The sequence below is a fragment of the Hyaena hyaena genome, unplaced genomic scaffold (genome assembly GCF_003009895.1).
Source record: "Hyaena hyaena isolate Hyena2069 unplaced genomic scaffold, ASM300989v1 scaffold_102, whole genome shotgun sequence".
In the NCBI taxonomy this organism is placed as follows: Eukaryota; Metazoa; Chordata; class Mammalia; order Carnivora; family Hyaenidae; genus Hyaena; species Hyaena hyaena.
In genome coordinates this window covers 2,803,317-2,874,055 of record NW_024080734.1, presented here as the reverse complement: position 1 = coordinate 2,874,055, position 70,739 = coordinate 2,803,317, and the positions used below count along the sequence as shown (strand labels likewise).

Here is a 70,739-nt window from a genome sequence, read left to right as displayed (position 1 = left end):
CAGAAGCTCAGAGAGTTTCAGTGAGTTTGTTCAAGGCCCTCAGCTGAGAGGTGAAAAAATCCAGAATGCTCTATGGATCTGTCTGATGCCCCAGCCGCGCCCCCCCCCCCTTACTGTGCCCTCCACCCATGTGCCATTCTGCCGTCACCTCAGTTCCTCCAAATGTGGCTGAGTAATTGGGGGGGCACATAAAGATCATAAATGTTCTGGTAGATGTTAAGTATTCCGACAGTACGATGGAATTGAAGAGGAAGATGTTGGCAATCCTGCTGTGGGGTGGATGCAGTTATTAACACCTCCTCACGTGTTCTGGGCACCCGGGACCTGTGCATTTCCTGCTTACGTATTCCCAAGTTCACTTCCAGAGCCTGCACAGGCCTCTTTCCAGGTCCTACCTAACAAGGGAAGACCAAGAATCTGCTTTTGGCTGTGGGGGAGTTGTCAGGGCAAGTGCAGGCTGGGCTGTCCCCACACAGCTGCCCAGAGGCTGGATTCAGGGCAGGAAGGAAAGGAGAGGTAGGCAGTGGTCACAGCACTCCTTTTGCTCTCTTTTTCTGGGCCCTACAATGTTAGAGACAGGTCTGGGTGGGGCATCATTATTTTTTTTTTTAATTTTTTTTATTTATTTCTAGAAGAGAGAGAGACAGTGTGAGCAGGGGAGGGTCAGAGAGAGAGGGAGTCACAGACTGAAACAGGCTCCAGGCTCTGAGAAGGCAGTCAGCACAGAGCCCGACGCGGGGCTCGAACCCACGGCCCGCGAGATCATGACCCAAGCGAAAGCCGGACGCTTAACCGACTAAGCCACCCAGGCGCCCCTATCATTATTTTTTTTAATATAAAATTAATGTGTATTCAAAGAAGGAATTTCAAAAGGGCATAAAATGATATGCTGAAGCCTTGAGGTAATCACTGGAAGGAGTTTCTTGTGAGTACAGGTAAGACCCAGGACATTGAAGGACGGTGGTGACCCAGCTTGACTCTCAGCCCGCTGGTCGTGTTGACAAATACTCAGTTCCCTTAGCTTTGGTCTTGCCAAGCAGGAAACAACAGGAAGAGCAAGGAGAAAGGAAAGGAAGTCTGGGTGCTTGGAGAGCGGGGAAGAGCGTTCACAGGTTGGCAGTGGAGCGCTGGGAAGAGGTGCAGAGAGAGGCTTCGGAAAGGGAGAGGGGCTATTTCAGTGGAGTCTTTAGAAGCCTCTAGGCTGTGCAACGCATTGCCTTCCTTCACCTCTGTAGGGAACCAGCAGTAAATCTGATTTTGAGACTTCCACTTCTGGCAGTTCGGCAGACCAGACTGCTGTATATTTCTTATACGTATATTTCATAATAAAAGAAATTAAAAACAAAATCCATACACTTGGCAGTACTTCGGGATTGGGTGTGTGGTTTGGGGGGAGGTGGTCAGGCTATGCTGGGACTCGCATCAGTGCAGGGACAGGGCCACTGGGGGGCCAGTTGCCATTGGGTATGTGTCTTTGTGTCTCTGTATCCCTCCTTTCCTTCCTTTCTTCCTTTCTTTTTAGTATATGTGCTGCCGAAGCGAGCACGTTTTCTTCCTCTCTTTTTATGTATCTATCATCTATCGACCAATTGATCGATTGAGCTATCTATCTTCTACTCATTTTTTCCTACAACTTAACTCTCAAATTCAATACCATCTCTTGGACAGTTATCTCAGCCCATGATCTTCTAACCCTTCTCATCCAAAGGCTGCAGGTGTTAGAAGGCATATTTCTGAAGGCTGAAGAGATCTTATGTCCATGAGGGCTTCTGCTGCTGGAAGGGCCTACCATCCATCTATCCAATTTTTTAAAAACGCATTTATTGGATTCTTGCGGTAGCCTCTCGCTTGGTCCCCCGGGTGCCCCCCGTGAGGGTCTGTTTTCAACTCAGCAGCCCGCATGATTATGCCTCTCCCCTGCTTGCAGCCCTCCAGCAGCCTTCATCTCACCGGGCTCACAGCTGCCAGCCCCCCTCCCTCTCTCCTCTCTCAGGCCTGTGTCTCCAGTCACACTGCCCTTTGCTGTTCTCATCCGAAGAATGGCATGCTTCCTTCCGCCTCACAGCCTGCGCCCGTGCTGTTCCCTGTGCTTGGATCACCCTTCCCGCAATAGCAGCAGGGTCGCCTCCCGTCTTCTTGTCACATTCTCATGGAGAATCTTCCTGGCTGTGCTGCTTGATTGCAGCCGCTCTCTGCCACGAGCACTCTCCGTTCTCCTGCCCTGCTTTGCGCCCCCCACCGCAGCCGGTACCACCCGACGCGTCCTGCCTGTTACTGGTTATTGGTCTCCTGGCTGCCTCTAGCTCTTCCTCCCCCTGGAATGCCGGCCCCACGAGGGCCCGCATTTTTGTGTGCTGCTTTTTCATCTGTTATTCCCAGAACAAGGCCTGGAAGATAAGGAGAGCTCACGAAGTATTTCTTGAGCCGAATGGAATATAGAAGTTGACTTCTGGGGGCGCCTGGGTGGCTTAGTCGGTTAAGCGTCCGACTTTCCGACTTTCTCTTAGGTCATGATCTCGCGGTTTGTGGGTTCGAGCCCCGCGTCGGGCTCTGTGCTGACTGCCAGCTCAGAGCCTGGAGCCTGTTTCAGTCTGTGACTCCCTCTCTCTCTGACCCTCCCCTGCTCACGCTGTCTCTCTCTCCTAGAAATAAATAAAACATTAAAAAAAAAAAAAAGAAGTTGACTTCTGTGGCTGTGTTCCATCTTTGCTTGTTGAAGAGGGAAGAACCCTTCCTTCATCCCACCTCTGAAGCCCCTTTGTGAGTTTGCCTTTTGGTCACTCGAGTTTCTTTGCCAGCCCTTTTCCTGCCCGCCACCTGTACCCTCTACACCTTGTGGTCCCCCCCAACCCCCGGACACATCCAGATTCCCATAAAGGCTATATTTCTTCTCATGCATGTCTGTCCAGAGAGCCCTAGCCCTAGATGACTTCAGGCCTTCCAGCCCCAGGTGGTATTCTGTCACCTTCGCCAGGTGACATGGCCTTTGGGCTCCCCAGCCGGCCCCAGAGATCTGGCTTCTATCTACCAGCCCTCACCACAGAGGCCTGCTTCTTTCTCTGCCTCTCTGGAGGTCCTGACCCAAGCACCTGGCACCCAGCAGGGCTCACACGTGGGTGCAGAGGGATAGAGTGAGTGAACTGGGGTAGTGGGGGGGACTCACCTACGGCATGATTTGGTCAAAGGTGACTCTTGCCCTGATGCAATCATGAAAGAAATTCTCTATTCATGAAGGAATGGAGAAACAGATGAGCAATTAAATGCCTGAGTCCAGAGTAACGATGATTAAGGAATGTTGGGAAAGGACATTATTACAAGGCCCTGAAAGCATTTGAAAACTCTCAGAGTTCAGGAGAGTGGTTTGGGCGGGCGGGACCTGACTGTTATCAGAAGGTGCCAGGCCCCTCATTCCTGTCCCGTTAGGTCACTGCGAGCCAAGAGCAAGGGTAGGTGTCAACGTTGGCGGCCCACCTTGGCTCACGCCCTTTTGAGAAGTAACAACAGACAGATCTGGGGACGGGGGTCCCTGCGGGTGGATTCCTAAAGAAGGAGAGTGTGATTTGTCAAGTGGGATAACAATTGCGAGACACAAAATTTGTCTCATGAATTAACTAAGGAGACGGAATGAAATCCTCCTGGGTGCAGGGTACAGGACTCAGCATATAGTAAACCCTCAATAAATGCGGTCAGACATTGTTAGTGTGTATTTTTCTTCCAGAATGTCAGCTCCCTGAAGCGGGAATGCGGGGTCTGTCCCCATAGCTTGAAACAGTGCCTGGCATACAGCTGGCACTCAATACACAATTGTCGAGGACGTGAGCAAATGGATTACGTAATTGTCTTCTGGTAACAGACTCACGAAGACAGCTCCAGGCTCTGAGCGCTTGGTTCCCAGCGCGCAGTGCCGCAATCCGCCCATTTCCCCGCTGGCCCTGCGCAGCCCTGACAGGCAGTGACCACACAGGGCAGATGACTCGCAGAGCACTTCTCTAAATGCTCCCTGGGGCCGGTGGAATCCCCAGGGCCTGGCTCATCAGGACAGGCAGATGACTTGGGGCCCAGTGTGGCCCACCTTCCCGTTAGCCCAGTGCTGGTCATTAGGCCCTGCCCATTCTTGGGGCTCTGCTTGGGGAAAGGAACAGAATGTGCAGTCCCAGGGAGGAGGGACACTGCGCAGGCCCCCTAATGCGGGAATTGAACCTTGGCCTGTCCCACATGACAGCCTCTTTTTGAAGCTCACTTCTCTCCCTCCTCTGCCCCTGAGCCTGCCTTCATCCTGGGAGGCGATCGGATTCTTTACAGAGAGTTTTCGCAACATTGACTCGCTGTCAGGGAACAAATTCATGGGCCATCGGACCGTAATAATGACCAACTTCTATTGAGCACTACTTTGTGCCACGGCCACGTGCTGCGCTGAATGAAAAGGCTTCGTTTCATTTCCTCTGAAGAGACACCCAACTGCTCCCCCGACACTTTGTTCTTTGATGGGGCTGGGCCTTCACATAGGCTATTCCTCAGTTTAAAATGCTCTTCCTGGCTCTATCCATCTGGTGGATACTCACCCTTCAGCACTCAGCTCCTGTCACCTTCTCTTGGAAGTCTTCCTAAGTTTTCCTGAGACAGTAACATCAAAGCCTCCAGTGGAGCCCACGATCATCACTTGGGTCTATGTATCTATCTACCCTGAAGTTGTGGTCCCTCCAAGGCCCCAGGCTATACCATTTTCACCTTTTTCCCCCCTTTTCTTGCGAGAGAGAGAGAGAGAGAGAGAGAGACTGACTATGGGGGAGAGGGGCAGAGAAAGCATCTTAAGCACACTTCACACTCAGTGCAGAGCCTGACATGGGGCTCAATCCCATGACCCTGGGATCATGACCTGTATGTGAATTAAGAGTTGAATGCTTAACTGACTAAGCCCCCCAGGCACCCCCAATTTTCACCTCTTCTTCCCGCTATCTGCCTCCATGCTCGGCGCATGGTAGGGGCATGTAAACATAGGTTTTTCTCTTCTCAGTCCCTTGGTACTTCATCTCCATCTCTTCTATGCCCCTCAGCCTTTCGCCTTCATGTAACATTTTTGTCTTTATTCCAAGAACAATGCTAGTTCCATTATAGATACTTACAAATGTAAATCAAATGCCACAAAGGAATCCCTGATATTACCTGCAGGGTACCAGATGGGCGGCATTGAATGAGTTGCCTATAGAATCCATAATTACTTCTAGCAAGACATTATCAGAACAGGAAGGGAACGATGAACTCAGAAGAAGGGAGAGAATGAGAGAAGGTGCTGGGACTAACGTTTTCTTTCTTTTTTATTTGGGAGACTGAGAGTCGGGGAGAGGGGCAGAGGGAAAATCTTAGGTAGCCTCCATGCTCAGTGCAGAGTCAGACATGGGGCTTAGTCCCATGACCTGTGGGATTGTGACCTGAGCCGGAATCAAGAGTCGGATGCTCAACCGGCTGAGCCACCCAGGCGCCCCTGGAACTAACACTTTCTGAACACTTATCTGTGCCAGGAGTGTGTTCCACTAACTCCCCATGACAACCCAGTGAAGTGAATGCTATGATTCTCTTAATAGATAAGAAAAAAATAAAGGCACAGAGATGTGAAGTGACTTGCCTGGGATCACACAGTAAGCAAGCAGCAGCTCTTTGATCTGAGCCCCACGTGCCTAGTTCCAACAGTTGGACAGAGAAGGCTATGGTGTCCCTGCGGTGTAAGAGTGTGGGGAAAGGGAGGAGGGGCTGGTGGGCCCTGGGGGAGAAGGAGCAGGATGTCTGCCCTGCGGCTTAGGCCCAGATCCCTGGGTCCCTATCGTCCCTGAATCCAGCTGTCCCCTGTCATGTGTCCTCAGGACAGATGTTCGCTGGCCTACAGACTCACCCTAGATTCTTCCAATACAGCTGACCACTTTGAAGTTCCACTTCTAAGCAGCCTCTCTCTTTTTTCTACTATCAGTCCTGTCCTGAACCCTTCCCTCTCAGTCCTGGACCCAGGTTTGGGTAACCATGGCCCCACAAGGTTGTGCAACAACCACCGAAGGCTCCAGGAATCCACAGCTTCTCAATAATGCTGAACTGGGTGAAATTTCCCAGTAACCGCCTCCTCTGCCTGACTAACGCTTTCTTCGCTTGGCAAGGCAATGTCCTATTTTTAAGGAGTCCAGTCATTTGGTTTAGATTCTTTATTTGTTTTATTTTACTGACCTTCTGAATCACTCGTTTTTCTACTTTTGAACAGATTCACTTTTGACCACTTCCTTGTATAGAAATACCAACCTTACTTTAAACCTCAGCACCAACAATGCCCTTCTCCTGAAAATTCTTATCCATGCTATACCCTCTTCAGGAAGAAGTGTTTCCCTTCCCACGTGCTGTACCATTCATCTGGTATCATCATTATCGTAATGATAAAAATGATACACGGCAGACACTTGAATTGCTCCTTATCACTCTCGTGATGACCCTAGGAGGAAAGTAATTATTATTTCCATGTTACAGATACTGAGACTGAGCCTCAAGGAGCTTAAGCCTCTTGTTCAAGGTCACATGAAGTAAGTAAAGAAGGTGAGATGCTAGATCGGCCCAGCCCAACTGAAGAATGAGTGTACTGAAAGATAGCTGTTTGTGTGGTGGGTGCCTCACCCTTGCTGTGACGATGGTTTTGATGCCGCTACCCCCACCCCCACGACCGTAGACTCTATGAAATGTTTGTTCCCTACTTCACTGTACGCAATACGTATCTGTAATAAATGGCTGATGCTGACCAATGATTAGAAGGCTTCCTGTCCCTTCTATAGTGTTAGCTGCTTGAAGCTTTGCACAACTCTGCATTCTTACAACACCAAGCGTTGGGTAGCAAAACAATCAATGCACATTGAATGAAGGAAGTAAGAGACAGGCATGACTTGGAAGATTCCAGCAGATATATTTTCTAGCTGAACATTGTTGATAGACAATTAAAAGAATACATTTTCTTTGTAGCTCAGGACCACCACTGCCAGAGGAGACCTCCATATAATTTTTCGGGGATGGGGGCTGAACTAACAAAATCTTACCAACTAAGGGTTCTTAGTTTCACTCAACATGCGTTTAACGGGTACCTACTGCGGGCCACGCCAATACTCATAGACAAGTGCTGGAGATGACTGTGTATGCAAGTCCCCAGGCAGAAGTCCTGTGAGTGGGTAGCCTCCGTCCACTCCTTCTGAAGGCAAGCTCACGACTTCTCTGAGACCGGGGAAGAGTAGGGCCTTGGAAACAGGGGTAGGGAGGGGCCATAGCCCTGTCTGGCTAGAGAGGACCAGGCAGGAAAGATCTCAACAGGCCAGCAGTCTCCGAGAAGTGAATGCAAGCAACAGAATGGAGACCTCAGGAGGTTGGCTCCTTCCTTAGGGAATGAATATGAAGACAAGCCTTTGGACCATGAAGTGACATTGCAGGAACTAGACGGACAGAAAAAGATCTGGGAAGGATAATAAAAATGAGAGGCCAGTTGGGGTGGTACATGGAGACAAAGAAAGTCAAGAGTCCCCTTGTCATTTAGTGGTGTGCTTCTTGCCTCAAATTCTGTTTTGTCCATTATCAATATTGCTGGTCCTTCATTCTTTTTGTTCGTCTTTCCCCGATGATCCTGTGCCTAGCCTTTCAGTTACAACCTTCTAGGGATACTGCCTCGGATGGCTCTTTTGTTACCAACATCTCACTGGCTTTTTGGTCTGGGGTTTGGGAGCCAAACTGCAAGCTTTGTCTTTTGATAAGAGAATCCTACATGGGAAGCAGTAGAGCCCAGTGGTTAAAACGGGCCCCTGACGCCAGGCTGCCTGGGCTGGAGGGTCTGCTGGCAGCCTGCCAACATCTAAAGGGGCATTCCATATGCACCTAGCACTTTCTCTCTTGTTCCCAACCCAACAACGGGGGAGAGCAGAGCATCCTCCCCTCTGACAGATGGAGTAACCGAAGCTCAGGGACTTCAGTCAGTTGCTCAAGGCCACGTGGTAGGAACATTTAATTGACATGTCAAGGGGCCCACACATTAGTGTGGGTTGAGTGACCACCTTCAATCCAAGAGCTTCTTGACTCTTGGATTTGGCTGAAAGGACAGAAAGCCTTCACCCACTTGTAACGGTCAAGGCTAAGACTCAGACATGTTGGTGGCAAAGCGATAATAACGGTAGTAATAATACTACCAGCAAACATTTTTTCAGAATCCACTATGCATCTAGCATCATGCCACATGCTCTATGTGTTTCATCTTGTTTACTTTTTTCAACATAATGATTAAGTGTATGAGCTCTGAAGCCAGATAGCCTGATATGAATCTCAGCCAGCTACTTCCTAGCCATGGGACATTAGGCAAGTTACTTTACCTCTCTGGGTCTCAGTTTCCTCATCTGTAAAATGGAGCTGTGGTAGCACCTTGTAATAGATTCCTGGCCAAGAACATAAATATTACTGTTCCATTTTTTAAAACTGATAGAACCTTGTAATAGATTCCTGGCACATAGTAAATAGGATATAAATATTACTGTTTCTTTTTTTTTTTTAAACTGAAGTAGAGTTGACACACATATTACTTTAGTTTCAGATAAACAAATTTACTGTTCCATTTTAAAACTCTCATATCAGCTTCTTCTTTTCTTGGCTTATGGATGGAGTGCATATAAGAAAAGGAAACTGATGGAAGGATGGAAGAGTTCATTTTTCAGAGCTGGAAGCAAATGGAAAGAGACTTTTTCAATGGAGAAAACATCAGAGTTGATAGCCATGGTCTCCATTTACCAGTAGGGAAATGGAGGCACAGAGAGGGTAAGCTCCTTGCTCGAAATCACGCAGCCAACCAGCAGCAGATGGAGGATTTGAACTCAGCTCTGTCTGAGGTCACAGCTCATGTCCCTAACCCCGACACCATACGGTTAACCCTGGTGGTCATGGAAAGATCTGGTGCCTGGCCGTGCACTGAAAATGGAAATATGAGTCACCAGCCGTCCCCAGGGATGACTGGGGAGGGAGAGGAGCTCAGCTCTGGGGCAGAATGTTCCGCCAGATGCTGAGGAACAACTGCCAACAGCACTCAGTCTCTTTCATGCTGAGGAAAGGGAGGAGGAGGGCATGGAGGAACGGGCCCCACAGGCCAGCAGCCCGCAGCCTGGAATTTGGTTAGGTGACGTCAGGCTCGCACATCTGGCCTCTGGAATGCTGAGGTCCCAGAGGACTGCCAAGCCTCTGCTTCTCCTTGCAGCTCTTCCTCGGAGGCAACCCAGGCAGTTTTGCTGAGAAAAGTCTCGGGCTTTCTAGACTCTCCCGAACCCATTCAGGTGGTGACGTGTGAAATGGGCATCTTTGGCCACTGATGAAGACCAGATTTCTGGAGACACAGGGCTAAAAGAGGCAAGGCTGCAGAGTCAGATGGCTCGGAGAAGGATTCCTGGCTGGGTGATCCTGGCCAGTGCCTCAGTTTCCTCTTCCACGCATGAGGTGGGAGCCCTTCTTTGCAGGGTCTGGAGAAGGGACACCATGCCGAATGCCTGGCACCTGGTAGATGTCCAGTCAATGCCCCTGACCGCCTGCCCGAGTCGGTGAACTCCTGAGCGAACTGAGCTGGTCGGAGGGCATCCCACGCAGTGCCAGCCTATAGCAGGCGCTCACCACCTTGCAGACCATGTGGTCCCTGACCTTCCTTTTCTGATTCCAGTTTCCACTCTGCTCCAAGAAGAACCAAGTCCCATCTGGCCTCTTCCAAGCACCAAGCTGAAGGCGAAGAGTAAGGAGACAATGCTCAGCCTTTCTGCCCCTTGATGGGAGCTCCACCTGACTCATTTTCATGCTGCTGCTGGTTCTACCTGGGAAAGTTTGGGACTGGCCCGTGTGACTTGCTGAGATTGGTGATTCATTCTAGTCCCAAAGGGAACAAAAGCCCAGGTCTTCCCAAAGCCCCCTCTGTTTGGAGTGGCCTTGTCCCTTGGTCAGGGAATGAGTCACCCCATCCTTATGGGACCTCCTGTTTTCACTCTGCCTGGGCCTTCAGAAATCAAACGGCAGCTTCCTCTTTTCTTCGCTCCTGGGGTGGGGGGAGGGGGAAAAGGTGAGTCTATAAAGGGAGGATTGAAAAGAGGAACTAAGCCACCATTCATTCCATGGTGGCCACCAAAAGGGAAGAGACTTCTCAGGGAAGGATCATTCAAAGCCACAGCACGCCCCTCATCAGCATCTCTTTCTCTCCCTGGTTGGAGGCAGGACCTGCCGCCTGTACCTCCAAATTCCCTCTCCACAGGCAGAAAAACAACGTATCCCCCACAATATGCTGGAATTTAAAAAGGTGTCCTTGGGGTGGCTCAGGTGGTTGAGCGCCCGACTTCAGCTCAGGTCATGATCTCACAGTTCGTGAGTTTGAGCCCCATGTCGGGCTCGCTGCTGTCAGCCTGTCAGCGCAGAGCCTGCTTCGGATCCTCTGTCCCCTCCTCTACCCCTCTCCTGCTTGCACTCTCCCAAAAATAAATGAATGAATGAATGAATGAATAAATAAATAACTAGGGTGTCTTTGATGATAGAATTCACCTGCGGCACTGGTCATGGATTCCCTACTTAGAGCATAGGGTCCCAATTTTCTGCAAAACAAGGCTCACCATATAGAAGATGACAGTGAGGACACAGCACCAGCGAGTGTGCCCTGGCGGGGTAAATCCCCTCCCCTGGGGTTCAGGGAGGGCCAGGCAGTGGATGGGGTGTGAGCTTCTGTGATTCAGGGCTCTCGTATCTGTAAGTCAGACCTCCTGCCAAAGGCTGGACCCTCACGTATCTGGGGCTCAGCTGTGGGTCCAGAGTCAGCAGAGAGGAACTGGGTAGGGACTGAGGGTCACAGGGGCCCAAGCACATTTCTTTGATGTCTCTGAGATGGTTGGGATAAAAGGAGCTAGAAGGAGGATATCCTCAGAGCCCATCATCTGAAACACTGTGACGTGGGCTGAGTCACTTCCCCTTTCTGGGCTACAGGGTTTTTTTTTTCCTTCTAATCAGTAGAATGGAGATAATAATTCTTACCTCACCAGGTGCTAGGGTCTTGGGCATGACTTAGTGCTTGCAAGCCTGGCTCTGGGATTCAAACTCCAGCAGAACGAGGTCATCTCATCACACAGGACCTATCTCGGGCATCCTTATCGTGGTGAAGATGCTGGAGATAGCTTCATAGGGGGTTGGATGAGAGAATGGGTGCAGCGTTTAGGGCCGGTGGGTCATAGCACTCAAGAGCTGACCGTGGCTATTGTATCAGCCGGCGTTTAGTTTCTGGCATATAGCAGGTGTTCAATCAATGCGAGCTATTGTGGGGATGATGATGCCATTAACAGAGAACACAAAAATAGAATAATGTCAAAGGGACAGTGGGCCGAGATGACAATCTTATTTTAGATCGCTTCCTTATTTTACTACAGGGGACACGGAGGCCCATGGGAGGGAAATGCCCAACCTGAGGTCACCCCGAGCTCATTTTTCTGTCTAGGGCTCATCTTGGCCTACCTCACTTCATCCAGAAGATTGGGGCTGTTTAGAGTGAGGACACTCATGGGCCAGAGAAATGCTGATGCCCTTCAGAGAGCTCTGCTCCAGGGGGTCAAGGTGACAGTCTGATTTGGTAAGCAATCCGGCTACTGGGGGGAGGCACGTGTGTGCGTGTGTCAGTGGGTGACTCAGAGACAGCTATTCTAGACAATCCCAATGGCCATTTGGTGAGCTCTGACGGTGGTCCAGGCCCTGTACCAAGTGTGCATCTCCCAGATCTTCATGGCAGCTCTGTGGGGGTGAGTGCTCTCGTACCACGACCCCCAGCAAACAAAGGTACAGAGAGGCTAAGGAAGTGGTTCAAGGCCCCCCAGCTAGTCCACAGTGGAGCTAGGACTTGAACATTGGCCTTGTGGTCCAGAGCTTATGACCGTCCACACCACGCAGCTGCCCCAAGGGGCCATTCCTCACACCTGTGTCACCCTTCTTACTGTTTCACACGGTTTTTACCTCTGGGATCTCACAGTCAACTTGTGTGCAGCCTTCTGAGGCTCAAAGGATCGTGGGCTGGGCCTAGCACTGAGTAAGGGTCTCATTCTCTCCGCAGGTTTTTCTGAGCCCTAGCACCTGCTGGGGAGCCTGAGCCTAGGACAGGAAAGAGTGGGAGTCGGACGCTGGCCATCACAGCATGTGGTCTGGATTGGGCAGAAATCAACCCGTCCATGGTCTGTGCCTGAACCCCAGGGGAGCGGATTTACCCCGCCAGGGCACACTCGCTGGTGCTGTGTCCTCACTGTCATCTTCTATATGGTGAGCCTTGTTTTGCAGAAAATTGGGACCCTATGCTCTAAGTAGGGAATCCATGACCAGTGCCGCAGGTGAATTCTATCATCAAGGACACCCTAGTTATTTATTCATTCATTCATTCATTCATTCATTTATTTTTGGGAGAGTGCAAGCAGGAGAGGGGTAGAGGAGGGGACAGAGGATCCGAAGCAGGCTCTTTGACATCTGCAGTACTGGTTCTTTCATCCAGGGTACTCTGTGCCAGGCATGCACTGGGTGCTGGGGCACATGGTGAACGGGCCAGGCCTGCTCCCTGGGTGGGTCACAGTCCATGAGAAGCCCATGAGGAAGTATAATTACTCAGAGAGGCAAATGGAAGGTCTCTCTGTCTTGGCTCAGTGGCCACCCTCCCCATTTACCACCTGTGTGACCTTGGGCAGAGACCATCACTCTCCATGCCCCTGTTCCATGGCTGTAAAATCGGGAAAGTATAAATTTCTGCCTCATCGGATTGCTATGAGGGCTTCACTAGGAAAGGCACATCCAGCTGTCATGACAGTGGCTTCCTGGCCCAGAGAAGGCCCTTGCTACCCTGTCAAAGTCTGTCACTACTCGATCTGTGAGCATGCTCTGTGAAAACTGTTGTCACGGCCAACCCCATCGGATAGCCAGAGAAACCGAGGCACTGAGGGACCAAGACTCTAGGACTGCAGCGTAATAGGAAGCTGGAATGGAGCCCTCAAGGGCCCCAGATGCATGTTCTCTCCCCCGTGAACCACATGGCTCCTGTATTCCCGTGAGCCTTCTGCTCTGGGTCCTGAGTCAGCTCCCCAGGAACCAGAGCCCTGACTCAGGGTGGGAAAGGAATCTGGGAGACAAGGGGTTAAGCAGGTTGCCGCACTGCAGCAGAAACTTCAGGAAGCGCAGGGCTGAGAGACTTCTAAGAAAGAGGGAGGCTTGAGGGCCAGAGGTCAGCCTGGCTCCTGGCCCAGATGCTGGCTCTCAAGAGGGCCCCAACCTCCAGACCGACTTGGCTCCGCCCACGCACAAGGTCTTTGCGGCTGTCTATCATCCACCTCCATCCAGATCCTTCTCCCAGCTTACCTCTTGGCCTTCCCAGATGGGTGCCTGAAGCTGAGGCCTGGGGTGAGGTGCCCAGCGCTGGGAAGAAAGCCTACTGCCCTACTCGGCTCTCTCAGAGCACCGGAGGGCCTGTGCTTTGAGGCCAAGGGTCTTGGGTTCTGGCTCTGCCCCTTTTGTGGGGACATTGGTCATGTGTCCCAATGGCTCTGAGCCCCAGTTTTCTCATCTGTAAATGGGGGAAATTATAGTACTGCCCCCCCACCCCTGGCGGCAGGTAAAGTCAATCTAAGCCCCTGGCATGACACTCGTGCCCAGTAATGCCAGTCCCTGCTCTCGTAGGAGGTGAGGAAACGGGTGCTGGGACCTCGGCATTCTAAGGGCTGGGTGTGGGGCTTCTCAGTGTTCCGTGCTTTCAGTTTCCCGGGCTCTCCTCTAGGCCACAGCCATTACAAGGACCCCTGCTGTGTGTGTAGCAGCGAGCCCACTAGGCAGCAGCAGCAGGGGGACCCTGAGAGGGCCCTCACGGAGCACTGTTACGTTACGTTACGTTAGATAACGTGACCCTCAGTGGCTTCTCCGCACCCCGCTCTGTGGAGTTTTCTCTGAAACACCCAGAGGCAGGGCTGGGCGGTTGCATCAGAGTGAGGTCACCAGGATGACTGGCCCCGTGGAGCTTCAGGGCTGAACTCTGGAGGGCGGCCGGCTTGGGAGCCCAGCACCCTACCCACCCCCGGCTCCTAGGTCCCACTCCAGTTGTTAGTCCGGTGATACTCTGCTTCTCAGTTACTCTGACACACCTCAGGGTCTCAGCTGCTGGCCTGGAAGGGGCCTCGGGACTTTTGCAGGGATTTTGGAGGGTTGAGCCAAGCCATTCAGCCCCTGCCGGCTTTGGTTCACTGACTCAGGCCCCCCTGACCTTTCCTTCCCACCGGCTATGGGCATTTCCTGTCCCTTGAATAGGTAAAGAAAAGGGAAGTGAAAGAAGCTCAACTTGGGGCTTCTTGAACCACTGGCAAATCATTTTCTTAGTTATTAATTTTAAAAATGGTAGGGGCTTTGAGTGGAAATGGCCATGCCTGAGAAGCAGGTACATGGAAAAGTGTAATTGCCTCCCTGACTCCATCCTCCTTCCGGAAGGACCCGTGTGTGTGGCTGGGGACCTCCCAGGTCTGTCCAGTGTGGTTGATTATAGGCCCACATGCGTACATAGCTTTTCTTGAAAAAAGGAAGGACCTTAAATCGAGCACCTACTATGAGCCAAGCACTCTGCAGATTCCTCAGTTTTTTTTTTTTTCTGTCAACCACATGCTGGATATTAAAGATCCTTCTTTAGGTCAGTAGTTTTTGGTCTTGGCTGCACATTCGAACCCTTAGAATGATACTTGAGGTGCCTGGGTGGCTCAGTCGGTTAAGTGTCCAACTCTTGGTTTTGGTTCAGGTCATGATCCCTCCGTTCGTGAGTTCAAGACCCGCTCCGGGCTCTGTGCTGACATCGTGGAGCCTGCTTGGGATTCTCTCTTGCCCTCTCTCTCTGCCCCTCCCTGGTTCATGATCTCTTTCTCTTTTTCTCCCAAAAATAAGTAAACATTAAAGAAAAAGAAAGAAGAACCCTTGGGATGATTTTAAATCCCCTGCACAGGTCCCCTGCCCCCCCAGGCTGGTCACATCAGAAGTGTTGGGGATGGGACCCGGGAGTGAGGATTTTGAAGCTCCCAGGTGATTTCAGTGGGGAGCCGGGCCTGAGAGCCACTGCTCTGGGCTCGTCCCAGTAGCTGGAGTCAGAGCTGGGCCCACTATACGGTACGTGTAACACAAGCTAATGTTGTCAGTGGTCTCTGCTTTTAAATCTGACAGTGGGGCCTTCTGTCTAGGAAGATGAAAAAGAAAAAGATTTTTTTTTTTTAAACTCAGAGAGATATCCCTGTATTTTATCAGAATGTCATATTGTCTTTCTCTCCTCTTGGGAAGGGGGCTTTCCCAGGGCCAGGACTCGGGTGGGTTGGACATATTTCCTACCTGTCAGTCAAAGAAAGCTGTTGTAAGGGACTGAGAGGTGGGCCCAGTGATGGCCCATCCTGTGACCAGCCTCGCCAGCATATCCTTGAGCGAGTCGGTCCAGTGTCACCTGTCCTGCTTGTTTCTACAGAAACAGGTCGACAAACACTCGCCCCCATTGCGGAATTCGGGGTGTTGATAATTAGGTAGCTTGCCAATTGGTGCGGGGTATGTGTTTGTGGTCCTAGAAAAGTGTTTCTTCTTCACCTTGTGTCCCCAACATCCCAGCTGGTGTGGCGTGTGGCCTGCATCAACAAATACCTGCCAAGTAAAGGAACCGAATGGACAGCACTTTGTGAGACACTCGCTGGCTCTGCCTTGTTCTGTCCCTTTAGTGACCTCTGTAGGAGGTGTTGCTGCTACTCACCTGCCCCCCAGGTGAGGAATGGAGGTTCAGAGGCCAAGGAGGCCGAGGTGGGTGGGTGGCACAGTCACCCAGTACTCTGCCCATCCTTCACGCCTGACACCCCTGCACCCCAGGAGCTGACCACCTGCCCCTGGGCTTCCCGTAAAGGCAGGCGCTTGCTTAGCCTGACTTTCCATGGGCCCCATGATGGACATCTGTGACCCCGAAAGCATGTGCTTCACCTCTGTGGGCCGGCAGTGGTGGCGGACGAAAGAGTGATCGTGACACTAACTGCTGGGTTTGGTGCTTGCCACGTGTTACCGTGCTGGGATTTTGCGCTGTGATCTCATCTCCTCTCCCAAGTGAAGCGAGTCCTATTATTATCGTGTTGACACACCTCCTCCCTGTCACTGCTCTGCCCACAGGCTCCGTGCTGTTGCCCCACTCAGAGAGGAGAAGCCCAAGCACTCTGAGTGCCTGCCTGCCCTCCAAGGAGCCGGCCCGCTCCTGCTCCGTCACACTGGCTTCTGCCTTTCTCTCTCTTTCTTTCTTCTTCCCTCCCTCCCTTCCTTCCATTCATCATATTTTACGCAGACATACTAGATTCCCTAACCAATGTTTCCATTTATGTATATTTCCCTCTTTCTATTCTCTGTCGACCTTTTAAAAGAAAGAGTAGATTGTTTGCTCACCTCAATCACCTGGAAGTGGGCTTTTCTTCCTTTAGCCCAGCACTCCCTTATTTATAGGATAAAATTGCATTATTTTATTTTTTATTTTTAAAAAAATTTTAACGCTTATTTATTTTTGAGACAGCACGAGCAGAGGAGGCGCAGAGAGAGAAGGAGACATGGAATCTAAAGCAGTCTCCAGGCTCTGAGCTGGCAGCCCAGGCTCCGGCATGGGGCTCGAACTCACAAACTATGAGATCACGACCAGAGCTGAAGTCAGATGCTTAACTGATTGAGCCACCCAGGTGCCCCAAAATTGCATTATTTTAAGTACTTTCTACTTTTTCCATGCTATCTCTGTTGTATTATTTTGACACTCATGTAGATCTCAAACATAGACCTTATTAATGAGATCAAATTCTCTTTCTATTCATTAATTTGGCAAGCTTTCGTTGAGTTCCATATGAGCTGGATTTTGTTCTAGGATTCTGAGAATAAATACTAAGTAAATGTCCTCAAGAAACTTATCCCAAAGTGGAGAGACCGATCTCTAAACCCTACATGGAGGCTGTCCCATGGTGCTATGACCCACGGTGCTCTGTGACAAAACGATGGCTTCTATCCCAGCTGTCACCACCCAGGAAGGGCTCCTGGACATGTAAACTGTATCTCAACCTGAAACCTTGAACTGAATTTTTTTAAATAGCTTGATTGAAGTATTTAAAAATTTTTTTTAATGTTTTATTATTATTTATTTTTGAGAGAGGCAGAGCATGAGCAGGGGAGGGACAGAGAGAGAGGGAGACACAGGATCTGAAGCAGCTCCCGGCTCTGAACTGTCAGCACAGAACCCGATGTGGGGCTTGAAGTCACAAACTGCAAGATCATGACCTGAGCCGACTTCAGATGCTTAACCAACTGAGCCACCCAGGTACCCCTTGAAGTATATTTTAAATAACATAAAGTTTATCCTACTTAAGTACACAATTCAATGCTTTTTTGGTAACTTTACCAAGTGGTACGACCACCACAATAAGTCAATTCTAGAACGTGCTCTTGGTCCCCCAGTATGGTCTCTCCCTCATGCCTGTTTACAGCTAATCCCTGTTACCACTCCAACCCTAGACAAACACTCATCTACCTACTGTCTCTATCCATTTGTCTTTTCTGGATATTTCACATAAGTGGAATCATACACTATGTCATCTCTTGTGTCTGGCTTTTGTCACTAATAATAACATCTTTGAGGTTCATCCATACGGTGGCACCTGTCATTCATTCATTTGTTCTTTTTATCACTGAATAGTGTTCTGATATATGGATTTGCCACATTTTGCCTCTCCACTAATCAATCGGTTGATGGGCATTTAGGTTGTTTCCAATTTGGGGCTATTATGAATAATACTGCTATGAACACTGACTCATAAATCTTTCTGTGCATACGTTTTCATTTCTCTTAGTAGACACCTAGAGTGGACTTGCTGGGTCATGTGGTAAGTTTATGTTTAACTTTTTGAGGAACTGCCAGACTATTTTCTGAAAACGCTATCCCATTTTACCTTCCCTCTTGCGACGTATGAGGGTTCTGTATCTCCAAATCCTAGCCACATTTGTTATTGCCTGTCTTATTTTAATTTTTTAAAAGTTTATTCATTTTTGAGAGACAGAGAGACAATGTGTGAACAGGGGAGGGGCAGAGGAGGGAGACACAGAATTAGAAGCAGGCTCCAGGCTCTGAGCTATCAGCACAGAGCCTGACACAGGGCTTGAACCCACCAACCATGAGATCATGACCTGAGCCAAAGTTGGGCGCTTAACTGACTGAGCCACCCGGGAGCCCCATTATTGCCCTTAAAAAAAAGAAATTATAGTCATTTTAGTGGGTATAACATAGATCTCATTTCACATTGGTGTTTTCTTCTTTTTAATGTTTATTTATTTGGAGAGAGAGGGAGAGAGAGATGGAGATGCAGAATGAGAGGGAGAGAGAGAATCCAAAGCTCCACACTGTCAGCGCAGAGCCCTATGTGATGAACCCATGAGACCATGAGTTGAGTTGAAACCAAGAGTCAGATACTTAACTGACTGAGCCACCCAGGTGCCCCACGTTTGCATTTTCTTAATGACTAATGATGTGGAACACCTGTTCATGTGTGTATCAGCTATTGGTGTATCTTCAGAGAAATGTCTGTTCATATCTTTTGTTCATATTTTGGATTGGGTTGTTGTTTTCTTCTTCTTCTCCTTCTTCTTTCAATTTTTTTTAAATCTTTATTTTTGAGAGAGAGAGAGACAGAGCATAAGCAGGGGAGGAACAGAGAGAGAGGAAGACACAGAATCTGAAGCAGGCGCCAAGCTCTGAGCTGTCAGCACAGAGCCCAACGCGGGGCTTGAACTCACAAACAGTGAGATCATGACCTGAGCTGAAGTTGGACGCTTAACCGACTGAGCCACCCAGGTTCCCGTCTTCTTATTGTGTTGTAGAAGTTCTTTGTAAATACTGGATACAAGTCCTTTGTGGGATTCGGCTTTGCAAATATTCTGTCCCAGTGTATTATCTTTTCATTTCCTTAATTGTAGCTCTTAAGTACAAAAGCTTTGAATCGTAATGAATTTCAATGTATTAATATTTTATTTTATAAACCATGCTAGAAAACATTTGTTTGCCTAACCCAAGGCTTTGAGGATTTTTTTTTCTATATATTCTTCTGAAAGTTTTATTGTTTTGGCTCTTACATTTAAGTCAATGATCCATTTTGAGTTAACTTTTTGTGCATGGTGTGAGGTAAGGGTCTAAGTTCTTTCCTTTGCATAGAGGGTAGCCAATTGTTGGCAGTGCTGCTCATTAAACATATTATCCTTTTCTCCAATGAACTCCTTTAGTACTTTTGTCAAAAATTGACCATAATGTAACGGTTGATTTCTGGACTCTCAATTCTGTTTCATTGATCTATTTAGCAGTCCTTATACCAGTACTACCCTGTGTTGGCAAGTATAGCCTTGAAATAAAAAGAGGGAGACCCTACAACTTTGTTTTTCTTTTCAAGAATGTTCTGGTTGTTCTAGGTGATTTCTACTTCCATATACATTTTAGAATCAGCTTGTCAATTCCTGGGAAAAAATCTTGCTGGAATTTTGAGATGGATCAAGTTGAATCTATAGATTCCTTTGGGGATTATTGCCATTTTGAGATCAAGTCTTGAAATCCAAGAACATAGCCATGTCTCTACATTTATTTAGATCTTCTTTGATTTGCCTCAGTAAAGTTTTACAGTATTGAGTTTAAGACTCTTACACTTCCTTTGTTAAATTTATTCCTAAGTATTTCATTCTTTTAGATACTGGTAGGAGTGTATTCATTTATCTTTTTAATTTTTTTAACATTTATCTATTTTTGAGACGGAGAGAGACAGAGCATGAACAGGGGAGGGGCAGAGAGAGAGGGAGACACAGAATCTGAAGGAGGCTTCAGGCTCTGAGCTGTCAGCACAGAGCCCAACATGGGGTTTGAACTCACGAACCATGAGTTTGTGACCTGAGCTGAAGTTGGAGGCTCAAAGGACTGCCCCAATGTTATGCAGATTTTTAAAGGTGGGACAGGAGTCCCAGGACAGGGTTGGGCTAGGGCTGGGGTGCTCCCTGACCAGGCGTAGGTGGGTGGGGGCTGTGGCAGAAGAAGCCCCCGACCAGATGTCAGGCAGCCCTGGGTCCCAGTCCTGCTCTGTGTTCCTGCAGCAGAGTGAACTAGAGCAGGCTGAGGTGAGCCCTTAAAGCCTAGGTTTCCGGGGCGCCTGGGTGGCTTAGTCGGTTAAGCGTCCGACTTTCGCTTAGGTCATGATCTCGCGGTTCGTGGGTTCGAGCCCCGCGTCGGGCTCTGTGCTGACTGCCAGCTCAGAGCCTGGAGCCTGTTTCAGTCTGTGACTCCCTCTCAGAGCCTGGAGCCTGTTTCAGTCTGTGACTCCCTCTCTCTGACCATCCCCTGCTCACGCTGTCTCTCTCTCTCCTAGAAATAAATAAAAACATTAAAAAAAAAAAATAACTGGTGCTTGTAAGATTCATCAGAAAGATCCCTGTTAACTCTTTGGATGACTCATTTTAAGTAAAATAACTTGGACTAGTTTAATAACTTAGTCCAATTTGAGGCTGTTTCTCCACACATATCCATTTAAAATCAATTGGCAAGAGCGACTGGGTGGCTCAGTTGGTTAAGCGTCCGACTTCGGCTCAGGTCATGATCTCACGGTTCGTGGGCTTGAGCCCACGTCAGGTTCTGTGCCGGCAGCTCAGAGCATGGAGCCTGTTTCAGATTCTGTGTCTCCCTCTCTCTCTGCCCCTCCCTGCTCATGTTCTGTCTCTCTCTGTCTCAAAAATAAATAAACTATTAAAAAAAATTAAAATCAATTGGCAGAGCTGGGAGAGTACGAATGTCCGTGAATTTGATGGTTACCAGATTCCTGGGCACTTGGTTTCCTTGTCTATAAATGGGGACCTCCTCATGAGGATAGTAGGAAGATTAATGAGTTGCTGTCAAAATAGTGCCTAGTCCCCATAGGAAGCATTAGATCACGTTGACAATTATTACTGCCTCAGCTGAGCTGGCCACTTTCACTGACAGCTTTGGTTCACCCAGAGTTCACCTTGAGGCTATGTGACTAGACCCCACCTTTTATGATGAAAAATTTCAGGCATACAAAAAGATTGGAAAACTGGGGCACCTGGGTGGCTCAGTCGGCGGAGCATCTGACTTCGGCTCAGGTCATGATCTCAGTTTGTGGGTTCGAGCCCCAGGTCGGGCTCTGTGTTGACTACCAGCTCAGAGCCTGGAGCCTGTTTCAGATTCTGTGTCTCCCTCTCTCTCTGATCCTCCCCTGCTCATGCTGTCTCTCTCTCTCAGAAATAAATAAAACATTAAAAACATGTTTTTATAAAGGTCGGAAAACTATAATTCATAAACACCTTTATAGCCACCCATAGACTCAATAGTTGTTAATGTCTTGCCATTATTTTGTTCATTTGTGGATTTTCTTCTGAACATTTAGAGAAAGTTGCTAACATTATGACCTTTCACTGAGAAATTTTCTTTTTTAAATGTTTATTTATTTATTTAGAGAGAGAGCACACGTTCTCGTACAAGTTGGGGAGGGACAGAGAGACACGGAGGGAGAGAATCCCAAGCGGGCTCTGTGCTGTCAGCACAGAGCCCAGCTCTGGGCTCAATCTTACAACTGTGAGATCATGACCTGAGCTAACATCAAGAGCCAGACACTTGACCGACTGAGACACGCAGGCGCCCCTCACTGATAAATTCTTCAGCATGCATCTTTTAAGACAAAGATATGATCCTAAGCAACCACCAACGTTAATAATTCCATAATATCTTCTAACAGCCAGCCCACAGTCAAATTTCCTTTGTCATAGCAGAGGGTGCCGTCAAATTTTGGATTTTTGCCCATCTGATGGACGAGAGTCTCTCAGGGTACTTATAATTTTCTTGTCCCTTATTATGATTATGAGTGAGAATCTTTTTACAGGTGCAATGTCCTTCAGCAATTCGTTTTCTGTGATCTATCTGCTCATGACTTTTGTCCACTTTAAAATCATAATTTTGTTTTTTTTACCTCTACTTCTAATCACTCTTTATACATTGGTGAAATTAGCCTTTGTTTTTAAGTTACAGATTGTCTCCCATTTGTATTTTTTCCTAAAGCTTTTTCTCTTATGGTTAGGTTTGTTTGTTTTTGTTTTTCTTGAAAAGCTTTTTTTAAAATTTTGCTTTAATTTTATGTAGTTGAATTGACCAGCTTTTTCTTTTAGTGTTTCTGAATTTTGACTCATAACTCAAAAGGCTTTCCTCACTCCTGGGTTATAAAGGAATCCCCTCAGTTTTCTCCTACATGTTGTAAGGTTTCATTTAAAAAACCTGAATCGGGGTGCCTGGGTGGCTCAGTCGGTTAAGCATCTGACTTTTGCTCACAGTGTGAAGGCTGCTTGGGATTCTCTCTCTCTGCCTCCCCCCCACTTGTACATGTACACACACACACACACACACACTCTCAGAATAAATAAATTAATTAATTAAAAAAACTTGAATCTCTGGTCCATTTGGTATGTAGTGTTTGGTATGAGGTTTGAGTCTTACTTTTACCTTTTTTTTTTTTTTTCCCAAAATGGCTCTTCAATCATCCCAGGGTCACTTACTTAAAAGCCCATCATGTCCTAGTGACTTGAGATGCTACTTTCATAATACACCAAATTTCCGTATGTAGTTGGGCTAATTTCTGGATTTTTGATTCTGTTCCATTGCTCTGTCTATTCATATTCCTAACTATATCATTTTAATTGCATAGACTTTATAGCATTTTTATTTTTTTATTTAAAAAAATTTTTTTTTTAATGTTTTAGTTATTTCTAGGAGAGAGAGAGAGAGACAGCATGAGCAGGGGAGGGCCAGAGAGAGAGGGAGTCACAGACTGAAACAGGCTCCAGGCTCTGAGCTGGCGGTCAGCACAGAGCCCGACGCGGGGCTCGAACCCATGAACCGCGAGATCGTGACCTAAGCGAAAGTCGGACGCTCAACCGACTAAGCCACCCAGGCGCCCCTATAGCATTTTTAAATACCTGGCAGGGGTAACTCCTACCCCACTGTCCTTCTTTTTTAGTTTTTCTTCCTATTCTTGGTTGTTTATTATTTCATATCACCTTCAGAATCAACTTGTGTAAATAACTCCAGTGGAAAAAATTTAAAAAACAATCCTCAGTATTTTCATGAAGATCCTGTTAAAAAGATCTCATATTTACACAAGCCAAGTGGACATCTTTGTGGTATTGAATCATCCGCTCTAAGAACATGTTATTTTTAGGGGGCTCTTTTTGGGGGGCACAGGTTGAACGAACAGGTTCAACCTAAACAGGTTGAATTGGGTCCCTCCCAAAAGGTATACTGAAGTCCTAACCCCTGGTCTCCAGACTGTGACCTTATTTGGAAATAGAGTCTCTTCAAAGGCAATTAAGTTAAAATGAGGTCATTAGGCTAGGCCCTAATCCAGGATGACTGGTGTCACCTCACAAAGGGGAAATTTGGACACAGACATGAGTACGGGGAGAATACACCACATGAAGATGAAGGCAGAGATCAGGGTGAGGCCCCTGCAAGCCAACGAACACCAGAGGCTTCTAACAAGCCACCAGCAACCAAGAGAGGTGCTTGGAACAGATTCTCCCGTATGGTCCTCTTTTGAGGCCTCCAACCGTTCTGGTACCTTTGCCTTGGCCTTCTAGCCTCCAGAACTATAAGACAAATCTTTGTTTCTTGTTTTCTGTGTTTTTTAGAGAGACAGAGAGAGAGAGAGAGAGAGAGCACGAGCCAGGGAGAGGGAAAGAGGAAGAGAGAGAGAGAATCCCAAGCAGGCTCCATGCTCAGCATGGACCCCCGTGCAGGACTCAATCCCACCACCTGGGATCATGACCTGAGCTGAAATCAAGAGTCAGATGCTCAACCGACTGAGTCACCCAGGTGCCCTGACAAATTTGTTTCTTTAAATCCATTTGGCTAGTGCTGCTTTGTGACAGCAGCCCTAGCAATCTACTAGAGGCCCCTTGGAGGCTCTCTTAGGGCAGAAGTGAGCAGCCCAGCCACTACTTCGGGACATGGGGTGGCATTTGTGTGCTTTCCTGTCCCTGACCCCAAGCAAGCCCAGCCAGGTCTGTCTCTTGCCTGCCCGAGGTTGGATGTGTGAGCCAATGAATGCATTGGAAAGCTGGAGGTGTGACTTCACTCTCAATGGGTGGCCAAACCCATTGAGGTCAAGGCCAATGAATGAGTCATCTGTGCAATGTGGCTCAGTGAGTCAGGGAGAGTCAGGCAGAAAGCCCAAGTTTGGGGCATATTTTCTCTTCCCTTTCCTTTGGAACCCAGAATCAGCCCCCTAAAAGTCATCAACCCAAGAAATAAACAGTGAAATAGTGTAACGCATCACCTTCATGACACACCCACTGTGTGTTGGGGAGAGATAAGGACAAAGAGCTTAGATAACAGAGAGAAAGAGGATGAGGCACCCAGCCGTGCCTCTGACTTGCTGTGTGCCTTTGGAGGTGTTAGCTGACTTCTCTGGCCTCGGTTTCTCTGTCTCTTCACACGGGGCTGGTAACGTTACCTTCTGACAGGGCCAGTGTCACGGCCGTACAAGGAAATGGACACAAAGCACTGGGCGAAGGGCCAGGTTCAGAGCAAGAGCTCAGCGAGACTGGCAATGATTATTAATAAGAACTGTCCCTGAATAATTTACCCGCAAAGGCCACACTGTGGTCCACAATTCCTGAATCTTCACCTGTGATTCTGAACGTCAGGCAGGCAACCCTTCCCCCTCCCGCCTTCAGGGAAGAGTCTGGAATAGGCCAGCCGTGATCTCATTTGCTCCCTCCAACATTAATTAGTGTTTTCTAATTATGAAAAGGAAATTATGTCTCAATTCATACTCTAGGAGAAATTCACTAACAACAGAAAGGTGTCATTTCTTAATGTGGCGTCAGCTCTACCCCCAGCAGCCCGGGGCGTGGCTTGGGGCCCTGTTGGCAGGCTGTGTCCTCACTTCAGGGACAAGCCTGTCTGAGTCATGGAGGCCCCGCTACTTCCTGGTCCTGTTCCTGGGCTCATCTTCACGTGTTTGTTCAACAGACCTGCTTTGAGGTCTGTGCGGGGGCCCAAGAGAGGCAAGGAAACCACGTCCTCGCTCCCAAGCTAACGGGACAGACAGAAATGGTTGGCTACGGAGCCTGTCCACACAGCTGCTAGGGCTTCATCTGCTCCCACTGCAAATCTGAGTTGGTCTCTTGAGGTTCCTGTTGTCCCATTTTATAGGGACAGAAACTGAGGTTGCCGGGGGGAAAGTGTTCGATAATCAAGGCACATCTCTCAGAGGCATTTCATCCGGACATTTCTGTTTTGCATCAGTTCTTCTGTCTCCAGGCAGACACCCTCTTCTTTGAGTATCTTTCCCTTATAATCTTCTCCCCACTGGGTGAGGGTCCCTTGTTGGGCCTCCCCAATCTCTACCCTGGCACTTAGCACCTGGATTGTACTTGTTTATTACCAAGTGTGTCCCTCTGTGAGAATGTTTGTTAATCGAATGACTGCGGTGTTTTAATTTCTGTCCATCTCAAACCTTTTACTTTCCTGCATTCTACTAAGATCTAAGATGTCAGCGATTCTAAGGCCCCCTCACCGATTAACGCACCATTAAGAACGAAAAATTTTGCTAATTAGCTATGTAAACGAACTATGATATGCCTCTCATCGTAAGTCATGTAAGGAATATTAAAATACAAAAAGATGTGCCCTAGATTCAATGAAATGTATTACAAAAATCAATTACTGCTTTTAAACACATCCTAGGGGAAGATGTTATAAATATCCCCATATTAATAACGACAAAGTTTACTAAACACGCTGTGCCGGGCATTGTTCTAGAGCGGTTTTCATTCATGATCTCATATCAGGGGTTGGCCAACTCTTCCTGTAAAGGGACAAAGGTAAATATTTTAGGCTTTGTGAGCCATAAGGTGTCACAACGACTCACCTTCCATTGCAGTGCAAAAACACCCACAGAGGAAACGTAAACCGACAGGTATGTGTATGTTCCATAAAACTTTATTGACGGACAGCAGAGTCTGAATTTCATACAACTTTCATGTGGCACAAAATATTATTCTTCTTTTGACTTTTTCCACAACCATCTGACGTGTAAAAAACCATTCTTAGCTCGTAAGTCGTACCAAAAGAAGGTGTGGGCGAGATTTGGGTCAGGGACTGTAGGTCAGCGACCCCTGTCCCCTAACAACCCTACAGGATGCTATTATTATCCTCAGTTTACACATGAGGAAATGGAGTCTCTGGGAGGTAAAGGAACTTTCCCGAGGACACATGGCTGAGGAGTGGTCAAGCTGGGATTCTAACCCAGGCAGGTCCACTTTGTCACTTGTCTTTAGCAAGTCACCCCAGATTTAGTGAATATGGTTTGCCCTAAATATGGTTGCCCTCTAATGTTTTTAACTGTTTCTCCTGATCGTAAGAGTGGAACTATTGAAAAATTCCAACCACACAGAGTTGTAAGAGGTGTAAGGAAGAAAATGAAAGTAACTCCACCCTCCAGAGATAAATGCTGCTGGGTGTTGAACACACAGCTCTCACAATGCTGACTGGATGTAGAATGTTCTGAACACTGTGTGACTTTGGAGAGGTTGCCTAACCTTTCTGGGCCCTTGTCTCTCAAGTGAGGGAGCTGGCTCCGATGACGCAGCCCTTAGGGGCCCTCTCAGGCCTGACCCTGGATTTGTGTTTGTAAGGATTGTGCAATAGCTGCTGGCTGTGTCCTAACTGCTTGGGTGTGGAGGGTGAAGTCACCTATTGCCAGCCCGGCAGGATGGGCCAAGTGGTCCCCTCCCGTGGCTCCCCCAAATCCCAAGGCCTGAGTGACTTCAGATAGCAGGGACACCAGGGCCTGACTCATGGGGTCCTAAGAGGTTCAGGCTCCCCTCAGGGACGGCGCCAGGGAGCCTTCTGCCCAGTGAGCAGAGCTCAAGGCCAGCAGGGAGTCAGAGACTTCAGCCAGCGCAGCCTGGGATGGGCCCGTACAGGCTTAGTGGATGGGGGCTCCTATGGTGGAGGCCTGGGCCCCACTCGGTCTCTCAACCAGACAGGGCCAGGGTTTGGGTCTGTGTCTGATGATTGCCCACTGCACGACCTTGGGCACATTCCCTCTCCTTGCCTGTATAATGGGGAGAATAGCCACCCCAGGGGATCAGTGATTAGTTCTTTAGATGATGCTGTAATGAGCTGGCACAAGGAGAGGCTTAATAAGTGGCCATTGCTGACCCCTTCTCTTCATATACTGAGAGTATGCTTTTATTTATTTATTTTTAAATGTTTGTTTATTTATTCTGGGGGGGGGGGAGAGAGAGAGAGAGAGAGAGAATCCCAAGCAGGTCCCTCACTGCTGGCACAGAGCCCAGTCCAGGGCTTGGACCCACGAACCGTGAGATCATGACCTGAGCGGAAACCAAGAGTTGGACGTGTAACAGACTGAGCCCCCCAGGCGCCCCTTGACTGTATGCTTTTAAAGAGTTCTGCCGCGCCGCCCCTTACTAGACGTCAGGGCTGCAACCATGGTGCAGAGGCCCATAGATGAGATAAACTGTCCCCGCCCTCACGCAGCTCAGAGAGAGTAAGATAAGGATCTAAGAACCTTTTACAGAAGCCGAACGTTGGGACAAAGTCCTCCAGGACTCAAGGCAAGAAGTTGGAGAAATCAGGGAAGGCTTCATGGATATGTCACTTCGGCTGAGTCTTGGAGGATGGAGGAAGATATGGCTGATCCCAGAGGGGACAGCATCCTGGAGGGAGGTGGGGGCGGGCAGCAGCGTGAGCAAAGGTGTAGGGGTGAGGACACAGGCCCACTGAGCTTCCCTAGGGAATCAGAGAGCCAATGACAGGAGTTGGGGGCTGGGCTGGATGGATGGGGTAGGCCATGGTGGGTGGCTTTGGATCTGGTGGGAAAGGGGGAGTCTCAGAGGGTACGGAGCAGAGGTAGGAGCTGTGAGACCACCCGGTCACAGACCTACAGCTTCTGAAAGAGAACGTGACCAGCAGGAGTCAGCTCCCTCTCCTGAGAGCACCCGTTCCGGGCATGGCCCACCCCGGCCCTTTCGCACACATGGTCTTCCTCAGTTCTAGATGGACAGTATTCCCGGTGGACAAATGCGGAATCCAAAGCTCACAAACGTGACGCTGCTTGCCCGAGCGCATGGAGTTGGCAGTGAGCTGGGCTACTTTGTGACTATAGGCTGTGAGGGTGCCACTCTCTCTCCTCCCGTGACCCCAGGACAGATCCAAAGTCCATTCTGAGGGCGGGATTTGGAAAGGGCTTGCGGGGTAGGTATTGCTATTATCGCCATCACAGGAAGGAGGGAGTGGAAAGTTCAGCAAGGGGAAGCTCAAGGCCACACGTTAAGGGTGGGGAGTCCAGGCCAAGCCTTCGGACTTCAGACCCTTCCCATTACCCCCCACTGCCTCCAGGTTTACATCTAAGCACATCTAACACAGAAAAGGGGCCGGGTCAGAGAGCTCCAGTTCTTTCCCAAGTCAATATCCACAAACTCATGCTCCTTCACGCCCCCGTGCCTGCCAGGCCCACAATTCCAGCCCCTCTACTGTCACCAAAGACTAGATTATGTCTCAGACTCCATCTCCAATCAGAAGCAGCATCTCTGCTGCCCGGACTGGGGCCTTCAGTGGCTACACCTTTACCACCACCCATCCGGACCCGAGTGTTAGTTGGTCTCAAAGAGGGACCTTTCCCTGAGCTGGGCCTCTGTCTCAGCTATACCTACCGATGACTTTGGTGACGTCCTCCCCAAGTTCTGATGCCAGACCCTGGGACACACGTGGTGTGATGGTATGAGTACTGCTTGCTGGGAAGGGGAAAACCAAGAGGTTTAGTGAATCACAGTGAGGAGAGGTAGGATTAGGGTCTGGGTTCCTTACACTTACCGACTGTCCTCTCACTTGAGCCTCAAGCCATGCACGAAGTAGACAGTTGTAAACTCATTCTACAGATGTGGCCTTAGAAACTCACAGGGGAGGGGCGCCTGGGTGGCTTAGTCGGTTAAGCGTCCGACTTTCGCTTAGGTCATGATCTCTCGGGTCGTGGGTTCGAGCCCCGCGTCGGGCTCTGTGCTGACTGCCAGCTCAGAGCCTGGAGCCTGTTTCAGTCTGTGACTCCCTCTCTCTCTGACTCTCCCCTGCTCACGCTGTCTCTCTCTCTCTCTCTCCTAGAAATAAATAAAAATATTAAAAAAAAAAAACTCACAGGGGAAGAGAATAGCCTAGGATCACCCAGAGGCAAAAGACCAGCATGGGGGTTCAAACTATGCTCTTTCCAGAAAAAGATACAGAGGATAACCCACAGAGCTCAGCAGACACCTGACTCCAGGGCCAGACTGTGCTACCACCACTATAATAGCTGTATACATTTTTTCTTTCTTTTTTTAAATGTGGGTAGAGGAATATATAATGAATGCTTAGTTAAAAAAATAGGGCAGATAAAGCTGGTATGCTGTGAAAAGTCAGCAGCTGTAACATTTTATGATTCAATGCAAAAAGTATGTTGAACTCCTCAGCTGAATAAGTAGTATAAACAAATATATTTTTTTTAAGATACAGGGAGGGTAGGGTGTTGCCATTATCTGAGGACCTCTTTGCTGTCCTCAGGCAATGTTCATCTGAAGGTAGAAAGTGCCCTTAAGAAAGAGCACTCAACCCTGAACTCTTCTAGGACGTAGGCAGAAAGTTTGAGCATGTGTAGACACGGAAGCTAAACAAGGCAAATGCAGAAGTTGCCGCTGGTGATAGCCCACAGATCAACGCTACCCGGTACTTGAAATCCCCGTCCCATCCCCCCTCTCCGCAAGAGAGGGGAAGAAACCGCAGAATGTTCCTGACTCGGCACCCTGGCGGGGTGGCGCAATGTTTATGTTTGTGTACCTAGCACAACGTTGCCGCCCTCCACTGCCCACGGGGCCGTCTCTAGGACTCCGCGCGGGTGGCCGCATGGGGTCTTCCCAAACGTTTGTCCTGGACTCCTGAAGCGCCCTAGGACTGGATTTCGAATTCAGCCCATAGAGATTGGAGGAGTCAGGGCTTGGATGAAGCTCCTGAGCGCAGCTCAGCTTAGTACATATTTGTGGAACAGAGAGCGGAGCGGCTCGACCTAGCTTAGGCGAACGCGACCAGAAACGTGTCGGGCGACCCCTGGAGGGCGCTGTCGAGCCGCGCTGGGGGTCGCCTCCCCAAACGCCGAGCCCCGAAATCCACGACACCTTGCGATCCCACACTTGGATTTCAGCCCTCTCACCCGCCTTTCTCGGCTCAAAGTCCACCAGAACGACATGACGAGGGATAACCAGTCCCCTGTGGGGCTTCGCCTGGCAGGCATTTGACTGGTTAAATGTATGTTTCTCCTAAGTAACGGGAGAGCAAATCTGGGAAACAGGAACACATTCCTCTGCACTTTTCCACCCCAACTCACCCCGGTCGTCCTTAGTAGGAACGACACTTCCACGGACAAACTTGTCCATTTTTCTCCAACCTCCCCCCCCTTGCAGGTTCTTCTCTTGTCCCCCACCCCAGCATTATGACACTGGTCAAGTATATCGCTTCCCTGGGGAACCTGAGTTGTCCGCGCCTGGCGGTGACGAGGAAATGAGCGAGAGCGGTACACGTGCATGCAAAAGCGCAGGAAGCCCCTTTCCGCTCCGGGGGACGGCGGAGAGGGTTCGGGGAGGGGCGCAGGGGAGGGGGAGGGGAGGCTGCGGGCACGCCGCCCGCTCTCCCAGCCGCTCGGATCCGGGAGGTCAGCCCTTGGCTGGCAGCGCTCCCGCCACCTCTCCTCTGGGCCCGGAGAGCGGCGCAGGCCGGATCCCCGGGGACACGGCAGGCGCAGGCCGGACGGTCGGGCTGGGGTCGGAGCCAGCAAGCAGCCAGCGGATCCCGCTCCGAGGCCGATGACGTCTTCGCCTCTGGCTCCGCGGCGCCAAGCCGGGCAGGGCGGGTGACGTCACCACAGGTCACGTGAGCACCATTCAAACAAACAAACCCCCTCCCCCTGCGCGCCCGCTTCTCCCCGCCCCGCCCCGCCCCGCCCCCAGAGAGCCCACATATAAACGCGTTCCCCGGGGCCGAGCTCGCTGCGAAGGACGGCGGGCTTGTATGTGTGACAAGGACCGGAGGGGCAGTCAGGGTAGCGGCCAAGAAGCCGAGGCGGCTCAGAGCCCCGCACGACGCCCCCTCACTCAGTCTAAAGGCAGTTTGGGGTTCGGCGCAGAGAAAACCAGGGTCGGGCTTTTCCTCGAAAGCCTCTGCCCTGCCCTTGGCTTCCGAGGACAAAGAGCACCTCAAACAGGCACGCTGGGGGCGCTGGGGCCGGCCATGGTCATGGAAGTGGGCTCCCTGGACGCCGGAGGCCTGCGGACGCTGCTGCGGGAGCGCGCGGCGCAGTGCCTGCTGCTGGACTGCCGCTCCTTCTTCGCTTTCAACGCCGGCCACATCGCCGGCTCGGTCAACGTGCGCTTCAGCACCATCGTGCGGCGCCGGGCCAAGGGCGCCATGGGGCTGGAGCACATCGTGCCCAACGCCGAGCTGCGCGGCCGCCTGCTGGCCGGCGCCTACCACGCCGTGGTGCTGCTAGACGAGCGCAGCGCCGCCCTGGACGGCGCCAAGCGCGACGGCACCCTGGCTCTGGCCGCGGGCGCGCTCTGCCGCGAGGCGCGCGCCGCGCAAGTCTTCTTCCTCAAAGGTACGCCCTCCGGGGAGCTCGGGCGGCCGCACGTCCCCCCCCCCCCGCCCGACCCCACCCCGCCGCCTGGCCGCGGGACCCCCTGGCCCTCAGCCGCTGCGGGCCGCCTCACCTGGAGCGCGTGGGCGCCCGAGCCCTGTTCTGGGGACTCGGTGGCTTTGTTTGGCTTTAAGAACAAAGGCTTGCCTGCGCCTCCCCGGGATAAACTTCAGCCCTCCTGGGTGGGGGGAATTGTAAGAAGGTGCCCTGTCCCGGATACTAATGGAAACAAAAATGTCTCTTTGTCTTCCCAGGAGGATATGAAGCCTTTTCAGCTTCCTGCCCGGAGCTGTGCAGCAAACAGTCGACCCCCATGGGGCTCAGCCTTCCCCTGAGTACTAGCGTCCCTGACAGCGCTGAATCAGGGTGCAGTTCTTGTAGCACCCCGCTCTATGATCAGGTTAGTAGGGACCCGTGCTAGAGGGGGGAGAGGAATAGCTGGCAAAGGTCTGCAAGAGCAGTACTAGTGGGAATATACAAAACAGCCTGCAAGTTTATAACCAAGGGGGCCCGGGGATATTATTTATCCCATGGTTAAGTGGTCTGATGGAGTGGAGTCTTAACTGCTAGCATTACAGAAATGAACTTGGTGGCTCTGCCCAAGCAAATGGGGTTATTCCCCTATTTATACTCCACCAGCCACCAGCAATACTAAATTCACTCAGTGCCTGAAACTGACTTTTCCAGCAGGGAGTTTTTGTGGGGATGGGCTCCGGAATTGACTCTGGGCAAAGCTTGACAAGTGGATATTTCTGGATTTCAGGGTGGCCCGGTGGAGATCCTGCCCTTTCTGTACCTGGGTAGTGCCTATCACGCTTCCCGAAAAGACATGCTGGACGCCTTGGGCATCACCGCCTTGATCAACGTCTCAGCCAACTGTCCTAACCATTTTGAGGGTCACTACCAGTATAAGAGCATCCCCGTGGAAGACAACCACAAGGCGGACATCAGCTCCTGGTTCAACGAGGCCATTGACTTCATAGGTAAATGGACAGGTGCCTGGGACTTGTGCCTCGCTCCTCCGGTTTTAGTCACTGAGCCCAGCTGTAGGGCAAGGACTTGAATGACATTTGCCTGATCCTTTCTCTGTCTGTTAAGTATCAATCTGGTGCAGGCAACATCCCTGAAAAATAGGGATTTCATGTCCCATTGAATGCATTTCTGAACTGAGGTTCAGAAAATTGAGTTGACTTCTCCATCGGCCTCATGGAGGTGTCCGGTGTTGGTTTAAATCCCTTGCCGTTCTTTGCATAGAGCACCGTGTGACGGCATGAAGTGACGTTGCCCCTCTCTGCACAGGACACCCATGCTTCTTAGGCACCCAATGCCTGGGGTGAGGGTTGTGCTCTTGAGCTCTTCAGTAACCAGCCACCCTTTGTTTTCCAGACTCCATCAAGAACGCTGGAGGAAGGGTGTTCGTGCACTGCCAGGCAGGCATTTCCCGATCCGCCACCATCTGCCTCGCTTACCTCATGAGGACTAACCGAGTCAAGCTGGATGAGGCCTTTGAGTTTGTGAAGCAAAGGAGAAGCATCATTTCCCCCAACTTCAGTTTCATGGGCCAGCTGCTGCAGTTTGAGTCCCAGGTCCTGGCCCCTCACTGCTCAGCAGAGGCCGGGAGCCCCGCCATGGCCGTGCTGGACCGCAGCACCTCCACCACCACCGTCTTCAACTTCCCCGTCTCCATCCCCGTCCACTCCACGAACAGTGCGTTGAGCTACCTTCAGAGCCCCATCACGACCTCTCCCAGCTGCTGAAAAGCCACGGGAGGTGATCTCCACAAAGCCCCCTGGGACTCTAGGCTCCTTGAGGAGAGATGCAATAACTGAGGCGGGGGCTTGCCAGAGCTGGTCCTTATTTATTTAATTTCACCCCCGAGTTCCACTGGGTTCCTAAGCACTCATGGTGATGATGTAGCCTCCAGATGTTTGCCGAACTCAGCACATTCGGGACCAACGTGTAGTGGGTCCATCGAGTCCCTCTGACAAAAAGGGGCAGAAGAGAAAGGACTCCGTTAATGAGGCGATTTCTTTTTGCTTGCTCCTGTTTTTTTGTAGGAACTCTTCATGCTTGACATACCTACCAGTATTACCATTCCTGACGACACATACCTATGAGAACATACCTTATTTATTTTTGTGCAGGTGGTCCACCTTCACAAATGTCCGCGTCTACTCCTAGAAGAACCAAATACCTCAATTTTTGTGTTTTGAGTACTGTAATGTCCTGTAAATACACCCTACGCAGGTTTCTGTTCGGCACCGCTGGAAAGCACCTGTGTTGTTGTTGTCTTTTTAGTTGCCAGCAGTTATATGTTTGATTATTTATGAACTGAAATAATATATTTCTTTTAAGAAGACGTTTTGTTACCTAAGGAGGACTTTTTTTTATACTACAGAATAAATTATGGCATTTCTATTGAAATCTCAGTGCTTTGTTTCGTGGGCAGCCCCAACTGATGCGTCTCCCATCAGTGAAGCAGTCTGGACAAGGGCCTCCCAGATGTATGTCTTGGGGTCTGGGCTCCTACTCCTTTGGGGGCCCTTCCTCCCGTCCAAGGTGGCTGGGCTGCAAGGAAGGTAGGAAAGTGTGATCTGTCATGATAAAACAGGTACTGCAGCTGAACTCTTAATATCAGATCCAGGTGTCTACCCATGTGTTCCTACCATGTCACACAAGGAGCCCAGGTGTTCCCAGTGCCAAAAAGAAACGACCATTTGCTTGGGCTGCCATTTATTTATTTACTTAATGAGAAAACTCCTTTCCAATTTTTTATTTTAATATTAGTTTTTTGAGAGACAGAGTATGAGCGGGGTAGGGGTAAAGAGAGAAGGGAGAGACAGAATCCAAAGCAGGCTGCAGGCTCTGAGCTGTCAGCACAGAGCCTGACGTGGGGCTTAAACCCACGAACCGCAAGATCATGACCTGAGCCCAAGTCGGAGGCTTAACTGACTGAGCCACCCAGGCGCTCCTGTTTAATACTTTACCCAGGATAATATAAAAAGATGCCCTCTCCTTGCTGAGCCGTGCTAGAGTTATGAGGATGATGGTTTTGCAAAACCGCTGACGTGTATGTGCTCCTACTAGGTGTAAGGTAGTGTGCTACCTGCTACCCCAAAATTCAGCAGAAACCTGCAGACAAAGATGCTGAGACCCAGCATAGCTAAGTGGCGGTGGGGGGAATTGGGCCCTACACCTGTTTTGTTCCCTAATTCGATGTGGTTTGTGCTTTATTGCTGGCTTCTCTCACGTGCTCCCTTTTTGCCTTTGAAAAGACTTTCATTTTTGTGAAAAGAACACGAAGCACTACACATAAATACAACATGGACAGAACTCCTGGAGTTCCACCCCCCAACCTGACCATTATTCATGCTTTGGAGTACATCCATGCCAGCATCTCTATTATGTACAGAATATACACAGAATTTTTGGTGGCTGCCTCCTTCAGGTCACTTGCTAGTCTGATTTCATAGTTTTGTTGAAGATAGGCAATCAAATCTGACTTGCTCTAGGGCAAGATTCTGGATTAAAAAAAATTTTTATGTTTATTTTTGAAAGACTGAGCGTGAGCAGGGGAGGAGCAGAGAGAGAGGGAGACACAGAATCTGAAGCAGGCTCCAGGCTCTGAGCTAGCTGTCAGTATAGAGCCAGATGTGGGGCTCGAACCCACGAATCATGAGATGATCTGAGCCAAAGTCGGACAATTAACGGACTGAGCCACTCAGGTGCCCCAAGATTCTGGATTTTTACTCTTGTCAACCAGGCCAAAACAGAGATGGTGTAATTGACTACCAACTCCTAACCTAGTCTATAATGTTGAATTAAATAACAGTGAAGCTCTTAGGTCACTGGTCCCTTAGCTCCTGTCCTCCTACTTGTTTTTGGACAAAGTGATGTAGGAAGCAGAAAAGGAAACCTTTCGCTTGACTTTAGTAGTGCCCTGAATAGTGGTCCTGGTCCAGCCAGGTCATCTAAGGGCTTGACACACAATCAGTGTCCTTGACCTTTACCCACTGGTTCACCATCTGCCACTTGACTCTCAGAGCCTGAAAGAACCTTGAGTTCTAAGTTCTAAGAACTTACCCTGAGCTGGCAAGCTCATTTCCTTGGCTGGGTTTCCCATTGGAAGTGTGTTCACGCCTTTCAAAACAAACCGTACCCTGTGTTTTTTTCAAACCCTAGAAATTTACTATTGCAAATATCTCCTTTCGTGGAAACGTACCAGCAACTTCAAGTCCGTGGCAGATGCCATGGTTGACTTCCCCCGTGGGCTCAGGCCATCACTTTCTGCTAACAGGCACTGGCTGAACCAGAATTAATCTCCAGTGTAATCCACGCAGTGGAAAAATACAGCCGCTGCCTAAGGGAGCCACCAGTGAAAACAATTCACTCCCTTCGCCCAGTGCAAGCTCTGCCTCCCCACCCCCCCCCGGCTCCCATCAGCTCAGGAGAGTAGGGTTGATAATGCTTTTTCTCCACGTATCTGATTCCTAGTCTTTGGGCCCTCCAGAGAATGTCACTTTTGGCCTGATACGGCTTTTCTTAGGTTGGGGGGGGGGGGGAAGTATCTCGTGATGAGGAGAAAGATACTCAAACTATTCAAATGCTTGTTTCTCAATGGGAGATTGAAATAGAGACAACTCCATCATTTAATAGTTATAATGTGGTAATAATAGCTCTCAATTTTAGAGCTAGCTGGGTGCCAGCCACTGTAACTGCTTCACATACCTTCGCATTAAACCTTTAGCAGCAACATCCATTTTACAGAGGAGGAAACTGAGGCTCAGATAGATGAAGGGACATATCCAAGTTCATACAGCAAGTAAACAATATTTGCAGAGATTGGAACTTGGGTCGGAAAGAAGACTGGGAACCAAAGTCCTAGTTCAGTCCAAACAGCTTGAGGGAGCAGGGAAGGGATGAATTTTGTAGCCAACCAGACATCACCATGGTTTTAGCACATAATTTGGGGGTGGAAAAGCTAGTTATCCTTTTGGGCCTCAGTTTCCTTATCTGTAAAATGAGATAGTAAAAGCTGCTTCACGAGTGAGGGGGAAATAGGCTCATAGAAATAGAGTGAGGGGGAAATAGGCTCATAGAAATAGAGTGAGGAGGGGGAAGTGCCTGGCAGGTACCGGGCCCTGGAGGAGCATTTCGATCCCATTCGCCCTTCCTAACAACTTCCAGTGGTTCCCCGGGGTCAGTTTTCCCACTCCCAAAACGACCAGTTTGCACTGGATCTCAATGCACACTTTATGCTCTTCTGTGGTTTCCATTAGGATAGTTCCAACCCCAGACTTCCACCGCATCCTCTCCTTTCCTTGGAATTTTGCAAATCATAGCTCATTTGCCCTGGACTTAACAGCCTCCGCAGTCCATTTCCCTTCCTCCCTCCCCAGCCCATCCAGGATGACGTCATGGTGTGTACACCTTTAAGATTATATAAATCTGTGATCATACAGTGGCCTCCATCCCCATGGTAACGCGGAGGAGTTTCCCTTTTGTGAGGAAAGCTGTCATGTCACTTCCTGCTGCTGACAAATCAGTTTAGGAGATTAAAATAAAGGGGGGGGGGCGGGGAGCGGGAGCCGGCCTCTGAGAACTGCTGGCCACGGCGGTTTCTGGTTGCCATCACAGAGGCAAACAAAGCCGAGGCCATGCGGGGTGGCCCCGCCCAGCGCCAGACTCTTGCCCCGGTTTTCCCACACCTCGCCCGTGGATCCAGGTCACCACCCCGCGATGTTTTCCTCCGCAGGTTGCCTTGGGCGGCGGGTGGGGGGGGGGGGCGAGCAGGTGGGAGGGCTAGCCCAGCTCTGGGGACTTTTCTGGGGCTCTGTAGGGCCAGCCTGCTAGAGAACAGTCTCTGGGGCCAGAGGAGCCTCTGCTCCCCTTTATATCAGCTCAGAAGGTAGCCTGGTTCACCGTTCTCCGGAAAACAAAGAGTGTGCGCCTTGCTAGCACCCGGGGGACAAAACTGCTCTGCTAAGGAAAATACCTAAAATCCACCTTTTTCTTGACTGTGGCTTTTTAAGCTAAGCAGCAGTTCCGTTCGTTCGTTCGTTCATTCATTCATTCATTCATTCATTCAACAAATATTTATTGACACCCTATGTCTAGAGGACACTTTGGCCCAGGACAAATTTCCCACTCTCAAGTAGCTAACAATGGGGGCAGGGGGTGGAGGGAGGGGAAGAAGGCAATATATAAAGAAGATCATTAAGAAATAAGATGAAGGGGCTCCTGGGTGGCTCAGTAGGATGAGCTTCGGACTTGGGCACAGGTCATGATCTCACAGTTGGTGAGTCCGAGCCCTGGGTGGGGCTCTGTGCTGACAGCTCAGAGCCTGGAGCCCGTTTCAGATTCTGTGTGTCCCCCTCTCTCTGCCCTTCCCCTGCTCTTGCTCTGTCTCTCTCTCTGGCTCTCAAAAATAAATAAACATTAAAAAATTCTTTCTTGAAGAAGACGAAGATGAAGACTATGAAAATGGAATAATGAAAGGGGAGGCTTCTTGAGATCTTGGTGGTCAGGGAGGCCTCTCTGAGAAGTGGCTACGACCTGAGAGATACAACCCACTTGCCCATATGAGAGGCAACCGGGGAAGTTTCCTGCCGGGAGGGCAACAAAGACTTGAGGTTTGAGGGGGATTTTTGTGGACCATTAGATAGAACCAGTGACTGGGCATCAGCCAGACCTGAGTTCAAGTACTCATTCTGCCACTTATTAGCGTGTGACTCACTGTGGGTAAATTACCAAACTCTTTAAATCTCAGTTTCCCCATCTGTAATATGGGCCACTAACCACTGACCTTCAAAGGCTTTTTAAGGATTAAATGAAAGGTGGATTAAATGAAGGGCAGTCACCTCTGGGCACATCAGAAAGGTTTGAGAAAGGCTCATTGTCCTCTTGTGACTCAGCTGGTCCCCATTCTGTCACTCAGAGAGCAGTAGTGCTACCTCCCTTAGTGTCCTGGTGAAGGGAAACAGGGAGAAGTGTGCTGTCTTTCCCCATCCTGACGGATATCCTGAGCCTGTGCTCATATCATATTGCCCTCTGGGGACATCAGAGCTTTGTTTGGGGACAGCCGTTACTTGGAGACCACCTAACCTAGCCTATTGACTGTGCCAAGGTGTGCCTTTCGGGGCCTCAGTTTCCCCATCTGTAAGAAGCACCTGAAGAGACCTTCATGTGTTCTCCTTTCCCACCCAACTGCCAGCTCTAAGCCCCTGTCCTCATCCAAGCCTGGGAATGCTCTGGAACCACCGAGGTTCCTTTGGGCTGGCTCCAGGAGACCGAGGGGAAAGGAAATAGACACCTTCTGGGAATGGGCAGCAAAGGGTCCTGGATCTCTGGAAGACAGAGGTATGATGGAGATGTGACCCGTCCCTATGGGAATGGGTCCCCATATAGTCTCCTGCAAAGTATCACATATTCCCAGGCCCCTTTTTTCCAACTCTGGGTAATTCTTTGCCATGGGCCACACTGCCAAGTTCAGCTTTAAAAGCTTCCTCAAGGCTGACACCAATGGACCCTTGAGGTTGGCTGCCTCCTTTCCATTCTTCATGTATATATTCATGTATTTGTTCATTCAGTAACTGTGTATTACTTACCTTTAGTTTGCAAAAACACTCAATATTTACTTCTCCACAGCCCTACTCTCTCTCTGGAATTTGTAAACTTGTCTACACTCCCTTGACCAGACTCACTTTGGCACATAATTCAAGATCCTCCAAAGACGTGACCACTGCCTTCCTTTCCAGATCCTTTTCCTATCCCTGCCCCTGCTCTCCATGACACTGAGACTCATAGCTCTTATGACAGGATATGCTCTTTCTTGCCACCCTTACCTCTGCACATGCTAGGCTTTCGCTTGAATGACCTCTTCCTGCTCAAAATATCACCAAATCCACGAAGCCTTCTTTGACCTATAAAACTTCCTCATCTGTCATCAGTATCCCGAGAACATACAACTTCATCCCACTGCTGCGACCAAGGATCATAATTGCAACTGCCCCCAGGGCCAGGCAGGCCACATAAGTGAGAACTGGGCCACTGGGGGCTGTGGTGACATAGGAAGTTCATGTTCTGTACTATAGGGAAGCTGCCAATCAAGGCGGAAACGTAGGCCCGGTGTTGCCAAACCTTACTGTTGTGTTGTGTTTTGTTTTGTTTTGTTTTTGTTTTTGTTTTTTTTACAGAGAGAGAGCATGGGAGTGGGGGGAGGGGCAGAGGGAGGGAGAGAGAATCTCAAGCAGGCTCCAGGCTGAGAGCAGAGTCCAATGAGATGCTCAATCCCACAACCCTGGGATCATGACCTGAAATCGAGCCAGACACTTAACTGACTGAGCCCCCTGGGGTGCCCCTAGACCTTACTATTTGTAGTAAGGAAGCCAGGAATTGGTGTCTTTATGTCAAATCTCCTTTTTTTCAGAAACCAAACAAAACAGCTGCAGTCTGGATCCAGCCCACTGGCTGTGAGGGCGACTGCTGCTAGCCAACTTTGTGAGCGGCGGGTGACCGATGTTGACTCTGGGCTTCTGGGTCTTAGCCCAGGGATGTGAGCAGCTAGTACTTACACAGTCTTCGGAGTAAAAGAGTGAGTGATGGTCATTTATCCCCTAGAAAGTGCTCAGTAGACGTTAAAACAATATAGAGAGGATTCTGAAGATGTTGTTCCAAGTGCCTGGGGCAAAACTGAATAGATGACGTTGATCTGTATGGCCTCAGGTGGATCACTTCTCTCAATGCCTCAGTTTTTACATCTCTAAAAAGGGAGTGGGGAAGTCTTTGCTGCTGTGTGTGGGATGGTCAAGATTAAATGACATCATATAGAGAAAATGTTTTACACAGTACTTGACACACAGAGCAATAAATGTTAACTGTTTTAATGGTCGCTATCATGATCATCATCATGTTGCGTTGCCCTCGGATGCCTGGTTATTTTAAAATAAAGTTCGGGGGCGCCTGGGTGGCTCAGTCAGTTAAGCTTCCAACTTCGGCTCAGGTCGTGATCTCACGGTTCGTGGGTTCGAGCCCCGCATCAGGCTCTGTGCTGACAGCTCGGAGCCTAGAGCCTGCTTCGAATTTTGTGTCTCCCTCTCCCTCTCTGCTCCTCCCCCACTCATGTTCGGTCGATCTCTCTCAAAAGTAAATAAACATTAAAAAAATGAAAATAAAGTTTCGGGCACTGTATATGAAAAATTTAGGAGATCATTTGAGGCGTAGGTGTTGTCATCTCTTCTCAAGGGGGTTTACTTTTTTTTTTTAAGATTTTAATTTTTAAGTAATCTCTGCCCCCTACATGGGGCTAGAACTTACAACCCCAAGATGGAGAGTCGCATGTTCCACTGATTGAGTCAGCCAGGCGCCCCTGAAAAGGGTTTACTTTGCTGCAAGTGGCAAGGGGCCTAGGAATCCCAGACCACCTTAATGCAGCCAGAGGTTGAGATGGTTTCTATGGTTTCGGAGGACCTGAAGCTGGGGTTTAGACCCTGCATTCTTATTCCAAGGGTGTATCCTTTCGGGATTTCAACTAAAAGCTTGGGGGATTCTTCTGACCCTTCCCCCAGCCTGGATTACTTTTTTGGGGGTAATACACAAACAAGCATGGGGTGGTACGGGGTCCCCCCAACTCCCGTCTGTGTGCCCTGAATGCCATTATTTGTCCCATTAGACTCATGAGTCTTTTAAAAGCTCTGCTGTACCTCTTAGCCTTCCAGTCCCCTATTTCAGAATTGGCAGATACTCACTGGGGAGAAGAGGCCCCCAAGGCTGTGCTCATGCCTCTGGTTTTCCTCCTCCAGACCTTGATTTCACAATTCTTCACTGTCCTTTTAGTGCTTGAGTGTCCTCAAGTATTAAGACTTAAGTGTTTAGAAATGTTTTATCCCACTTTCCCGGTCCTCAGTCGTAGGGCGGTTCTGAATTACGTGGTCTGCCATGACTAGAAGAGAGTTAAACTCTGAAAAATCCAGAGTGGCATATCTAACACGTCAGGTCATTTTCGTCCTCTCCCCTGAGCCCTCTTAGGGTTCCCATCTCGCTCAGGCTCAAAGGCCGAGTCCTTACAAAGGCTGAAAGAGCTCATGTGACTTGTCTTGCTGATATGCCCCCGACCACATCTTCGCCCTTCTTCCCCGCCAACTCGTCTCCAGCCAAGCTGGCCTCATGGCTCCTTCTAGAAGGGCAGACTTCACCCTTGCTCCAGAGACCCATGCCCTTCCCCCACCCAGACCCATGTTCCTTCAGATCTCGGCGGTGCCAGCTCCGTCACTTCCCTTAGCTCTCTGTTCAAAAGTCATCTCATCAGTGGGCCATTTCCTGACCGCCCTGCCCCCCAGCCCTGGCCTCCCATACCCCTCTCTTTGCTTTATTTCTCAACATAGACTTATCACCACCTAATCTTTATTTAGTTGTGTATGGTCTATCTCCTTATTAGAATGAAAAGGCTCGAGGGCAGGGGCCTAGTCTGTCTCGTTCACTGCGGGGTCTCCTGCTCTTAGAACAGTTCCCGGCATGTGGTGGGCGCTTAGTAAATTTCATGACTACATGAAAGAACTCGGAAGGCTCCAGATAATTCCTTTCCTTTCTGGGCCCGTCCTGGGCCCAAACTAGAGGGAAGTGATCCTTTACTATTCAACCAATCTCTTTCCCTTCCATATGAAGCAATTTCCCTTGGAGAATTTCCAGTAACACGCAGTGGTGTGGACATGAAATAAAGCCTAAAAGCACTCTGAGAGCAGGAAGCAACATGAGAGTCCTGGCTATCGAAGACCTACTGTCCTGGGGCTCCATTCCTGTGACCAGAGCTGTGATTCTAGAAGGGGTGCTGGTGGGAAAGTCTGCTCAGGGACCCCACTCTGAGCCCCATCATCCCACTGCTTCCTTCCCCATTTCCTTCCTCCTGTCTGGAGGAGAATTCCCCATGGCCTGTACCTCTAGTGAAGAGAATGGGGCAGTGGGTGATTCATGGGGAAGTCTGTAGGCCTGCTTGGAGCTCATGACTCACAGCTTCTCATCCAATAGGAGAATTAGAGATCTGTGCAGAATCTCCTGGAAATGTCCTTTGGCAAGGTCTTTAGTGACCACTGGGGACTCTCCCCAAAGAGCTCGCGATGGCACCCACCTGGCACTCACCAGTCTGTGTGGAGGTATGTCTGTTGCTCCAAAAGTACACAGGGAAGGAAAAAAAGAAGGGAGACAAAGAGAGGGAGAGGAGAAAGGGGGGCAGGGGTAAGGGCATCTGCCCCTCCCCCCACCCCAGACTGAGACACTGAAGGTGGGATCATGTCCTTTTCATTTCTGTGTCCCCAGCTTCCAGTGCAAGGACTGGCGTATAGTTGGGTAAGTGCGTGGTTGTGTAAATGAAGAAAAATTGGGGATCTTGAGGGACTTCATTCTAGGATATTGCCACCTGGCAGAGCCTAAAGGCAATGGCAGGTAGAGGGTTGCCAGTGGCAGCCAGGTTGTGGTTTGGTGTCCATTGCGGATGACACTGGAGAGGCTGGGGCAGTGGTCCTGGTTGACGTAGATGCTCTGGCCCAGTCTGGTCATGCTAACTCATGCCGGGCCCTGCGCTGACCCTGGATGCTCAGGGATGGAGAAGCCATGGTCCCTGAACTTGACTCTCGTGGCAAGTGGTAGAGATGGATGGTTTGTCCAAGGATTTGAGGTGGCGAGGTGGGGACAGGACATGGGGCAGGCAGATCACAGGGGAGCAGGTAGAGGAGGAAACAAGGAAGAACAGCTTTTTTTTTTTTTTAATATTTTTATTTATTTCTAGGAGAGAGAGAGAGAGACAGCGTGAGCAGGGGAGGGTCAGAGAGAGAGGGAGTCACAGACTGAAACAGGCTCCAGGCTCTGAGCCGGCAGTCAGCACAGAGCCCGACGCGGGGCTCGAACCCACGAATCGCGAGATCATGACCTGATCGAAAGTCGGACGCTTAACCGACTAAGCCACCCAGGCGCCTCAAGGAAGAACAGCTTTTTGCAGGGGGTAACCTTCAAGCCCTGGCAGCCAGAAAGGACTTCTGTCTGCAGGGTGAGGGATAGTGGTCTGAAGCCAACTTATTACTCAGTGGATTTTATGGAAGAAAGAAAGTTCCCAGACTTGTCCCAGGCCTGACCTAGTTGCCCTAGAAATGAATTTCCAAGAGCCCTCTTAAGAGTTGTCCCCTCCTTATACAAAATGGACCAGAGCCTTGTGCCTCCTGTGGAGGGAAATTCAAAGGGCACTCACCTTGGTGCCCTGAGTGAAGCCAAGGAAATGACCTCCAGGGAAGAAAGACTGAAAAGTATTAGCTTGGACCTTGGCCCCGGCTCCCTCTCAAGGTGACTGATCATTGGATGAATTGTTTGGGCTGTTTTCCTTTCACTGCAGGCAGGGGAAGGGTTGCTGCAGGCTTTGCTGGCCACCCTCCTTCATCACATCATAGTCATCACCACCAGAGGCTAGCAGTGCCTGAGCAGGAGCCAGAGGCTTCAGGCAAGAGCTTTACGTTCTAGCTCCGCGTGTAGCATCTCCTTGCTGTGTGACTCTCAGCAAGTTACACAGCCTCTCTGGTTCTGTAGTCCTAAAATGTGGAGGAGATGAACTGAGAGGCTCACTGTAGACCTGAACCCTGCAGAGTACAGTGTCTCATGAAAGTGATAACTTTATTGTGACCGCCTTGTCCCCCCAGCCCTGAGTGAGCCATTTGCGCTCCCACTCACACTGACTTTGAACATCACAGGGCACTGCTAGCATCGAACCCTGGTTACTCTACTGTGAACTGTTTCCCTAGTGTGAAGGGCCCTGCAGCCTTGGAGAGGCAAGCCCTTGGGTCCCATTTGGACATTGCTCACCCTATTGTAAAGCCTGTAAGAGATTGGGGATGACTTTGTTTCTGATACCAGGCCAGAGCTAGTGCCTACGTTAGCCATGCCAGCTCAGGGTAGGAGAAGAAAGGTAAAGGAAGTCTCTTTTATTTTTTTAATTTTTAAATTATGTATTTATTTTGAGAGAGAGAGAGAGAGAGAGGGAGAGAAAATCCCAAGCAGGCTCTATGCTGTCAGTGGGTGCAGAACCTGATGCGGGGCTCGAATTCATGAACTGTGAGATCATGACCTGAGCCGAAACCAAGAGTCAGATGCCCAACCCACTGAGCCACCCAGACACCCCAGATGTCTCTCTTGGTGAGCACCGACTGAGACCATTTGCTTTACACATGTGATTCATTTAATGCTCTTATCTGGCTCTCTAACAGGGCTTATCAGTGTTGCCATGTTACAAAGAGTAGTAACTGCGGCTTGGAAGACTAAAGGACTTGCTGAGAGCCACACGGAGTCTAGTCCAAGGCTCAAGCCTGTCAGGGTCTTTCCTCTGCATCAGGCAAGACAAGAGTGAATCCTGCCCTCACTCTGAGGTTTGCTCTCCTGCTTTAGAGTTGGGGAAGGTGGAAAGTGCTAAGGATGAACTACTAGCTGGTGCTTCCCCCCCCGAGGGCTGGGGAGGGGATTATGTAATCTTGCGTTCTCAGCACCCTCAATAAATTCAGACACGATCAAACTATGTAAGGCATAAATGTCTGGTTGCCCCCTAGTTTCTGTTCTTAGTTTCTTCCTTTGATTTTTAGCCAGGTATATGTCTTACATTTCCAAGTCTCCCTTGGAGCCAGGTACAGCCATTTGAATATAAGCCTAAGGTGTATGCAATTTCCAGGGAGTTTTCTTAAAGAGAGAGGAAATGTTTTTCTTCCTCCTTTCATCTTTCTTGTTGTCTAAAACACAGATGTGATGGCTGGAGCCAAGGCAGCCATTTTGAACTACAAAGCAATGCTGGGCATGATATCGAGCAGCAAGATTAAGAAGTCTGAGTCCCTGAGGATTGTTGGGGGATAATTCTCCATGGAATTTTTATACGTCTTGTGATATCTTTTGTCTGGAGACATTTTTCCCCCAAAGAACATTTGTATGGCAAATAGCTGGGGGGTGGGTGGGGACAGAGACAGTGTATTTCCTTCTAGAACAGAGAACAGATTGATTTCCTGACCAGAATAATAAAAAAATTCATCGTCCAGAGCAAACGTTGGCTCGATTTGCTAGTAGGTTTTTAGATTAGGAGTTTTCTGTACTGAGTATGTCTCAGCTCAGACACAAACCCACGGGGTGCACACCATCCACCTGGGCCTTCTGTATTGGCCTCAGGGAACTTAGGGGACAAGGGGAACAGTGTAAACATGAACTTCATGCTCCCTCCTGTGCTATAATAAAATCCTTTGTCTCTGAGCCAGGAGTCTTGTGTCTCCTGCAAGCATCTGTGAAACTACAGTAAGCTCACTAGTTAGTTTTCAAGTAGGAAAGAAATCTCGGACCCTTCGTGTTTCTAACAAGGACTTCAAGGAGCAGAGAGCACTTTCATTAGCTCTAGAGGGCTTTTTATTTTTCCTTTTCCTAATTTTATTGAGATAAAATGTATCTCAATAAATGTATCTGTTTTAAGCTTAAAGTTTCATGAGCTTAGACAAATGTATACAGTTTTATGAATTTTTGAATTTTGGCAAATGTATACAGAATGTGTTATGCCTATCAACACATCCAAGATATAGAGTCTATCCTTCAAAAACATCTCCTCATGCCTCTTCCCAATCAGTCCCTACTCCCTACCTCAACCAGCTAGGGATATGATTTTTGTCACCACAGATTAAATTTGTGATGTCTAGAGTTTCACATAAATAGAATCATACAGTATTCTTTCTCTTGTGTCTGGCTTCTTTCAAGTAACATCATTTTATTTGTTTTAATTTTTAAAATGATATTTTTAGAGACAGAGAGAGCACAAGTCGGGGAGAGGGACAAACGGAGAGAGGGAGAATCTTAAGATGGGCTTGATCGTGAACTGTGAGATCAAGACCTGAGCCGAAATCACGAATCAGATGCCCAACTTCACCACCCGGGGCTCCTCAATCAGCATAATTTTAAAAGATTAATCTATTTTGTTGGGTGTATCAGTAGGTTTTTTTTTTCTTTCCTTGGTACCCATATCTTTACTCAGTTCTTTCTCCCAATCCACAGACACCTGCATTGATTGATTGATTTTTTGGTCTGGGCTATTTTATTTTATTTCTAAATTTACATCCAAGTTACTTAGCATATAGTGCAATAATGATTTCAGGAGTAGAACCCAGTGATTCATCCTCTGTATATAACACCCAGTGCTCGTCCCAACAAGGGTCCTCCTTATGCCCATCGCCTGTTTAGCCCATCCCCCCACCCGCCACCCCTCCAGCAACCCTCAGTTTCTTCTCTGTATTTAAGAGTCTCTTATGTTTCATTCCCCTCCCTGTTTCTATGTTATTTTTGCTTCCCTTCTTTTATGTTCATCTGTTCTGTACCTTAAAATCCACACATGAGTGAAGTCATATGATATTTGTCTTTCTCTGACTAATTTCACTTAGCATGATACCCTCCGGTTCCATCCACATAGATTCAAATGGCAAGATTTCATTCTTTTTGATTGTCGAGTAATAGTCCATTGTACACATATACCATATCTTCTTTGTCCGTTCATCTGTCGATGGCCATTTGGGCTCTTTCCATACTTTGGCTATTGTCGATAGCGCTGCTATAAACATGGGAGTGCATGTGCACCTTTGAAACAGCACACCTGTAGCCCTTGGATAAATACCTAGTAGTGCAATTGCTGAGTCACAGGGCAGTTCTACTTTTAATTTTTTGAGGAACCTCCATACTGTTTTCCAGAGTGGCTGCACCAGGTTGCATTCCCACCAGCAGTGCCAAAGAGATCCTCTTCCTCAGCATCCTCAGTCCTTGCCAACATCTGTTGTTGCCTGAATTGTTAATTTTAGCCATTCTGACAGGAGACACCTGCATTTATTATGGCTTTTTGTTTGAAGTAACACACAGTGTTATATTAGTTTCAATTGTCCAGTGCAACGATTCAATAGTTCTCTACATTACTCAGTGTTCACCATGATAAGTGTGCTCTTAATCCATCCGCACCCCGCCCCTGCCATGTATCAGTAGTTTTAGAAAAGCTTTTAAAATATATTTTATTTTTTCAAGCAGTTTTAAGTTCACAGGAGAACTGAGTGGAAAGCACAGCGAGTTCCCATCCACCCCCTGTCCGTTGTCAGGCATAACCTCCGCCCCCACGATCAACATATCCCACTAAAGTGGGACATTTGTTACAACCTACACTGTCACATTATTGTCACCCTAAATCCATAGTTTACATTAGGGGGTCACTCTTGATCTGGTACATTCTATGGGTTTGAATGAATGTTTGATGACATGTATCCACCATCATAGTATATCATACAGAGTAGCTTAACTGCCCTAAGAACTGAGCTCTACGTGTTCATCCCTCCCTCGCCCCCGACCCTTGGAAACCACTCATCTTTTTACTGTCTCTGTAGTTTCACCTTTTCCAGATGTCGTTTATGATTACACAGTATGTAGCCTTTTTGGACTGGTTTCTTTCACTTAGTAGTATGCATTTCAGTTTCCTCCATGTCTCTTGATGTCTTGATGGCCCATCTTTTTCAGTGCTGAATAATACTCCATTGTCTGGATGTACCATAGCTTATCTATCCATCCATCTACTCAAGGACATCTTGATTACTTCCAAGTTTGGGCAATTATGAATAAATAATTGAGCATATAATTCATAAATAAGTATTAGAAATAACTATGAATAAAGCTGTCATACATGTCCACGTTAGGTTTTTGTGGACGGAAGTTTTCAGCTTCATTCAGTCAAGAAACACAAGCCCGATTTCTGGATTGTATTGTAATATTTAAATTAAATATAGGCATGTAGTTAGTATCTTGTTTTGACTTGTGATTCTCTAATGACATATTTGCCATCTTTATATCTTCTTTGGTAAGGTGTCCGTTCAGATCTTTGGGGATTTAAAAGAAATCAGGCAGTTTTTTTCTTGTCGTTGAATTTTAAGGTTTTTAAAAAAATGTTCATTCATTTTTGAGAGAGGGAGAGCAAGCAGAGGAAGGGCAGAGAGCGAGGCAGACACAGAATCCGAAGCGGGCTCCAGGCTTTGAGCTGTCAGCATAGAGCCTGATGTGGGGCTTGAACTCATGAACCATGCGATCATGACCTGAGCTGAAGTCTGACACTTAACTGACTGAGCCACCCGGGTGCCCCGAATTTTAAGGTTTTTTTGTGTGTATTTTGCATAACCATCTTTTATCACGTGCATCTTTTAAAAATATCTTCTCCCAGACTTTGGCTTGCCTCCTCTTTCTGTAGAATCTGGTGAGCCCTTTTGTATGTGAGAAAATCATATTCCTATATTCCCATGTTGTTTAAGCCACGGAAATGCTGGGTATTTCTTGCACCTGAAACTAATTCTAACCAATACATGAAGTCATACTTTTGCTTAGAATCTTCCAATAGCTTCTCATCATACCCAGAAAGGAACCCACCTCCTTCTGTGGCTTCCATAGGCCCAGTTAGTCTATCCTTGGCTGAATGGTTAAGAGCAAGGCCTTTGGAACCAGGGTTCAAATTCTGGTGTGCCTGTGACCTTGGGGAAGTTATGTAACTCCTTGGTACCTCAGGTTCCTCAGCGGTATAATGCGTTAATAATAGACCTACTGTATCGAGGTGTTGTAAGGGCTGAATAAATTACCACAGCGGCCACAGCGTTTGGCACCTGGCAAGGGCTCCATATGCATTGCTCCTGGAGTGGCCCCTCTCCCCCTCACCTGACCACTGCCATGAGCCGTAGGGACTTTCTTTCATTAACTTTAATCACTGAGCTCATTCCCACAGTAGAGCATTTGCATCTTCCCTCTGCCTGAAACTCTAACCTCCACACCCAACACACACACACATACACACACACACATACACGCATGTGCACGCACACTCAAATACATATACTCACACCCACACAAACACTTCCAAACATGTGCAGCACGCACACAAGCACACACACACAAACACAGATGTGCATCCGTGGTCATCCACCTCTGCTTGTGAACACACTCCTACCCACGCAGGCTCACATTCGCCGTCACTCACTCGCTCACACGCACACTGCTGCACACATGCCTTTGTGAGGCTGGCTTCCTCCCCTCCCTGGCATAGCCCCTCCCTCCATCTCTCCACTTTGGCACCACATGCGCTGACTTTGTGGCCACTCTCTGCCATGGCTGCCCCTGTGCAGCCGACGTTCATTAAGCAACAAGAGGCACCAGGCGCGGTCCTAGCCTCTGTTCTGGGGTGACTGTGCTTTATTGCTGCTCCCTGTCTGGACTGTGAGCATCTGTTGAGCAAGGGCCCTATCGACTTTATTCACAGCTGCAGCCCCAGCCCCAGCACAGATCTGGAACATAGTAGGTGCTCAAAAAATATTTGGAGAAATGAATGAATGAGGGGACCTGGCTGTGCCTTGACTCCCTTCTCGGTTGCTCAGGCTTTGTCAAAGCTTGGTGGCAGTTCTGTCTCTGCATTTCCACAGACACGGGGATGTGGCCTCACCTCCTTGGTGGAGTGGCTGGGGAACACCTTCCTTCTTCTGCTTCCGTTTCCCTCACCGAAAGTAGGCAGGCAGGCTTTGGGCAGCCGCAGAGAGAGAGCCCAGGCAATGTTCCCACTCTAGCGTGTGGCCTTGACCCTAGGCACACCGGCCCGGCAGGCCTGGCCCCTCTCCCTGGGCACAGCCCTCTCCACCCTGCTCCCACCTTAGGCCAGAGCTGGGAGGCTCAGGCTGGGAGGCAGGGCAGGAATCTGAAGCCTCCACAAATAACCCCTAGGCGTTCTCCTTCTCTCTTGGCTCTGGGTTCTCACCAACTCGATGGGAAACAGGTAGAGGTCAGGTATCAAATCTGGAGAATGGAAAGTAGTTTGGAAATAGTTTGAAAATGTATATTCAAAATTTTTTTAATCCTGTGTACCACCGACAAAAAGCAAGTTTGACAGAAATCTTCATGGGGGTGGGGTAGGGGTTCTGGAGAAATCAAAGCAAAGGTATTAAAGATGTGGAAATACTGCCCGAAGAACAGAGAGACATCTGCCTCGTGAAAATGAGATGCTTGGTGTGCGCGTGTGGGTGGCTGTTCAGTGCGTGCGCAGGTGCAGCTAGGCACCGAGGGCACAGCTGGGTGTCCCTGCTTGTGTGAGCACCGCCGAGGCCCTTGTGCGATTGTGCAGGTGTGAACACATGTGATGTCTTTTCGGGATGGAGGGGAAGGGCATGACATGGGATGGAGGAAGGGCCCACTCGGAGCAGAAGGCCAGGGTGGTCCCGGCCCAACAGCGGGCCCAGGCGGGAGCCAGCCTTTTCCGTGTCCGCTGTCCCTGGTCAGCTAGACCAGCGGAGCGCATGGTCATTTAAGGTGCTGGCTGGAGCAGGCAGCTCATTGGGTGTCAGGCCACCCGGGGCCAAGATGGTGCAGGCCTTCCGGGGGGGCCTGGGAGCTATTTTGAGTGGCCTGGGCTAACTCCCAAATCCTGCTATTTCTGGCAGCAGAAGATTGCCCTGAAGGATGTGGAAAATTTTCATGTTAAGAATGTCTGGTTTCCCTTTGGCTATGCAAGGGCAGGGTAGGGAGACCGGGACAAAGGGCTTGAGGCCCGAGGGCTTCTGGGAAAATTCACCAGCGCTGAGAGCATGAAGTAGCCACATTCCTGCCCTTTGGAAAGTGGCGTGGACTTTTAAAAACACCGGAGTCATTGTGGGTAACTGTCCATCCCGGTTTGCCTGGGATGTCCCAGTTTTTGTACCAAAAGGGCATCGAACACCCTTCAGACCCGGGTAAACTGGGACAGTTGGTTGACCAAGATCCATTTCAACATCTTTTAGTTCCAGAAGTGAAATGAGTAAGAATCGAACTACAAGCATCATTGTCCAGACTGTTCACAATCACCCCGTGCAGTCAGTACCATCATCTCCATGTTACACACGAGGAAACTGAGGCACAGAGAGGCGATGCAACTTGCCTGGTGCAGAACAGCTAAGCTAGCTGAGTAGTGGAGCCGGGATTTACATTCTGGGACCGGGCTCCCCCATTATGTTGCCCAGAAATAGGATGGCTTTGGCCCCAAGAAAATCTGGGGTCACTCGTTTTCCAGCCAGCCCCTTCACTTGAGGTAAACGATACCTATCTGGCCAGGTGGTCATGAGGGTCAGATGAGAGAGTGTCATTGCACAAGGCCTGGCACTAGCAGGTGCTCAGGAAGTACTGGCTTCGTTTTCCACCGGTGTCCCTTGTGGACTGACAAGACCTGGCTGTGGGAATCTGCTGGTCTCAGTCGTCCTGAGGCCAAACCCTTGCAGGGTGCCCAGTATGGTGCCTGGTCACCAGAGGCCCTCAAATTGCTGCCCTCGGGGACTCCCTTGCCGGGTAGAGAAACAACACAGTGCAGCCAGAGAGAACCGGAGCCTGGGCGCCCTTGGCCTCCACTCTCCTCAGCTGTGGAATGGGCAAGTAAGCCCACCCTCGCAGGGGTGGGGGTGGGGGGGTTCAGGGAGAGCGCATGGGACCTACCGGTTCCCCCCTCACCCAGGCCCCCTCCAGATCACCCCTCCCCAGGCCGATCCAGAGCCCCCCGCGACCAGAGCAAGGCGAGGGCAGGGCGGCAGCGGGCCCCGCGGGAAGGTGCGGACGTGCGTGAGCCGGGCTGCCCGGCACGAATGGAATGCGCTGGCCCTGCCGAGACGCTGTTCCTTCCGCAGGCCTCACGTCAGCGCCCGGCAGGAAGGGCCGGGCTGCCTGGCGTTCCCAGCCACCCCCCTGGCTGGGGAAGTGGCTGAACAATAGGGCCACCAGAGAGACCGTGCCTGTGCGTGTGGGGTGCGTGTGTGTGTGTGTGTGTGTATGGGGGGGGCGGTTGGGATGTGTGTGTGTGGTGGGATGTGGGGGGGTGTGGGGGGTTGTGTGGTATGTGTATGTCCTGGGATGTGTGTAGGGTGTGTGTGTGCCCGGGGGGGGGGGGTGTGTGTGTGAGGGCTGTATGTGGGAAGGGGGGGCGTGCATGTGTGTGATGTGTGTATGTGGTGTGTGTGTGTGTGCGTGTGTGTGGTATATGTGGTGGGTGTGTGAAGTGTGTGTGGGTGTGGTGTGTGTGATGTGTATGGGGTGTAGGGTGGGGGGGTTGTGTAGGGGTACATGGTGGGGTGTGTGTGTGTGGTGTGGTATACGTGTGTCAGGGAGAACAGGGAGAGGCCCCCTTACTGGGTTTCCTGGGGTGCGGGGCCTACGACTGCATTTTCTCACCTAGTACCTAGAGCCACCTGGAAGGGAGCCACCAACATCCTCCCTGCACAGGAAACCCTGGCAGAGGGAGGGCCCAGAGGCCAAGGCGGGGGTGTGTGTGCACTGCTTAGGGAAGGCCCTACTGGCTTCTGCCATCTTCCAGCACTGCTCTCGGAGTGAGGCTGGGTCAGGGGAGAATCTGAAAAACCTTGCTGTGTACCCTGGTTCTACAGTTTATAGAAAGTATGTATGGACACAGCCTTTGGTAAGAGAAGTGAATAAGAATAAGGCTGGGAGTCCACCAGCACCCCCATTTTACAGGTGGCCCAGAGGCTCAGAGTAACGTGCCTACTCAGATTGCAAGTACATATTTATTGTACCAAAAAGGATTTAAGCTCCTAAAGAAAAAAGGAAGAATTGTAATCAAACTTACCCTTCCTATATAAAAGGTACCTCAGGGTAATGAAATGGTTGATGCAGGGGAATTTCTATTTATAGATGTATACCTGCTTAAAAGTGTAGAAGGAATGATAGAATTAGAGACACTACATTGTGAACCCCTAATGGTGGATTTGGGCAGCCACAGCTGGTCACATCACAGAAAGGCGCCTCCTGATGGGAGAAAGGGCACCCCCCATGAAGTAGCCTCGCCCCAAACTCAAATCAGAATCTGATCAAGCCCCTAGATCAGAGCAAAATACAGAAGCTTACAGGGGACAGAGGAATGTGTTAACTGTCACCTCAGGGACGTGGTCAGCCGACTTCAGATGCTGAAAAATATAGACAGACAGCTCGTTTCTTCTGCAGATAAATTGCAAGAAGAGAGAAACAATAAAAAAGTATGTGAGTAAATAAACAGAGGGGGACCCAAAAGAGGGAGATTTGGAGACACATCAAACTACCACCAGGGGTAGACCTTATTGAGGGTTCTGATCTAACCAAATTGTGAAACAAACAGAAAAACTCCAATAAATGACAACCATTTATGAAACAAGAAATGTGAATGTATCCCTACGAATAACCTGGTTAGGGGCTCGTGATCGACTCTGAACACTGCTCCTAAGATGGGATTCCTGGGGTCGGGCAGCTTTAAGACTCCCGGCTTCTCCGAGTAAAATGAGAACTATCCCAGGGCATGGACACCTGCCCACCTCCTCCCCCTGGGTACTCCTGGTGAACAGGCACTCACTGGAGAATGTATTCTGCTCTATCCTCTGCACATTCAGTGTCATTTTTGGGGTTTTTGTTTGTTTGTTTTAGTTTATTTATCTTGAGAGAGCGAGAGCAAGCAGGGTAGGGACAGAGGGAGGGAGAGGGAGAGAGAGAGAGAATCCCAAGCAGTCTCCACAGTGAGTGCAGAGCTCGATATAGGGCTCAAACTCCCAAACCGTGAGATCATGACGGGAGCTGAAATCAGAAGGCGGACACTTAACGCATGGAGCCACCCAAGCGCCCCAGGGTCATCTTTTTTTAGTGCACGTATCTTGTAGGTAGCCAGGAGCTGTCCTTTTTGTCTGCCCAGAACCTGGTGTTTAAAATTAGACCCCTCAAGCCGGGGGCTACTGTGATCCTGCTCCCTAGGAAACCGCGGAAACAGTAAGGCCCAGTTGCTGGGAGGTAGAGCGTGTGTCCAAATCTGGGGTGGCCCCCGACGGTGATTGATGCCCCACTCCTCTGAGGACAGCCCAGCTGAAGTCCTGCAGGGGCCCTCAGGCCAGGATCATCGTGGTGGGTCCTGGGATGTGAGCTCTCTGCTCTCTTCTCTGGACAGTCTTTCCATTTTAAAGATGGGGGTAATGGAGTCGCCAGGAGCCTTGCCCAAGGTCAAACAGCAGGTTTATTATTATTCATACATATTGATTTAAAAAACGTTCTTATATAAAATGGTTTGCTTTCATTTTAACAGGGTAGGTCATGTCTGTGGCAAAAGATTAAGAAGTACCCAAGAATCTGATCTGTGATAAGTGACTTCTTTCCACACCTTAGTCTCTTATTGGAGGAGCTGATGTTATCAGTTGCTCGTGGGTCCTTCCAGAGATTGTCCAGCCAGCCTTTCCCAGCCGGGGTCCCCGAGAGAGCTAAGCTTTAATGTCCCATGGGATCACTGTGTGTAAGGAATTAGCCTTTCTCCTCTCTATTTTGTCTGATACCAGTTATGAACCATCCATGAGTGAACTGAGAATTAGGCTCATGTCATTCTCCATGTTCAGGGTCAGATCCTGACCCCCCAGCTGGTCAATTAATGCAAGTGTTCCATACCTTTCTTTCCCCTGCACTTTGTCTTGGAGATGGCATCCCATTCCTATGCGGAGAGCCGCCTCTTTGTTCCAGCTGAGGGTTACCCCACCATGGAGGTATGTGTACATCGTTAATCTGCCTCCTCCGGTGGGCGTGTGGCTTGTTGCTGGCCTTCTGCTTCTCTCCATGGTGTTTTGCGTATATTCTCACGCACGTAGGTGAGGGCATCTGTGAGATAAATTCCTGGAGGAACAGGGACCTTCCTGATTTATATTAGACCTGGTCCTGGTACCCTGGCTTCTGGGACAAGGATCAAAAATTCTTGCAACCCAGTCTGGGAACGTGGCCTGCTTTTAAAGTCCGGAAGTTAAAGGAGGGGAACAAGAGTATCAGATTTTCAAGGAAGAGAAAGAACAGTTGTTGTGGACCCACTACATGTTAGGCATTTCCATGTTGGCTTCTCTAATTTTCATGGCGGTCCTGGGGGGAGGTACATATTCCCGTTTTCCTGCAGAAACCAAAAGAGGTTAAGTCATTTGCCCAGGGAGCTCGTGGTGGGTAGGTGGCACAACTGGGATTTGAACCTGAGTCTGAACCCAAAGCCTGTGCCCTTCCTGGTCTACTGTCTGACAGGCAGCAAGTGTTTTTCGATGGCCAAGGGGGGCGCCTCGGTGGCTCAGTCGGTTAAGCATCTGACTTCGGCTCAGGTCATGATCTCACAGTCTGTGGGTTCGAGCCCTGCGTGCTGACAGCTTAGAGCCTGGAGCCTGCTTCAGGCTTCTCTCTGCCCTCCCCCACTCACTCTCTGTCTGTCTCTCTCTCTCAAAATAAAATAAAGACATAATAATAATAATAAATAATAATAAAAGAATGGCTAAGGGTCCCCATCTCCAGAGGGTATCATTGACATTGTAGCCTGTGTGCTCGGTACCCCCGACGCCGCACAATGTATACACAGGACAGCATGCTCAAGGCCCACGCCCTGCTCTCAGCCGCGACAGCGTCACTTAAACATAATTGCTGCCTTTAAGAGCATGCAACGGCAAATCAGTTAGTTAATTTTTAGTTTTTTCCCTCGTGTTCGCTAAGAAATCGTTAGTAGGTACTGATATCAAAGGTGAGAAAGAGGCGGGTTTCCATATTACAGGGGCTCTTGGTCATTGTGATTTAGAGGTACTTTGTGATTGAAGAGGAGGATGGGATGGACCCTGCTGGGCTGGGGATCAGGGAAAGCTTCTTAGAGAAGGAGGCAGTCGGCTGGGTCCTGAAGGATGAATACGAGTTTGTCAGGAGGAAGAGGGGTGACGGGGGAGTGAGGTGGAGGAAGGGCATTTCAAGCAGAAGGAATAGCCGTGGGAGAAACAAGGTGTGAAAGAAGCCAGTGCAATTGCCAGTGGTTCCTTATGCCTGAGTGCAGGGATGTGGGAGAAAGGTGGCTGGGGGCTGGGGGGAGAAGGTAAGGGGGCCTTTGGAAGGGATTAAAACACACATATGTGTACAGTGGGCAAAGAAGGAGCCCTGGAGTCCCCGGCTTGATCTTCACTGAATGACCTTGGGCAGTCCCTCCCCAACTCTGGGTCTCTTGTCTGAATGTCGAGGGACAGAAAGTGTTGTGGTAATTTAATTCATGGAGGGGGTCCTTGGCTGGGATTGTGCATGCCGAGCCCTGAGCGCACAGGTCACTCGGCTGTCCTTAGCAGTGTGTATGTACCTCATTTGCCATGACCCTCCCTCTTGGGGTCAGGCCCAGCCAGTCAACCCGGCAACTCCCAAGGTGTGGATTGGGGCATGGTGGGGGAGGGGAAGGGCAGGCTGGTTCAGCCAGTCTGGGAACTGGATGGGCCAGGCATGCAGACAGCTGGGAGACTCCCTCCCATCATCCGTGGGATGGCTCAGCCCACCACACTGTGCTGTGGGGGTGGGGCAGGCCAGTGGGAGCCAGAAGAAGGAAGCCAAATATCAAGTACCCACTGGGAGCCAGGCCTGTGCCCAGCCATCAGTTCACATTGTCTCATTTAACTCTCAGTGAGGCAGGGACCTTATTTCCATTTCACAGATGAGGGATACCGTAGCCCCAGTGTGCACAGATAAAAAGGTTTCAGTGCCACAGCCACTACTTCAGAGTCTGGGCTCTTTCTGTTCTTCATATATTCCTCACTGGTCCTTTATCTCCACTTCAGGCTCCTAACTAGGGGCAGTGGTCAGAATTCGCTGTCCTCTGTGGGTTTAGGTGACTTCTAAGCTCAAAGGTAGAACCTGAGGCATCTTCTGCATATCAACCTCTCGCACTTGACCCTCTAGCAGTTTCTTACTTTAGGCCTTCAGACTTTTACATATGCAATTCCCACTGCCTGGAATGTTGCAATTCCTCTTTGTCTAGCTGGCAAATTCCTTTTTATCCATCAAAACCCACATTAGCCAGCACGTTCTCCTGCAAGCTGTCCATGACTGCCTTGGACAGAGTCAATGCCTCCTCCTTCTGGATTGGTGTCCCTTGTAACCTCCTTCTCATGCGCCCCCATTACAGATGCTTGTGCTTTTCCACGTGGGCCTGTCTGTCCCCAGCTAAAGGATTGATAATCTAGGGGCAGAGACCGTTCTTATTTATCTCGGGACCCTCGCCCCTTGCTACAGGCCCCAGTACACAGTAGGTGCTCAGGAAAGCCTGCATTTAATTGAGGTCTGTTTGATTTGTGCAACTAGATGGTGTTTTGTTGAGTCTGTACTGTGCATGGCACTGTTCTAAATACTTCTCACAACAGCTTCCTGATGATGGGTTATATCCCCACTTCACTGAAGAGGAAACTGAGGCTTAGAAGGGTTAAGTCACCGGCTGAGGGCCACACTGCTGGTAAGTGGCACAGCCAGGTCCTGTTTAATGCTAAAGTGCCTAGTCCTAACTTACATGTTGGTATTTCTCAAACCAGCCTGAGATGATCTGAACTGGTACTGAGGTTAGCTTTTTAAAAATTTTTATTTTAATTTGTTTTCATTTTTTATTTATTTTTAAATGTCTATTTTTATTTTTGAGAGAGAGAGAGGCACAGAGAGAGGGGGACAGATGATCTGCAGAGGGCTCCAGTGTGGGGCTCGAACTCACAAACTGTGATATTACCACCCCAGCCAGAGTCAGCTGCTCCACTGACTGAGCCGCCTAGGTGCTCCTCTCCTCCTCCCTTTTAAATGACTGAGTATTTATTTGAATGGGTATTGGAAAAAAATAACTCGTGTATCAAATTCATGTGTCACTGGTTACTTTTTTTCTTTTAATTTCTCTATTCACCGTTAGCCTTCAGATTATATTCACGTTTTCATTTAAAAGCCTTTAATCGTTGTGTGTTTATATTAACGTGTCTTAGGGAAAAAAACAAATCATAATATATCAAACTCATGACCTTTGGCTATGATATAATTTCCTTATAAAAATACATTTTTTAAAATAAAAACAGCAATTGATTTAAGGGAGAATTTGAAGCAAAAACAGTAAAGGTACGGACAGGTCCACTGCAGTGATCTAAAGTGGGAGGAGTCTCTTGCTCATGACCCTGCGGTCTCCTGGAGACCATGGGAAAGGTGAGGGTCAGAGGCAGGAGGACCCTTTAGGACACTGAAGGCTGTCCTGGTCTCAGCTTTTCCCATACCCACCGCCTGTCCCTTCCCCTTATCCTCTCCAACAGCCAGAGTGACCTTTGAAAAGTGTAAGCCATTTCCTCTTCCTCTCTTGTGAACCCTCCAATGGCTTCCAGTTGCATTTAAGGAAAGAAAACTCTTCTCCGAGGCTGAGAGGGTCCTACATAACCCAGCCTGCTCCAACCTATCTTCTCTCCTTACTCACCGGCTGTCAGGTGGAGATCATTACTAGTTCTGCCCCGGGTCTTTGCACATGCTATTTCCTCTGCTTAAACCATGCTTTGCCCAGATCTTCACCCAGATGGCTCTTTCTCAGCTCCCTCCCCAGAGAAGCCACTCTTCCCACCCTCTACAACTAAAGCAGCTCTTGTAACTACTCACAATCACTTCACACCAGTTCGCTAATCTCAACAGCACCTCTACTACTACGTAGATTTTTTTTTCTTTCCTTCTTAAAAAACATGTGTAGTTTTTGTTCCATGAAAGCAAGAACTCTGTCTGGTTACTATTGTGTCCCCAGAATAGTGTCCGACACATAGTAGGTGCTCAGTAAATATTTGTTGGGCATATACGTGTGGAGTGGTGGCTGAAAGGGCCAGGGAATGGTTTTCATTAAGCTCAGGCATCCACAACTGGGAGGCAAGCTTCTCCAAAAACAGCTGAGAGGTTTGAGGCTCTCCAGCTGAACAGTTCAGGCAGCTGAAACCGAAAATGCAGATGGAATTAGTCACCCTTGGAGCCTGGTAACGCTGGCACCAAAAGTACTCCCCATCCAAACACATCACAACACTGCGGGCCCCTGCGTCGCCAGGGCCCCCGGCGGCAGCTCTGGCATCCGGGAGCCCACAGCAGTTGAGTATGGGCACGGGGTGGGGGGTCGGGGTGGGGGCTGAGTGTATGGAACGAGGTGGGTGAGGGCCACAAACAGCCCTGCCCAGCCTGGGGACAGGCAATGGGCTGTGGCGAGGGAGGGGGGGGCTTCTGAACACAAACCTTGAGGAAAGTTGCCTTGAAGAATGAGTTCAAGGCTGTTAAAAACGAAAAATTCTGCTCATAAACTGAAGCAGACCACTTGGTTGTGAAATCTGTTTCCATGACACTTCGCGTGCTCGAAAGGGGAAATTTTCTCCTCTCTTTTCTGTTTTATAACAGCTTTATTGAAACATAATTCGCATACCACAGTCCTCACCCGTTTAAAACGTACGGTTCAATGGTCTTCGGTATGTCCACAGCTCTGTAGCCACCACCACAATCAGCCTGGGAACATTTCCATCACCCCCCAAATAAACCCCCTCCCCATTAGCCGTCCCCCCCCCCCCAACACTAGGTCACCACGGATATGCTTTCTGTGTCTGCAGATTTATCTCTTCCTGGACATAACATAAATGGAATCATCTTTTGTGACTGGCTTTTTTTTTTTTTCATGTGGCATTTTCCAGGTTCCTCCATGTTGTCATGAGAGATTAGTACTTCACTGATGGCCTAAGAATATTCCAGTGTGTGGATAGGTCACATTATGTGCACTGTATGCATTCATTCACTGTTTATGGACACTTGGGTTGTTTCCATTTTCGGAGTATTAGGAATAATAGTGCTTTGAACATTCAGCAGGTTTCGTGAGGACATATGTTTCCATTTCCCTTGGGTGTATATCCAGGAGTGGAATCTATTTTCTTTTAAAAGGAGAAAAAGAATCCCTCAGGTGAAAATATGTACAGCATGGAATAGGTTTAAAATGTCACTTGGAATTATGACAGAATGAGTGAGCCTCCTGAGCGTGGGGACTGAAGCGGTGCGTTGCACATACGAAGATCAATGAATATTTTTGAAAGAATGCTCAAAATATTACTCATTCCAATGCTCCCAGTGAAAAGGCCAGGGCGTGGAGATGTGACAAAAATCCATCTTCATCCATCCCTTAATCCAATAAATATCCTAGCGCATCGTAGTTCATTAAGCGCCACTTGAATCTCATCAGCTGTTTGGTTTCTTGCACAAAGATGGAGCCCCAGTCTCTGGGTGAGGCAGTCAGTCTAGAAGGGAAAACAGACAAGTCATCCCAGCACCCGGGCATGGCCAGGGAAACAGGCCTCTCATCTGTCCAAGGCGCGTCCCCTCTGTTCCTGGAGTGAGATGTCCCTCGTCCCCAGGCCGAAACAGCAGTGGGAAGAGAAGGCTCCATCTTCAGGACCTTAGTTTGCCATGGAGGCCTCATCCCTGGGGTGCCCCAGGTCCTGTCTTTTTGTTTGATGTGGGGGCCCTGTCTTACTCTTCTATGGACTAAGGAGCGTTTTACCTATTGACCTGTTCTTATCGTTGACCTCTTTCTGCTGCCCTCCTGAGAACAGTCAGCTGTGCTGAGCACCTTGGGCTCAGAAATGAAGGCCAGTTTCTGTCCATCGTGGTAAGGCACAGGGCCCACCAGCAACCCAGAGGGACAAGGGGACTCAGATGGGGACCCTGGTGGTGGAAGTGCCCTCGGGATTCCTGTCGGAGACTACACACCCTGTGTGATTCATTAACTTATCAGACACGTTCTTACATCAGTTTTTGGTGTACTTTTTGTTCTCGAGTGTTTTCATGTGTGCTTTTAGAGATATTCACTTGTTCATTCATGAGCATTTATTGAATATTCATTATGTGTCAGGTCTTCAGAGGGACACAGACATAACTTTCCCTTGGCCCTCGAGTGTCTCTTGATCCAGGAAGAGAGAAGGCAAGAACATTACCAGAGAATCCTGAGTATGTGCTGCAGTGGCAACTGCTCAGGAGAGAGAGCATTTTTATTCTATCTCACCTTAATTCTCTCACTTGGAATACAGAAACACCCACATATATAACTTACATATTAGTCACATATTTTCTGTTTTCATTGTTTTTTTTTTTTAAGTTTTTATTTATTTTTGAGAGAGAGACAGAGAGAGAGGTAGCAGGGGAGGGACAGAGAGAGAATCCCAAGCACGGTCCACACTGTCAGCACAGAGCCTGATGCGGGGCTCGAACTCACAAACTGTGAGATTATGACCAGAGCCGAAACCCAGAGTCACATGCTTAACCGGCTGAGCCACCCAGATGCTCCTGGGGTATTTCTTTTTTTTAAGTTTATTTGTTTATTTTGAGAGACAGAGAGAGAGCACAAGCAAGTAGGGGAGGGACAGAGAGAGAGGGAGAGGGAGAATCCCAAGCAGGCTCCATGCTGTCAGTGCAGAGCCCCACATGGGGCTCGCGCTCACAAACCGTGAGATCATGACCTGAGACAGAATGAAGAGTTGGACACTTAACCGACCGAGGCACCCAGGTGCATCCCATCACTGGCTTTTTTCCCTCGTGATTTTAAGGATAGTGCATTTTCAACGGGAACAATTTAGAAAAGGTAGAAAAAAGAAAGGCACAAATAAAAATTGCGCATACTCTCACACCACCCAGAGACCAGAATTGTCTACCGGTTGCAGTCTTTCCTTCTAGTCTCCTTCTAGGCTGTACATAATGTATATATTCTCATGAAGACACAGAGTTTCACGTGATATTTAATTCTTATGACACTGGTTAGGGCACCGGTGTCTACACCTCCCTTCCCAGAGAAAGTCCTTGATTTTCTTCCTCTCTGGGTCACCAGCTCCCCACATTGTGGTAACTAAATTCAGGAGCCTGGGGCATAAGCAGGCACCCCATGGCAGCGAGGGTTTCTGGGTAGGCCCAGGACTGGGGTTCTGAGGCTGTGCCCCAGGTCGGGGAATCGATCTGGCTCCGGAGCCAGAGCCCTCGTTCATGGCAAGGTGGGGGTGGTGGAGGGCAGGTGAATTGCTGGGGTTGGGGAAAGTCGTTCATGCCCCCTCCCCCAGCAAAGGTTCTAAATAAGGCCCTGGAATCTGCTGTGTCAAGAGACAGCTGAGAATCCAGGTGGCCCTGTGTCCTCTGCACCTGACCCGGGACTGATTTGTGTGGGGGTGGGGGTGCTGGAAACCTAAGACCCACAACACAACAGTTTGCCACCCTCTGGCCTTTCTGAGAAAGGGACTTCTTGGAGAAAAGAACAATGTGTGAAATACACGAAATATTAAACGCAGCCTGGGAGACGGAAGTCCAGGTTCTCTGTACTGAGTGGCGGTGGCCCGGTTCCCAGCAAGCTAGAAAAGAAAGAGCAGTCATGGGAGGTTTGGTGCTGGGGGTATCTCACAGAACCCTCACGGTGGCCCTAGGAGGCGGCTGGCACTGCCCCCTTTATAGCCAGGCAGAAACTGAGGCTGGGAGAGAGGGGGGGACTTGTCTGTGGTCACACAGAGTTGAGGTCACTCTAAGACAGGCTCTGTTAAGCCCTTAGCTCTCCTGCCCCCAGCCCTGGGGCCATCCAGGCCCTGGTTGTGGCTTCCTTCTCTCCGGGCACTGAGGATTCTGCAGGACTAAATTCCTCCTCTGTCCCCCACCTCCCCTGCACCTCCTCCCTCCATCCCTGCACAGGCAGGAAACATGGGTCCCCAGCCCTGGCCTTCACATATAAATATTTGTCTAGCACATTAATAAACACAGAGAGGAGGCCTGCGGTAAAATCAGGCTGGAGCCGAGCTGTCTCGCACAGGTACCTCTATCGAGCACAGCTGCACAGCACTGCGTGTGTGTGTGGCGGGGGTTGGTGACAGGGGTGATAAGAGTCAGATGGTGGAGTGCAGTGGTTTGACACACAGACCCTGGAGCCAGGCTGTCTGGACCTGAATCCCAGCTTCCCGGCTGTGTGACCTCAGGCAAGTTGCTGATCCTCTCTGTGCCAGCCTCCTTCTCTGTGAAACGGTAGAGTGGTGCAGTGTCCACACCTCCCGATGAATGCAACAGTGCTGGTGCAGGAGTCGGCACCGTGCCCAGAAGGTAGCAAAAAGCTTTCAGAGTGAAACAAACTGTTAGGGAAACTGAGTCAAGATTTCAAGGTGGAGTCACTCTGTGACTTGCACCAGGAGGATGCTCAGAGGGGGTAACATCTGAACCGCTCTGGAATCCTGCTGCCTAAAAGCCCCCAGTGACTTCACTGCCGTCCTCCCGACTAAGCCAGAGCAGGTTTGTTTATTTTCTCCGTGGTTCATGAGGCTCCACGCCGTCTGGAACGCAAACTGACCTCTCGTTTCACCCCCACGGACTTGCCCTGCTCACCTCTTCCCCACCACAGCCTCGCTACCCCCTCCTGCCTCCTGACAGCTGTGCGGCCCCAAGCCCCAGAGTGGTTTTTGACTCGTTCTCTTTCTCTCATACCCCCCAACCTGTACCCTTAAACCGACCGTCTCTTCCAGAAGCCACCACCGCTTGCCCCTAAGGCCTGGCCAGTCCTCTCTGCAGCAGGAAGCTCCTATCCTGCACTCTTGGCTCACAGGCCGCCAGAAAAGATCCTTTCAAAACACGACTTGGAGAATGTCCCCTCGGTGCGCTCGACAAGCCAGTAGCTTTCCATCGTCTTTGTAGGAAAGCCCGAAATCCTTATAGCTCACCAAAGTTCCCTTCAGCCTCCTCTCCTCCTGCCTGGTCCCTCACCTGCCTTAACCACACTGGCCTCTTTGCTGCTCCCCTCGGAGCCTGTGCGTGCACCTGCCGTTTCCTCCCCCGAAATGTCTTTCTCCAGATGCTTCCGCTGTGGATGCTTTCCCTTCCAGGCCTCTGCCCAAATACTACCTCCATAGGGCGTCCCTGGGCCCCCATCTGCTGTGCCCTCAAGTCTCTCTCACACGTACACCCTAGTCTCCTCTTCACACTTGCCCACTTTGGTTTTCCTTCTAACGGCTTATTTCCACCCAAAATTATCCTATTTATAAAATGTATAAGTAACTTAAAAATTATACGGTATTGTCTGTCTCTTCTAATGCGTAAATGTCTAGAAGAGCATGATTAGTGAAGGAAAAGAGGAGAGGGCAAAGGACTTAGGGGCCAGGTCTAGCTGTGTGGAGGCAGGAAGGAGGGAGAGGTGAAACCCAGGCACTAGGATGTCTGGGGAAAGGGCTGGTCTGGCTCAGGGAGCCAGCACAGGGCGCTGTGGAATGAGGCTGAGGACTTAAATACCGGAAAGGGGAGCTGTGGAGCCCAGAAGCAGAATTCAGTATTGGCCCGAAAGCCATCTATCTGGAAGGCAAGTTATAACTTCTGGAAAGGACAGCGAGGGATGGATCCTATAGGTTATATTCCAGCCTCGGCCTGAGCTGCTCTCCTGATCGTCCTCTGAGCCGGGAGGGTGTGGACTCAAGATCTGGGGCCAGGGAGGAACTCACAGCGTCACACCCTCTGGAATGCTGTGGCTGCGATTAACGCGCTCCAGATTTGCACAGTTCCCGTCAGAACATGAAACCAGAGGAAAAAACCCATGAGGCCCGGATGGATCAGCGCAGAACTTAGCAACAGCACAACAAGCTGTAGCCAGCCCACTTGTGCAGCAAGGGGCTTTCCGCCAGGCCTGGGGCTTGGGAACTCCGAGCTGGCTCTGCTGTCTCTGGCTGGTCTGCGGGGCCCAAAGGCCCACCCGATTGGCCATTGCGGTGGTGGCCCCGGGGCCTTGTGCTAGAGCCACAGGGCTTCCCAGAAAAGGCCTACAGCTCCTTTGGGGGAGCCTCAGAAGGGAAGGCTGAGGGGCCCCCACCTTGGGCACCCTGGCTCACTTGGCTGGTGGATGGGCTCACCAGGTCCACACCTCTGCCAGGAGCTGACAAGAGCGTGGGGGACTTCAGAGTTTCAGAAACATCCAGATTACCCCAGCATCTCTTGGTGAGTCACAGCCTCCGCTCTTCACCATCACATCTGGACAGCAAGGAACTTGGCCGGCTCCTGACCCAGTTCCTCGGTGCCTCCTCCCTCACCAGGCCAGCTGCGTGCTCCCTGGGCCAGCATGACTGGATTATAAAGTATCTCAAGCATATGGAAGTTCATGAAATCGTACTGGGGACAAGTACCCCTCACTCCTGTTTAACTCCATGATTTGCCTCATTTGCTTCGATCTTTCTCTTTCTCTCTTAAGAAATCAAATGTAGAAAACCTGTGTGAGCATGGCCATGGGAGGTAGCGCTGGTGGGGTCCCCTGGGCCATCTAGGGAGACAGCAGACCCGCACTGCTGGGTTGCATCTATCATGCCAATCATAGGGTGCCTGGCAGATATCTGGGAATGGATCTGGCACATAGTAGGTGCTCAGGAAGTGGTGGCTTTCCTGATATCCTTGCGTCGCATCCACGTGCAGCCTGTGAGTCGGGCGGTCTGCAAACGGGGAAGAAGAGGCCAAGAGCGGGGCTCAGGCCACTCAACCAGGAAGGTGATTGGGACTCTAAGTCTCATTGGGAGCAGACAGAGGTCAGCCACTGACCCCCCCAGTGTCCTCCCTTCCTGGGGTGCAGAGAAGAGGGTCATGTCCAAGCTTGGGTCCCCCAAACAGGTGCTGACGGTAAGAACCCACTGGAAAGTGATTGGAGGAAAGTTGCCTTGATTTCCCTAAGGCAGCCGTTTGGGGCATTCCGGGCAGGGCCAGGGGCTGCTCCAGGGGCGGGGTCTCCAGGCTCACCCCGACGGCCCCTTTCTCTCCCTCTGCAGCAGCCACAATGTGTCCTGGTCGAGGGCAGACTCGTGACGGCTGGGGGTCCCCGGGTGATGTGAGAGGACCCAGGGAAGGCAGCAACCCTCACACCTATTTGCCGGACTCGCAAACTCTAGCTTAGTGGCCGTGTAGCTTACAAATGACAGGACCCAGTCCCGTCCCCCAAGGGCCCCATCTCAGGCCCCATCTCGGAAGGGGACAGTGGGGGAGGTCCCTCTGGAGCCCCAGGTCCCAGGATGGACTCCCTGTTCCACAGTGACTAGCTGTGTGGCTCCGTGTGGGTAGTTCTCTTCCCTGGGTCTCAGTACTTCATCATCTGTGAGCTATGAGGACCGAGTGATCAATGTGGCATGTTCCCAGTACCGCATATGTGACAGCCTTTATTCCAGTAAATACTCGGGTGCTCCTGCCACCCTCCATGCCACTGTGTGGTTCTAAAACAGCATTTTTTTCAGAGTGGGGTTCCCCACGCCACCAGCAGCAGCGTCACCTGGGAACCTATTAGAAATGAAAATTCCCCGGTCCCACCCCAGACCTACTGAATCAGGAACTCTGGGGTGGGGCCCGGCAGGCCTGCCCGTGTCTGGGAAACGCTTTCTTAGGGCATCAGCCTGACCCTGTCATGTTCTTGCTCTAGACCCTTCCATGGCTCCCCATGGCCTTCTGGATAAAGTCCAAGGATCTAGTCAGTGGCTGAAGCCCTCCCTGATGGCCCTGACTGGTGTGCTATGGTCTATTTCCCCAATCAGATGGCAAGCTGCTGGAGGCCAGTGGCTGTGACTCATGCCTCTGTCCTGTGTGCCTGGCCCCCAGCTGGGCTGGTGGACTTCGCAGATGGCAGGAGAAAATCATGGCCTGTGCTCCTGTGTGGCTCCTAGTGGCGGTCTGAGGTTCACTCTACGGCTGTGTGAACTGGGCACGTTGCTTTCTTGTTTGGAGCCTCAGTGTTCTCATCTACCAAATGGGTGAAGAGCTAGCGTCTGCTTCGGTGACTGTGAGGATTAACGACAATCACCTGTGCTCAAGCCTGGTGCCTGGAAGGTGCCTCAGAGATTCAAGGATCCACAACCCTTTATCCCCAACTTGGGGGCCAGAGGTTTCAGAATTCTGAGGTTTTCAGATTTTACAAAGAGAAAATATGCCATATATAACACAACACTGCCAATGGGGGGTTTTCTATGAAAAAAACCCAACACTGATATTTTCTGCGACACAAAGTATAAATATGGCAAAGTCACTGCAAATAATAAAGAGTATCAATAAATAGCTTCTCATCAGCTTAGGTCACACTGAGCCTCTTGGACTTTTCCAGAAGGGAGACACCAAAAGGAACACAAGAGCAACATGGTCAGGTTGATGCCCCGAAACAGCAGTGTCCAAGCAAGAGTGTTCATCAGAATTCCCTGTAGGGGTTGCTACACACAGCCTGCCTGCTGAGCGCCACACGCAGTCATTTGGACCTTACGGCAGTCATTGAGGAAGGCGTGGTCACTCTCCCATTTTACAGAACAGTGAGGCTCGGGGAGATGAAATTGTTGGCTTGGGGCCTCACAGCTAAGTGGAGGGCAGGGACTAGGACCTGCCAAACGAACTTGGGGCCCAAATTTACAATAATCTTTTGGTTTGCAGGAATGGACTGCCCTCATGCTGGCTCCCGTGAGAAGCCCGGGACAGAGTGAAAGAACACAGGCCTGGGGATTCAAACTGGTTCTGCCATTTCCTCGCTGTCTCATCTCAGCCAGGTGACCTTGCCTCACCAAGCCTCAGTTTCTCCATCTGCAAGTTGAGGTTGGCAGTTGTTCTTCGGCAGGGCTGAGGGAGGAGGGGCTAAGATGGAGTGTGCTGGGCCCTCCGTGGGCACCCAGGAGGAGCAGCAGGGGTGCTGGGGTGCTGCTCTCCTCTGGGGTGTCAGGCTGTGCCCCAGAATTCCCCAGGCCCCACCCCCAGCCCACACTCCAACGTGCCTGGGCCTGGGCCCTGAAACGAGGAGGAGCCCTTCCCTCCTGTGTTGCCCAAGAATTGTGGACGCTTGTTGGTGTCTCTCCATGGTGACAGCACCTTGAGCTGGATGGAGGTGAGGCGGCTGCCTGTGTCAGGCACCCGCAGGTGCGGGGGCACTCCTGGGACACTGCAGGAAACAGGATGGCATGGCCAAGGCCATCTGAGTGACACGACAGGCTCAAGCTGGGCCTCGGCACACGTGGCTTCCTAGAATCCCGCAGACGGGTGCTCAGTAAGCCCGAGTCTGTGCTCCGATGCTTCGCTTCCAGCCAGCCTTCACAGGAAGCAGTCCCATTTCCGATCCAGGCGCTGTCTCCACCTCTTTCTCTCGAAAACTCTTCTTTTAAGGTGTGACATTCGCGAAGCGCCACAGTGGGTTGGGGAGCTCATGGTTCCAAAGCCAGAGGCGTGGGTTCAAATCCCAGCTTGGCCAATGACGGGCGGTGTGACCCGGGGCAAGTTACTTGACTGTGCGCCTTCGTTCCCTAATCCGTGAAGCAGCTGACACCTCCATCCTCCTGGGGGTTTGGATGGAGACCCCGGAGGCCTCTTGGACTCTCCTCTGTCTCTCATGCCCGCATCTGAGCTGACCATCAGGAAGTCAGGTGGGCTCTGCTCTCAGATATATCCGGAGACCCAGCACCCAGTGACACCTTTCCCTCTCCACTCTACCCCACTGCTCAGAGCCACTGTGTCCCTCAGCGTCCCGTTCTTTCTGTTACCATGCTGGCTCGCTGATAGCTCCCTCTCAGGGCCCTGCAACCTTCCAGTGGCCCACGGGTCCACACCACGTGGCCTCGCCTCCCCCACCCCGCTCCCGCCGGTTGCACCTCCCCCGTCCTCCCCAGCTCGCCCGCAAGGCTCCCCTGGGCTCCCTCGAGTCCTGCCCTGATGCATCGCCCTGGCCATTCTCGCTGCAGGTACAGGCTTGGCTTGCTTTCTCACCTTCTTTGGGACTTTGTTTAAATGTTACCTTATCGGACTCCAATATTTAAAGGGCAGCCCACCCCCAGAGCCTCTGTATACCCCTCCTTGCTTTATTTTTCCTCATAGCCTTAATCACTATTTCATACGTCCTCTGTTTTCCATTAGTTGTCTGTAGCGCATTCTCCTAGAACAGAAGCTGCAGAGGGCAGGGAATTTTGTGTATGTTGTTCTCAGCTCTGGCCCCTAATCTAGAGTGGCATGTGGCCCCCAGTGAGTATGTAATACTGTCAAGTGAATGAGTGCAGGAAGGGGGAGTGTGAACCAGGTTTTTTGCAGTGAGGATTAAGTACGTTTAATGCAAAGGACTTAGAACACGCGGAGCTCACCAGAATCACGCAGTACGGGTTTGCTATCATTGTTAGGGCTGCAGATCTCTGCTCCAGAGAGCTCAGAGTGCAGAGGATGGAAGATGTCCCGGAAGAAGGCTCAATGGCACATGCAGACTCCTGGGGCTGTGCAAGGGCCCAGGGTGCCCTGGGCCCAGATAAGCAGGCGTGGGGTGGTGGGGGCCAGACTGTCTACACAGCTCCACCTCATGAAGCACCTGGAATGTCAGGCCAATGAGATGGGGCTTTCTCTGGGGGCCTCAGGAAGGTTTTGGGTGGGGATAGGGTGGGGTTGGGTGGGGAAAGGGTGTGAAGACTCTGAAAACCAAGCCCTATGCCAACTGAGGTCTTAAAGGGGAAGGTTGTGACCTTGAATTGGAAGCTTTGTTGTAGCAGTGAGGGGTGGGAGTACCAAGGACTGAGCTCTTCCCACAAGGACAGTCTCCATTCTGTTGCCCATGGCCAGGAGGGGGGGTCTTTCTGGTGAGCAAGAGGGTTCCCGCAATGACTCCACACTGTGCTGGCCCAGCATTAGGGAGGAAGCAAGTAGCCCATCTCTGGCAGTTTTCCAGCAGAATTCCTGGGATGCTAGGGAGAAGGAGAGAGTGGCTGGACTGCGTGTCTCCCTTACCGGCTGGAGGGGCACAGAGGGGTCCTCGGTGAGGGGCAGTGAAATGGGTTCTGCGGGCTGGAGGCCTCTGGGGAGAGCCTCCTCACCAGTTCCTCCGACATGAGCTCAGTGAGCACCTACTCTGGTCCGGGACAGCGCCAGGGACCGATGCGCAGAGGACACAGTAGAAGCAAGACCCCTGCCCTTGTGGGGCCAACAGTCTAGGGCAGGAGGCAGCCAATCAACTGAGAGCAGACAAATGATATTGAATTACAAATGGGAGTCCTGCTCGGAAGGGAATTTGCCTTTCAGGGGACAGAATGATGTGGACTAGAGGCTCCAGGGAAGGCCGCT

General features: G+C 50.0%; 1 protein-coding gene and 1 long non-coding RNA gene across 2 annotated transcripts; both read left to right on the top strand.

The window, feature by feature from the left end:
• Window positions 1–31,189: 31,189 nt before the first annotated feature.
• DUSP1 (dual specificity phosphatase 1) lies at window positions 31,190–34,250 on the top strand. The gene is made up of 4 exons (XM_039235758.1): window positions 31,190–31,787; window positions 32,081–32,226; window positions 32,590–32,809; window positions 33,213–34,250. The coding sequence occupies exons 1-4, from the start codon at window positions 31,202–31,204 to the stop codon at window positions 33,581–33,583; spliced, it is 1,323 nt and encodes a 440-aa protein (XP_039091689.1). The 5' UTR covers window positions 31,190–31,201; the 3' UTR covers window positions 33,584–34,250.
• A 3,174-nt stretch (window positions 34,251–37,424) lies between these two features.
• Window positions 37,425–68,249, top strand: LOC120234089. The gene is made up of 2 exons (XR_005528983.1): window positions 37,425–37,581; window positions 68,091–68,249. It is a non-coding gene; the product is annotated as an uncharacterized LOC120234089 (long non-coding RNA).
• Window positions 68,250–70,739: the final 2,490 nt, after the last annotated feature.

Coding starts and splice junctions, on each gene's coding strand:
- DUSP1 (XM_039235758.1), top strand. CDS start 31,202: ATGTGTGACAAGGACCGGAGGGGCAGTCAGGGTAGCGGCCAAGAAGCC. Junction 31,788..32,080: donor GCAAGTCTTCTTCCTCAAAG/GTACGCCCTCCG, acceptor TTGTCTTCCCAG/GAGGATATGAAGCCTTTTCA. Junction 32,810..33,212: donor CGAGGCCATTGACTTCATAG/GTAAATGGACAG, acceptor TTTGTTTTCCAG/ACTCCATCAAGAACGCTGGA.